At 37.4% G+C, this 72,089-nt stretch overlaps 4 protein-coding genes and 1 non-coding gene across 5 annotated transcripts; all 5 read left to right on the plus strand.

The window, feature by feature from the left end:
- Positions 1-1,097: 1,097 nt before the first annotated feature.
- On the plus strand, positions 1,098-2,051 carry LOC126075647 (olfactory receptor 2G3-like). The gene has a single exon (XM_049883572.1). The coding sequence runs from the start codon at positions 1,098-1,100 to the stop codon at positions 2,049-2,051; it is 954 nt and encodes a 317-aa protein (XP_049739529.1).
- A 12,227-nt stretch (positions 2,052-14,278) lies between these two features.
- LOC126058181 (U6 spliceosomal RNA) lies at positions 14,279-14,385 on the plus strand. Its single transcript, XR_007513126.1, has one exon. It is a non-coding gene; the product is annotated as a U6 spliceosomal RNA (small nuclear RNA).
- Positions 14,386-20,947: 6,562 nt separating this feature from the next.
- LOC126075809 (olfactory receptor 10A4-like) lies at positions 20,948-21,898 on the plus strand. The gene has a single exon (XM_049883952.1). The coding sequence runs from the start codon at positions 20,948-20,950 to the stop codon at positions 21,896-21,898; it is 951 nt and encodes a 316-aa protein (XP_049739909.1).
- Positions 21,899-34,035: 12,137 nt separating this feature from the next.
- On the plus strand, positions 34,036-34,998 carry LOC126064238 (olfactory receptor 10C1-like). Its single transcript, XM_049863109.1, has one exon. It carries the CDS (start codon positions 34,036-34,038, stop codon positions 34,996-34,998), a length of 963 nt encoding a protein of 320 aa, XP_049719066.1.
- Positions 34,999-66,193: 31,195 nt separating this feature from the next.
- LOC126064304 (olfactory receptor 10C1-like) lies at positions 66,194-67,153 on the plus strand. Its single transcript, XM_049863235.1, has one exon. The coding sequence runs from the start codon at positions 66,194-66,196 to the stop codon at positions 67,151-67,153; it is 960 nt and encodes a 319-aa protein (XP_049719192.1).
- The last annotated feature ends 4,936 nt before the right edge of the window (positions 67,154-72,089 follow it).

Consider the following 72,089-nt stretch of genomic DNA (forward strand, 5'->3'; position numbering starts at 1 on the left):
GGCTCCTTTTGACCACTGGTAGAATAGGTATAAAGCAAATGTTCATTGATTGGACAACACCTCTACTTTTTTTCTTTTGCTTCCAATTTTACAAGATGCTGTCGAGGAAGAAGGAGGTAGATTTGCAGAAAAATGAAACAATTTGGAATAATCAAGAAATCATTAATTATTAATTACCTCTTGTATTGTTTATCCCTTTCCTGCTCATGGGTACCCCTAGGGACCAAGTACATTTTCTGCCTCTGAACTTTTATTGGGAAGCTGCTACCCCACTGACAGTACATGCTGCCTCAAGGCAGGGACCTTTATGACTGAAACTGAAGAAATGGGTGTGTGGCACAAATTACTATTTTTATAGGGTATTGTATGGAAACGCCGGTGGCGTAATGGTTAAGTGCTACTGCTGCAAACCAAAGGGTCGGCAATTAGAATCCACCAGGCACTCCTTGGAAACTCGATGGGGCAGTTCTACTCTGTCCGTTAGGGACTCTATGAGTCGGAATCGACTCGACGGCACTGGGTGGTGGTGGTGGTGGTGACGAGGTATTTTAATTTTTGGTAGGAAAAATAGAAATTTTGAAAATTTTTATTTGTTTTCAGGTATGTACCAGTAGACCCCAGTGGGAACTCTGGGGCATAATTAGTGGTATGTCATGTGTTCCACTGAACACTAGGGTAAGTTTCTGGGAGGGGACAAGAAAAAAAATCCATACTGCCTTCCAAAAATTCAGACACACTTAATGTTTCAGCATGCTTCCATTAATGAAAATACATTGTAACAACAACAACAAAAAAATTTAAAGTAGAAAATAACAGACTCATGAAAGGGTTATTTAATGTCACCATATCTTTTAGTGTTTCTCTAAGAAAGTTCTTAATACTTTTTCCTCCTGGAGTTAGACAGGTTTGCCTCTTCACTCTTTCTTTCTCTCTCTACATACACACTCTCACTCCTCACCTTCAGGGTCTATTTCATTTGAGTGTATTTCTGATTTTATTTGCCTCCCACTGCCCAATATTGACTCAACTTGGCAGCGTGTTTGGTTTTGGGTTTTGGACTCAACACATGTATTTTTGTACTTCTCTCTCTCCTTTTCATGGGTAGGGTGATGAAGACAAATAATGAGAGTTTGGGAGGTGATTTCATTCTGGTGGGCTTCTCTGACCAGCCACAGCTTGAGAAGATCCTCTTTGTGGTTGTGCTGATCTCCTACCTTCTGACATTGATGGGCAACACAGCCATCATCCTGGTATCTAGTCTGGATCCCAAGCTCCATACGCCCATGTATTACTTTCTTACCAATCTCTCCTTTGTTGACCTCTGCCTTACCACCACCATTGTGCCCCAACTGCTGTGGAACCTCCATGGGCCCACCAAGACAATTACTCCCATAGGTTGTGCTATTCAACTCTACATGGCTCTGGCACTGGGATCTACTGAGTGTGTTCTCCTGGCTGTCATGGCATATGACCGTTACGCTGCTGTTTGCCGACCACTTCATTATGCTATTGTTATGCATCCACAACTTTGCCAGTCACTTGTGGGAGTGGCATGGTTGAGTGGAGTGGGCAATACCCTGATTCAGGGCACCATCACCCTTTGGCTGCCCCTTTGTGGGAACCGGAGGATTTACCACTTCATCTGTGAAGTGCCTGCCATGATCAAGTTGGCTTGTGTAGACATTCATGCCAACGAGGTCCAGCTCTTCATGGCTTCCTTGGTACTGCTCCTCCTCCCCCTGGCTCTCATTTTGGTCTCATATGGATACATTGCCCAAGCAGTAATGAGAATCAGGTCAGCCCAAGCCTGGGGTAAAGCCCTTGGAACATGTGGATCCCACCTGTCGGTAGTATCCCTCTTCTATGGGACCATCACAGCTGTCTATATCCAGCCCAACAGCTCCTATGCCCACAGACAGGGGAAGTTTATAACCCTTTTGTATACGGTAGTAACTCCCACCCTCAATCCCCTCATTTACACTCTGAGAAACAAAGATGTAAAGGGAGCTTTGAAGAGGCTGGTGAGAAAAGATCAGACTATAGGAGAATGAGAAAGTGATGAGGAAAATGTGCAGACATGGCCGAAAGACTGAAATGTATGCTGCAAAACTGAATTCTCAAGGTTATCTGAAGAATCCGTAAGCAACTGAAACCACGTTCTTTAACCCCCGTACTTAACATACGCAGGATATCCTGTCTAGACTGACATCTTGTTATCTGTCAGACAATTGGTTTACCCAATAAAGTACGAACAAGACTTAAGTCTTCCCAGAACCCCTGCTGTTAATTTTCTTCCCTCTCTGTTCTTTCTCTTACATAAATCCTGGCTTTGCCTTGTTAGATGAAATCAATATATTAATTTATCTCCCTTTCATAGAAATAAAAAACCTTTCCTGTCAAGTTAATTCTGACTCAGGGCGAACCCACGTGTAACAGATTAGACCAGCTCCATAGGGTCTTCTTGTCTGTTATCTTTATGGAAGCAGATTGCCAGAGCTTGCTTCTGTGTCACCACTGGGTGGGTTCCAACTGCCAACCTTTGGGTTAATAGTCAAGACAAACTGTGCTACCCAGGGACCTTCCTATAGAAGTATACAGTTAGTAAATAGTAAAATAATTATCTAGGTATCTTTGAGTTATTCTTTTTAAAGTTTATTCATGAAGACACTGAGATATTTCTCTTTTGGATTCAGTCCATGGACCAAGAGTTCACCTCAATCGAGTTGGACTCCTGGACTCCTGGATTCCCCTCCCCTGGACAGTCTGATAAGTTTTGTGGTTGAGCTTTTTGATTCTTCCATTCTATGTCTGATTCCTTGCCAAGTTAGCTTTTGATTTCGGTTTTGATTGTGCATAGGTGATTGTGTCCACACTGGTGGCAGCACTGGTAGGATTTGATTTTTGGTATGTTCCTTGTTCAGAATGCTCAGACTTGCCAATTATCTGGACTCTTGTTTTGAGAAAGAGAAAGTAACTTTATTACAATGCACAGAGCAAGGAGTCTGGAGCAAGTTTCTCAGATCCAACTCCCCAGGCTACTGGGAAAAAAAAAAAAAAAACTGGGAAGCAGGGCTTATATGAGATTTGGGCAGCAAGATGGTGGCCCCAGGTATACTGGGGAGGGAAAATTCTAGAAGGCAACCAGGAAACAGGAGGTGATGTGGTTCTTGTTGGACCTCTCGCTCCAGAGTAGTGTCCAGGTCATGTTTTTCCTTCTGATTTGTTCCTCCTGTTGCTGCGTCCTCTGTTGAGGTCAATTAGCTGTCACAGCTGGCCCTTCTGTGCATGCTGAGTGGGCCAAATCTGACTTGGGTTAGTTTAAGGACTAATAGAAATTTACTGGCATTCATAGGGTCAGGTTATATGTATTCTATCATTAAGTGATTCTGTTGGATAATGATCACAGGAATTCAAACCCTGCTAAGAGAAAATGACAGGGGATTTGAAACTAATTCTTTTGGGGTGTGTGCGTGTGTGTATTTGTACATGTTTGTTTGAGTATTCTAATATTTCTGACAATTACTTTTCTTGGTATATAAGATGCAGGGTGGAGAGGTTTTTAGTCTTTTGTCTTTCTGAATTTGAGGGCGTTCTCTCTGTGCATTTTGTGTTTGCTCCAAGATGATTTGTTCCCAAATCTAAAAGTCAAAGCTTTCTACCTCCTTCCAACACTCTGATTTTTGAAGTGTTATCCATTATGGGAGCCCTGGTGGTGCAGTGGTTAAGAGCTCAGTTGCTAACCAAAAGGTCAGCAGTTCAAATCCACCAGCCCCTCCTTGAAAACCCTATGGGGCAGTTCTACTCTGCCCTATAGGGTCGCTATGAGTCAGAACCAACTCGATGGCACACAACAACAACAACATCTGCTAGGAGATCAATAGGTATTAGTATCTGCACAAATGAAATTTATTTACCAAAGATGATCTTTGTATGCTATACTCCCCGAAAGTATTTTCGTTTTAATAAACTTGTATTCTTAAGAGGAGCCTTAAAACAAAAGGTATCCAAATCCCTAGATTTCCGTACTCAGCCTTCTTCTATCAGTTTGCTAAAACTTTTATATGATTAAATAATCTGATATTAATGTTCCTTCAGGATTATTTAAATAGGCTAAGTAGAGAAGAATGGAAAAACTAGCTTCATTGTAAACTGGACAGATTGAATCAGGAAAAGGAAAATTTTCTACATCGACATAAAACGAGGAAACCCTGGTGGCATAGTGGTTAAGCGCTATGGCTGCTAACCAAAGGGCTGGCAGTTCGAATCCACCAGGTGCTCCTTGGAAACTCTATGGGGCAGTTCTACTCTGTCCTATAGGGTTGCTATGAGTCAGAATTGACTTGATGGCACTTCATATGTAAATGATTTGCCGCTCTCCTCTCGAGGTTCACCCTTCAGCCAAATATTATTCAGGCCAATAAAACAAAACAAGACTAAAGGTGCACACCAGCCCAGGGGCAAGGACTAGAATGCAGAAGGGGACAAGAAAGCTGGTAATAGGGAATCCAAGGTCGAGAAGGGAGAGTGTTGACATGTTGTGGGGTTGTTAACCAATGTCATAAAACAATATGTGTACTATTTAATGAGAAACTAATTTGCTCTGTAAACCTTCATCTAAAGCAATCCTTTAAATAAAAACTGTTGAAAAATGTTATTATGTTAATGGATGTGAACACTGAAAAAGTGTGAAGAGTAGGTTTGCTGAAACCAAATGTAGAAGTAAACAACATATGGAAAAAGGAGATATAGAAGATGACACAACCTATAGGACATGAAGAAGTAAACAACATTTGAAAAAGGGAGATACAGAAGATGATGTAACTTAGAGGACAAAACAACCTTATCAACAGAAGACACCGGGACTAAGTCGTAAACAGGAACTTATCAAAACCAACCAAATGGGCTCAAAGAGCTCCAACGAGTATAAAAGAAGGGACACTAAGACTCAACTTTGCTTGGAGTCATAACCATAGCCAAATCAGTCATACGTTGCCGACTGGGAAGCAGTGGGCTTTGGCAGCTCCCCCAGGCTTCCTCCCAAGTCCTAGAGACATTGCCTATGTTGGTCATATATTGAGGACTAGGGTGCAGGAGGTCAGGAAGCAGTGGGGTGTGGCAGCTCACCCAGGCTTACTCTCAACCTTTCTCCTCGTCTAAAACACATTTCTTGCTGCTCTGCTCTCTTGGTCACATGTTGAGGATCGAGACTCAGTGAGCTAGGAAGCAGTGGGCTGCAGCAGCTCACCCAGGCTTACTCTTAGTTCACTTCCGATCCGATACACCTTGCTTCAGCCATATGTTGAGAGCTAAGGGATAATAAGCCCTTGTGCTCAGGAGACTTGATAGAGATCCATGAGAGATTCTTGGGGACTGAGGCTGATTAGACATCTGAGCCATCAACGATGGCGTGGTCAAGAGTTGGCCTGGACCAAAAACAACAGCGCTCAAACGCCACCCTCATTTAACATAAGCTTGCTGCTTTCCCCCTCCCTTCCCGTGGTGAATTGAGATCTCTGGCATCCGGGGTAGCCAAGAACCTGTGTGCCTATAATATTAATAACTAATAAAGACATTGTGGAGAGATACAAATCATTTGGAGCAGTCGTGGCGACCCCCTCCTCATGACAAAAAGAGAATGTTATACCAAATTCAAAAGGGAATAAAAAAATTCTCAAATTCTCATCAATGATGCCTATGGAGACATCTAACAATATTTTATTATATGTCTTTATTATTTTTAATTTATGCAAAAATCTTCTCTATCTTAAATCATGTTCTATTACATTTAGCTTATTTATTTTACTTAAGAGCTAATAATTTTTTTTCATTTTTACAAATCTAAAATTTTTAGTAAACCAGTATTCTTTGACTCTTTCAGAAGCAGATTTTTCATCCTTTCTTCTGATACACCTCTGGGTGGATTAAAACTGCTAACCTTTCAGTTAATAGCTGAGTACTTAACTGTTTGTACCACCCAGAAACTTCTGACTTCATGAAGAGGGCGATAATTGAAGTATAATTTCTCTTAAAAGGTAATGGAGTGCTGATTAGTTTATAAAGATAAAGTGCTTATATCAATTTAAAATAAAATAAACTTAGATTTCTAAGAACATGCATCCTTATGATACATTGGCTCTTCAAGAATCTTTTTTTGTTCAAACTCTACCTCAGGTTAAAAAAGATATATTTTCAGTTGAACTGGTGGTTTTTCTTATTTGGCTAGGTGATAAGAAACACAACCAAACTGCATTACTTTATTTTAATTTTTATTGTACTTTAGATGAAGGTTTACAGAACAAACTAGCTTCTCATTAAACATGTTGTTTTATGACATTGGTTAACAACCCCACGACATGTCAACACTCTCCCTTCTTGATTCTGGGTTCCTTATTACCAACTTTCCTGTCCCTTCCTGCCTCCTAGTCCTTGCCACTGGGCTGGTGTGCCCCTTTAGTCTCATTTTGTTTTATGAGCCTGTCTAATCTCTGTATGAAGAGTGAACCTCAGAAATGACTTCATTACTGAGCTAAAAGGGTGTCTGGGGCCATACTCTCAGGGTTTCTCCAGTCCCTGTCAGGTCAGTAAGCCTGGTCTTTTTTTTGTCAAGTTAGAATTTTGTTCTACATTTCCTCCAGCTCTGTCTGGGACACTCTATTGTGATCCATGTCAGAGCAGTCAGTGGTGGTAGCTGGCCACCATCTAGTTGTACTAGACTCAGTCTGGTGGAGGCCATGGTAGCTGTGGTCCATTATTCCCTTGGACTAATCTATCCCTTGTATCTTTAAAAACTGCATTATTTTTAAACAATTTAAACACCTTTATATGTGAGATATAATTATATAGAGAAAACATTCATGCATTATTCTTACTTAAGGTGATTCTCTTAAATATTAGACTGGTTAATAATTTTGATGTAAAACATCTCTATGTTTCCTTCCTTATAAAACTGTTACCACAATGTTCTGGTTTATATAACCTTGGGTTCATTTTTATTTAAAAAAAAAAAAAAGTCTAGATAATTTGAGTTTCCCAAATATCACCTACTGGTTTTACTGAATTTATTCTAACATCACTTTGGTTAACATTATAAAATTATGTGTTCAATTAATTTTGATTATCAAAAGTAATGTTTTTATTACAAACAAATTAATGCTTCAAATTGTATGGATTTAGAGTTTCAGCTTAACTGGTAATTTTAAGATCTTTAACTTTGAAAGTTTAAACTACTGTTGATTTAATTTTTGACTGCTCTTTCTTCGCATGCCTGGACAATCTCTCAAGTAGAGAAAACAAAACACTTGTAACCACATATCATTTTAAATCTACCTTTTTCTCTTATGTTTATACATTGTAGAATGTCCATTGAATAACAGACTGAACAAACATTTACAGGCATACCTTGTTTTCTTGTTGTTTCTCAGATACCACGTTTTTTACAAACTGAAGGTTTGTGGCAACCCTACATTGAACAAGCCTATTGGGGCCATTTTTGCAACAGCGTGTGCTCACTTCTTGTCTGTGTCACATTTTGATAATTCTTGCTGTATTTCAAACTTTTTCATTCTTACTTATATGCACTGGGAAACCAAAAAACTTGTGTGACTCACCTTATTACGATATTCGCTTGATTGTGGTGGTCTAGAACTGAAGCCGCAATATCTCTGAGGTACACCTATAGCTGCACTTGGATAATGTTAATGCATAAGTTCTTTTTTTTTTTTTTCCACTCTGAAAGAAATGTAGCATAGACTTTGGAATAGAAATAGCTAGTTTGTTTGTTTGTTTTTAAACTGTTACTTACCCCCTAATTTTCTTTACACCTGTGATGAAAAGAAAAGCGATTTTCTTTGGTTAAAGGTTTCCATGAATATAAATTGTTGAAACTATAGTTGGTTCAATACTTTCAGAGACTATGAATATGTTTACAAAATAATGAATATGATTCCTAGGTTTATTAAGTTCATTAAGAAGGAAAACAATTTAATATACAGTTTGTCTTATTTAATATTTTGATAAATTTTATTGCATTTTAAAGTTAATGTTGAAAGCTTTAAATTTGTCATCTGTTTGTATGTATTTAAACTCGTACCTGTAAAGATACATGAGGATTACTATTATTATTATTTTTTAACTTGCAATTGATAGTCCATTGCCACTGAGTCCATTCTGATTCATAGCAACCCTGTAGGAAAGAGTAGAACTGCTCCATAAGTTGTTGTTGTTAGGTACCTTCGAGTTGGTTCCAACTCATAACAACTCTATATACAACAGAACAAAACACTGCCTCATCCTGTACCATCGTTGTTATGCTTGAGCCCATTGTCGCAGCCACTGAGTTAATCCATCTTGTTGAGGGTCTTCCACTCTTTCGCTGACCTTCTACTTTACCAAACATGATTGTCCTTCTCTAGGGACTGGTCCCTCCTGATAACATGTCCAAAGTATGTGAAAAGAAGTTTCGCTATCATTGCGTGTAAGTTGCGTTCTGGCTGTACTTCTTCCAAGACAGATTAATTTGTTCTTCTGGCAGTCCATGGTATATTCAGTATTCTTCACCAACACCATAATTCTTCTTCAGTCTTCCTTATTCACTGTCTAGCTTTCACATGCATATGAGGCAACTGAAAACACTATGGCTTGGGTCACAATCATCTTAGTCCTTAAACTGACATCTTTGCTTTTTTAACACTTTAAAGAGATCTTTTGCAGCAGATTTGCCCAATGCAATGCATTGTCTTCATTTGATTTCTTGACTACTGCTTCCATGAGCTTTGATTGTGGATCCAAGTAAAACGAAATCTTTCACAACTTACAGGGCTATAAATCTTTACAGAACCAGACTGCCCATCTTTCTTCCCCTGAGTGGCTAGTGGGCTTGAACCACCAACCTTTCAGTTAGCAGCCTAATGCTTAACAACTAGGGCTTCTTTCTGCAAGTGATAAAACATCCAGAGTTTTAAAATGATGACTCTTCATATTTTATGCCTTTAAAATAAATCATTTAAACAAAATCAATTGTTACTGTATTCATTTAAAATCTTTTCACCTCATTTGTCACTGTTACTTGTTATTGTGTTTATGTCAAATATTTTCACTCCCAAATAAGATTGTAAGCATTTTCTTCTCTTTAGACACTTAGTCTCGTATCTTAATGTAATAACATGTTTTCTTTGTCAAAAATGGTAAATGTCTTTTATATCTGAATTATTTCTGAGGCTTCCTAGATGGCCATCAAGCAACCACAAAGATTATACCCCTCATGTTATAAAATAAAGAATGCTAAAATAATTCCATTTATTTGGTATTAGTATATTAGCACCTAAAATACCTATTTTTTTGTCTTACATAATAAAGACAAATCTCATAACTGTCTAAAAGCTCTAAACTTGACAACTGCTAATTTGACTGATGTCTAAACTTAATAACAATTCTGATCATTAAAGTATGTATTTCACAACTATGACCTAACTTCTAAATATTTTGTGTCACTAATAGCTCATTCTACACAAAAGCTCTGAGGTTACCTTGCTAGAGGCTTAAGAGCTAGTATTCATAGGATAGTACAAGTGCTTTAGAGTTTACTCATGATTTCTACATGCTGTGAATACTATGAATACAAGGGAGTTTTCTGTCTTCTTCAGAGGTCTTCATTAAAAATGTTAAAACAGTTTATTAGTGACAGTCCAACTTTAAAAGAAAAATCTGTTATTAATATTAAAAAAAAAAATTTTTTTTTTTTAAAGCCTGTACTAAATTGAGGTCTCCGGATGGTACAAATGGTTTGCGCTTGACTACTGTCTTAAAGGATGGCCGTTCAAACCCACTCAGCAGTGCAGTGGAAGAAAGGCCTGGCAATCTGCTTCCTTAAAGTTTACATGCAAGAAAATCCTATGGAGATGTTCTACTCTGTAATACATGGGGTCACCATGAGTTGGAATTAACTTGATGGCGATGGGTTTGGTTTTATAGTAAATTAAATATCCTGGCTGTTTTACAAACAGCAGTCTTAATACTCTTTCTTCCATTAATCCTATAATGACAGTGTTTAATCTGGTTTCAAACTAGAAATAATTTATTTAAATTCAACAAACTTTTCTCCCAAAAAGAAAAGTTTAATGCTATCTCAAACTGTCACATGCAGTTTGGAGCTGCTCAGAATCATCTCTAGACTTTTTCCTCACGAAGCCACCACCAAACAATACAAAAATATTGGTGGAATATTCTTACCCAGTTCAGTCAATGAGTTATTAACCTTATTTTATTTGCAATTAGCTTAAATTGAAAAAAAATGGTAAAGCTACAGCAAATATCAAATCCCCCTCTCTGGAGTGATTCAAACATTTAAAAATAAATTTTACTTGTTTAAAAGCTTATGGATTTTTCCTACCCAAAAAAAACTTCAATATTTTATAATAACAAAAACCTAGTTTCTAAGTAAAATACTTTAAAATACACTAAAGGATAGACTTTCGTTAAAAAGAAACATATCCTCAAAGCTCGAAAAAGATGATATTAACTAATGATGTCTTAAAATCAAAATTCTGTGACTTTCCAAGAGATCTTAGACTTCTCTGGTCTGCAGTTTTGTTCTAGGCCTAATGGTTATGATGATGTGATGTGTATATTTAAATCCTCATAAACTTTCAACCTATAAAAGTGTTACTGAAAGGTCCATGAGATTTGTCCTGACTTCTCCTCTCCCAGATTCCACCTTGGTACATTCTAATCTTGCCAGATATTCTCAGATAACTAAGATTATGTACGAGTTAATATTCATAACAGATGCAAACTACTGATTCAATAAGCACATCACCTGATATATCTCTACATGATATTGAACTGAGAGATTAAAAATCAACCTTGAAACCACACTGGAAAAGATAATTTCAGGTACTATTATTTATAAATACTTTTTTTTTTAATTCATTTTTCAATTTAAAAAATTATTGTGGTAAAATATATGTAACAGAATGTTTTCCACTGAAACCATTTTTAAGTGAACAATTCAGTGACACTCATCACATTCACCAAGTTGTACAAGAAAATCACTACCCATTTTCCAAAAGTTTTCCATCACACCAAACGGAAGTTCAGTGCCTCTGAATAACTCCCCACTTCCCCTCTGGCCCTTGGTAACTACTAGTACACTTTTGTCTCTACGCATACAAATATGGTTCTTAAGTTCCCAGACACATCAACACATGTTTCCAGTTATAAACACATTTAGAATCCTACCATCTGGATATCTAATCCCAGTGGAAATCTGACTTTGAGGCTCACTAAAAAGGCTTTCCCATACAGGTGACTTCTGAGAGAACACAGCTTCCTTTCAGACTCCAGGGATTAATAAAATGACATCTGACATTCGTGATATGTAGGTTTCTCCCAAAACCTTTGGTTCAGTGTCCTGGATCACGATGACGAATTTCTATTTGGATTTAGGTTTTATTTTTTTTTCTTTCTTCTTCTCTTATTTCTTTCCTCTTATGTTATACTTTTTTTTTCTACGCTGACAATCGGTTCAACAATTAAATTTGTTATTCAGCCTTTTCAAGTATTCAAAACAAAATTCTTGGTTAATAGTGCCTTATTAAAAGCGCAGCATAGAAACATAACGAGAGGGGTCCAAGACATTGAATTTCACTGATTTGTTTAAGGAGTTCTATCCAAACCATGATGTCACTTTGAAGTCTAAGGTGCACCTGACCAAGTCATGGTTTTTTCAATAGCCTCCTATGTGTGCAAAAGCTGGACAATGAATAGGGAAGACCGAAGAAGGATTGACACCTTTGAATAATTGTGTTACCAAAGAATATTGAATATACCATGGACTGCCAGATAAATTAACAAATCTGTTTTGAAAGAAGTAGAGCCAGAATATTCCTTAGAAGGAAGGATGGCAAAACTTCATTCCACATTCTTTGGACATGTTATTAGGAGAAACCAGTCTCTGGAGAAGGACATCATGCTTGATAAGGAGAAAGTCAGTGAAAAAGAGGAAGACCCTTGACAAGATGGACTGACACAGTAGCTACAAAAAAATGGGCTCAAACTAGCAATGATTGTGAGGATGATGCAGGACGGGGCAGTGTTTCATTCTGTTGTATACGGAATACAAAGAGTCACAATGAGTCGGGACCAACTCAATGGCACATAACAACGGCAACATCCAAAGTATAAGTTCCAATATAAAAATATTTGATCTTTAATTTATATCTGATTATGAGTCAGAATTGACTCGATGACACACAACAGCACCATGACCCAAATAACAGATGAAATAATCAATTAAGAATATAATATCCTACTTGGTTAACTGAAGTTGATCAAAACTTGCCTTTATTTTCCTCTCTTATCCAGAGACTTTCATTCCTCTGTCCTTTCAACAAAAATTTTCCTTCTTAATTCAGTTTGCTACTGACCATTTTCCTTAGCTTTCTCTTGGTTTTTAGGTTAATTATTTAATAGTGTACCAACTAATACTTGCGTTAACTTATATCCATACTTAGATGAATACCTCCTCATTAGTCTTTGAGCAAAGACGATATATTTTATGCACCTGTTGAAAGCCTAGAAAGCATGTTTGCTCCTTGGTGCTGATGGATGGGGAGAGGTAACTTCTGTGCACTGCAATCAAAGGTGTTTTCTGTCTGAATGATGCTTTTTTCTTCCTTACTTTTTCCTGCTTTGTCTTTGTATCATTTAAATAATAGATGTTCAGTGCCTTGCCACCTTTTCTTTATATCTTTTAAATAATAAGCATTCAGTACCTTGCTTTATTCTTTCACTACCCAAATATATACCTTGGCTTTCCATTTTCTCATGCTTACTTTTGATAGAAACAAGTAGGTACTTTGTGAAACTCATGTGTAACTAGGAGAGTATTAGGATTTAACAATTTTAATTGGTTATAATATTAGGAGAAATATTGACCTCATCAATGTAGTGTGACAAAATTTTTATAGGTATTTTTGATAACCATTCTGGTTGATTCAGGCAAAAATTAAAATTTGAATATTTTATATTAGCAATTTAGAGTGGTCAGAGAATTTGTTGTAATAATACATTTCAGTTGACTTCATCTGGTACTGTGTACATAGTCTGTGAAATACAGATCATTCATTATATTTAATTGTTGACTAATCTGCTATTTCACCTTTATTATTTTCCTTCCTAAAATGTTAGTATTTACCTACAAAGGCTTAGGGACAGACCTGTCCATGACAATTCCTGAGGGACAGAATCAAACTGCTTCCTGACATTCTCCAATGAGAAGAAAATATAAGTCTCCGGGAGCGGGGGTAGGAGGGGCATGATAAGGGTTCAGAACAAGAGGGATAATTAAAATATAACTTAGTCACATCCCATTGTTTTTCAGGAAGAAGGAAGGCTGAAATATATCATCACGTAATCAGCACAGGCTTGTATAATTCTTTTTTTGTGTGTGGAGCTGAGGGCATTCCAGGGAGGGATGAGATGCTCTCCCATGAGATACATACTCTACCTGTGGTCATCCATGGTCCCTGACTACAACAAAGGGTTTCAAGTGCACAGTCTTAGAGGTGAGGATGGGGCAGATTTGTACCTTCTGAATGTTCGGTAAAAGAGGAGGTTATAGAGAAAACCAGGGGGTGCCTCACCAGAAGCTATAACCATTCACTTTTTTCCCCTCAGATGTTATGGTTCAAGGTATATGACAAAGCTGATGTCTTAAGAAAAAAGCGGTTGTAGAAGATGGCAGATTAAAGTGTGACAAGGGACAGCAATATCCAAAACAGATTTCAGTTCTGATCATTATTTTAACCAGTTATTCTCTCCTTCTCCAGAGAGTATGGCAATTTACTCAACCTCCCTATATCTCTTTCATAACATTGCTGTAAGTTGTTCTAAATTAATTATTTCATAGGTAATTTATATACCTCTTATTTTGAAGGACTAGAAATACCTAGATTGCCCTGTACATGATGATCTAGGTGATAAGACAGTTTCTTCTGGGTTGTGTTAAGGTACCATTTAGCTGAATATTAGGTCCTATGGGGCGAAATTGTGGAAAGTTATACTAACCAAAAGTCTGGCAGTTCAAATCCACCAGCCGCTCCTTGCAAATCCTGTGGGTCAGTTCTTCTCAAAGAGAGTTGCTGTAGATGGGAATCTACCTGACGGCAAAGGGGTTGGTTTGGTTTTGGTATGGGAGAATTTGTGGAAAGTAATGGGTAATCATCTCTATACATTTTGATGACCAATTTACTTAAAGTATATCTACTATTAAAATATTTTAGTGCTTGGTTCGGCAGCACATATACTAAAATTGGAACGATACAGAGAAAATTAGCCTGGCCCCAGCACAAGGATGAGATGCAAATTCGTGAAGTGTTTCATATTTTTTTTAACTTTCACTTAAAGCACAATAAAATTAAAAAAAAAAATTAGAGAAAATGATTATGTAATACATATTAGCATTTATCTTGTTTCTTGTGTGTTAGGCATTGTACTACGTGTTTAATATTCAATGTCTAATAGCACATCGCATGTTATCTTTGGCTGACAGGAAATAAAGAAATGTCTCACTGTGAGTATACAGATAAATAAGGAAGTGAATCAGTCAAGGAACATGTCTAACGAGGAGCTCCCAAAATGAATCACTTGTGTTGGATTATTTCCAAAGCAGAACCATATAGCGTGTGCTGGTCTTAGATCTTGTGGTTGAGTAAGGTGGTGTGTGAAGTCAAGCCATCAAGCTATTAAATCTATTTTACTTCCCTTCTCTGTTTTTTTCTCACATCCACCTATGACTGAAAGTCCATCTCAATATTTAAACTTTCATAACTTTGCCAGTGTTAAGTGGCCACTTAATGTTTTATAACATTGAATAGGAATCTATAAGATATGATAATTAATCATGGGGCATGAAACTTCTGTCACTTCAGGTTATATCACAGTGCCTGTTAGAGTGGCTTGATTACTGGCTTTTAATATAGCTTATTATATAGATTGATAACAACAGGGAATATTCCACGCAGTGTTCTATGAGCTCATTCATGTGAAGGTTTAAAAGGGCAGGAGGTTTTGCCTCTCCTAAACTAAATATTAATAGCCATTCCTTACTTTTTATTCATGGTTTTCCTGTACAATGTTTGCATTTGTGATTCAAAAAAAAGGAAGATAAGAAAAGCTTCATTATTCTTTCTTTACAAGGAAATGATGGATCAGAAAGCCTAAGTCCAGAATATGTATCAGGTGAGAGACAGCAGCACTCTCCTTTCTGCAGACCCTTGAGAACTGCCTTGAGCATCTTACTGTCTTTCCATGGGCAGTGATGAAAATAAACACTCATAGTATGTACATAAAGCTGACTTTTACTACATGGATATCAAGCTCCCCAAACTAAGGCCCAACAGGTGAGAGAATACTAAAAACAATAGAAAACGTAATTAAACAACAACTACAACAAAAAGCTTTACATGGTTCAGTGATAGTCCAAGTGACAGAGAGGAAGAGAATTTCATTACATTTGTTTGTGTTTTCCTCTCTAGTGAGTCTTATAAATTTCTTTTTACAAGATTTAGTATTTCCAGACAGACTACCTTTCTTCGTCATTTTAAATATTTAGAAGCATTCACAGACCTTCACTATCCTATCTTTCACTTGTTGCTCCTGAGCTCTGTGAGGTTTTAAAATGTAATTATCATGAGATTAATGTTTTTCACTCCTATGGTTTTTGTGCAGCTAGCCATTCACCAGTAACTCCCTCCCATTCCCCAGTATCCCCTGACCCCTGACCTCAACATAGACATTTACCTTTTTCTTCTACAGTTTAAATGTGAGACAAGGGTATTCATGATGTCACTAGTTAGGAAAGGGACAGATATTCTCTTTTTCTGGGTTTGGTCTTCCATTACCCCATCCGTGTCTCTAAAGATATGGTAGTACCTCCCAAAGACAGGAAGATATAATAAGTAAAATGCATATTTGTAAATTTAACTGACAGATGGAATGACAGCCTCTCCACATCCAGAGCTTTCTATGCAACCGAGTAAACCGTTACTGAGTCAGGGTATTTAAAAACATCTTTTGGGTAATAAAAAAAGATAAGTAAGCCATTGTCTTTGGTTGCCTCAGCCTTAACTGAATAGTGTTGCTACATGGGAAATACAAATATAAAATGAATTACAATACCAGAAAAATTTGTTAAGTGCTTTAACATAAGTGTGAAAGCATTCTAATAGACTTCTCAATGTGTAAGAAATTTTTCTGATAGCCATATGTATTGAGGTTCATACAGAACTGCTATTTCATATCTAATCATGTCTTGAATCAGCCCACTATTCTCCATTCTTAACTTTTTGGGACTTTTGCATAGCTCAGTTAATTGTCAAATTAGTAGATTAAAATTATCTGTAACATGCAACTGTCTTTACCCGGGACAAAACATTCAGATAGCACTTTTATGAATGAATGTGTCTAAGTAATGTGTATATATGTCTGTTCTTTTGGCTTTTCCTCTCTCTATGTTAGCAGATGAATAGAAAAATATAAAATGAGATAAAGATGATGAATAAGAAGACTGATTGGGGATTATGATGTAAAATTCCTGAAGAGGTTATATATTTATGAGTATAAATTTATTGTGACAATACATGTACACGTATGTGTACACGTTTATAAAACCAAACTCATTCCCTTTAAATCAATTCCAACTCATAGCCACATTTTAGGACAGAGTATAACTGCCCCATAGGGTTTCCAAGGCTGTAATTTTTACTGGAACACACAGCCACCTGTTTCTTCCATAGAGCAACTGGTGAGGTCAAACTGCCAACCTTTTGGTTAGCAGTCAGCCACTCAACCACTGCGCCACCAGGGATCCTCACACACGTATAAGGGCACTGCCATATCTAACACTTGTTGAGTACTTAGTCACTTTCCAAGTGCTTGTGAGAATTGGCTCACATAATCCTCATAGAAACCACGAGAAGGTACTATTTTCACTTCTTTCATAAACAGACAAAGTGAAGAAAAGATTTAACAGATAAATAAATGTTAAATTTGATCCAGCAATTAGATGACTGTGCTTGAATTTGAACAAAGAAATCTCCAGAAATTCTTAACTACTATGTTATTTAGCCTGCGTACAATGGCCTGTGTCTGTCTTGGGTGTACAGGTGTGTGTGTGTGTGTGTATATAAAACATGTACATTCTGTACATATATTTTCATGAATGCACCTCGTGCTTTTGTTTACTCATAATAATTTGGATTCTCAAAAAGCATACTTTTGCTTTAGATATGCTCACTTCAAATGTATAGTTAATGTAATATAAACAATGAAAGTCAGAGAAGGAGTTATATATCCCATTTCTACCAGTTTCTCCTTCATCACTTCATCTATTCTGAGTCCCCTTTCTTATATATAACATAAATTGCCACTATGCCTTCTTTGCTGCTAGTTGTGGGATAATTTTTCAGTGAACTGTTTAATCGCACCAAAATGTATTGACTAAAGAATTATTATCTTGGAAGAAGTTATTTTTTTCAATTAAAATTTTTTTAAAGGTAGAAATTAGTTATTGTAGAAACATGGGTGCTGGTGGCAATGAAGATCAAATCTGTGAATTGCATGCCAATTTTTTGCTGCATGGTTAAATCAGAATCTTCTAAGTTTCCAAGGGATTACATGGTGGGCAGAGCCTAAAAACAGGTAATTTAACACTGCTAAATAAGTGGATGAGGACATGCAACATACTTTCTACAAGATGGATTAAAACCTTGTACAAATATAAAAGTTTAAGACCTGGATATAAATTTAAGGTAACATATATGAAAATGATAAAAGATTTTGATTGACAATTTGCCCAAGGAGGCAACAATGCTGGGTTTTGCCAGACACTACCTGGTAACATGGATCCCTAGTTGCACAGTGGTTAAGAGCTTGGCTGCCAGCAGTTTGAATCCACCAGCTGTTCCTTGGAAACCTTATGGGGCAGTTCTACTCCATCCTATAGGGTCCGAATTGACTTGATGGCAATGGTTTCTTTAACTGGTGTCTAATAACGTGACCTCAAGTTATCAGGTTATGCTAATGGACAGATAGAGTCCAGAATATAGGAAGTCAAACCTCCTCATTCCTGTGTTCTTTTCAGAGCAAACATAGTTTTAACTTCTGGCTGATGACATTTCAAACAGAACAATGCGAACTGCAGTACTCCCACAGAAAGTACAGGGAATCTTTTGTCAGGAATTGCCAATCATTGGATTGGAAGAAAAATAAATGTTACACATGAAACCTATGAGAGCCAGAACTTGACAGGGCCACCTCGTTTTTCCAGGGCTTGGAAGTTTTCTGCCTTTGACAGGCTGCAATCTTACCACTTTCTATCGCTATTAGTGGAAAATGTTTTAGTTTTCCTTTCTCTGAAAGCTTTCCACCTTATATAGTTTCAGATTTCATAGGTTTTACTGTATTTGTAATATTTGAGGGGGATTGGATTTAATTTAACTGACTTCAGAATATAGAATGTCACTAAAAGGAAAATATATAGGTAACACGAGTAAATCTTAACATTAGAACTTTTTTTTCTCATTACATAAGACCTTATGAACTGCTAAGGGTGGTGGATGTAATATTATTCCTGCATCCTGGGTCTGAGATACTCCCAGAAAGAAGTGAGAAAGTAATTGGTATCAGAATAGCATAAGTGGTATCTGGGCAGTGACCAAAAAAAAAAAAAAATTGCCATCATGCCATTTCAGACTCATGACCACTCCAAGTGTTGCAGAGTAGAGCTGCGCTCCATAGGTTTTCAAGGCTGTAATCTTTCATAAGCCAGTCACCAGGCCTTTCCTTCAAGGCACCTCTGAGTGAGTTTGAAACACCAAATTTTCAGTCGGTATCCAAGTACTTAACCGTTTACACCACTGAGGGACTCCCATAGCAATGACAAGAACACAGTGGACAGGGTATGTAACTGACTAGCACCAGGGCAGGAAGGGCCAGAATCAGGAAGGGTTTCCAAAGAGCAGACAAAACTATGCTTGAGCTTAAACACAGATATGCAGTTTACTAGGTGGACAATCAGGGGAGCAAATTTCAAGCCCCCGTGGGCAAATGACCACGAAGAAAAGGAAATATGTGTAAGCAAGGCATATACTAAAAGATATAATTTTTTTTTAACCGATTAAACTTTTTATTCATAGTGTGTAGTTTTTACCTAAAATAGCTCTAGTTAAGTTTAAATTTCTTTCAGGTGATTCAAGTCCCTCACCTCCTCCCTCTTTTTTTTTGTACATTTAGATCATTTTGGATGGATTTCCAAATCAGATAACTTTCCTCAGCTATCTGCTTCAAGCTGGCAAAGTACATAGATGCCCTAGTCTATGTTTTTTATTAAACATATTAATTCATTATATTAATTTAATATAATTGCCTATTATAATAGGCATATAATAGAGTCAACTAGAGAAGCACTTATTCTACAGAAGTGAAGTTTGAATTTTTTTTTACAAACTAGTTTCTCATTAAACAGTTTTTTTTTTTACACATATTGTTTTATGACATTGGTTAACAACCCCTCGACATGACAACGGTCTTCCTTCTCAACCTTGGGTTCCCTATCACCAGCTTTCCTGTCCCCGCCTGTCTTCTAGTCCTTTCCTATGGGTTGGTTTGACCCTTTAGTCTCATTTTGTTTTATGGGCCTCTCTAATCTTTCGCTGAAGGGTGAACCTTAGAAGTGACATTGTTACTGGGCTAAAAGGGTGTCTGGGGGCCGTACTCTTGGGTTTCCCTACTCTCTGTCAGGCCAGTAAGTCTGGCCTTTTTTTTGTGAATTAGAATTTTGTTCTACATTTTTCTCCGTCTCTGTTCAGGACCCTCTATTGTGATTCTTGTCAGAGCAGTAAGTAGTGGTAGCCGGGTACCATCTAGTTGTACCAGACTCAGTCTGGTGGAGGCCCTGGTAGTTTTGGTCCATTATTCCTTTGGATTAATCTTTCCCTTGTAAAAGATGCAAGTAATTTGATATGACTGTAATATGAGATCAGTTTGGGCAAGAGATGAGATAAAAGGTTCTATCCATAATTGGTGACCTCATTCAGAGATTTTTTTATGAATCACATTAAGAAATATGAACTTTACAATCATAATTTTCTTTCAATAAAGAATACTCTGATGGAGAAAGGAGGACAGATGAGAAATACTGAATGTAAAGAAATTAGTTACAGTGATGAAATTTTCTCAGTAGTTCACTATAGATATGGTATGAGTGGCTATAATGCAGACTTCACATGGCTGCCCCTCTTTTTCATTCACATCTCAGCTCATGGTTCTCACCGTTAAGAGCCCTCTTGGACCACTCAACCTAAACTGGTCAGTTTCCAGCACATGCCCCGGTTTTAATTCTGTGAATTGTGCCAATTATGTATTTATTAAATAATTATTTAATTTCTGCCTTCCTTCATTAAATATAAGCTCCACGTGGGAAGAGAAGTTGATTTTTTTCGTTGCTGAATTCCAGGACAGAAAGCAGTAACTGCCAAATAGCCTGTGCTCAATAAACACCTGTTGAATGAAGGAGTGAAGAAGAAAGTAAAGTCAGTGTCAACAGAAACGGGGAGACATGGATAGATATGAGAGATATCAGAAGACATTTATTTCATAGTATTTCAAGGTTGATTAGAGGAGGGGATGAAGAGAAAATTAGCCTGAAATCTTTTTTTGATTTTATGCTTGGGCAACTAAGTATATTTTGGACACATGTGCTGAGATATGGGGTTTGAAACTGTATGAGGGTGAGTATAATTTCAGAACTTTTGAATTTTACTTTTTTTTTTTTTAGGTAAGGACTTTATTGCCTTTCTGACTTACCAGAGCTCTTTAAAAATAATATAACAGTTTGCCACCTGATCTGAAGGTATTGTTCTAATGAATTTCCCTTTCTCTTTTCCAGGTCATGAACCTCAACTGCTCCTTGTGGCAGGGTAATGGCATATCTGTCAAATGCTTTGCATTTGCCAAATTCTCTGAGGTCACTGAAGAGTGTTTCCTCCTGTTTACCTTCATCTTACTCATGTTCTTAGCATCATTAACAGGAAATGCTCTCATAGCCCTTGCTATCTGGACCAGCCCAGTCCTCCACACTCCTATGTACTTTTTCCTGGCCAACTTGTCCCTCTTGGAGGTTGGCTACACCTGTTCTGTCATACCCAAGATGCTGCAGAGTCTTGTGAGTGAGGCTCGAGGGATCTCCTGGGAGGGTTGTGCCACACAGATGTTTTTCTTTACATTATTTGGTATCAGTGAATGCTGCCTTTTGGCAGCCATGGCTTTTGACCGCTATATGGCCATATGCTTCCCACTCCACTATCCAGTACGAATGAGTCGTGGGGTGTGTGCCCATTTGGCAATGGTTTCTTGGGGGGTGGGATGCATGGTCAGCCTGGGGCAGACCAACTATATTTTCTCCTTGGACTTCTGTGGTCCCTGTGAGATAGACCACTTCTTCTGTGATCTCCCTCCCATCCTGGCACTTGCTTGTGGGGATACATCCCATAATGAGGCTGCAGTTTTTGTTGTGGCCATCCTTTGCATTTCCAGCCCATTTTTACTGATCGTTGTTTCCTACGGCAGAATTTTAGGTGCTGTGCGGGTCATGTCATCACCTGAAGGCCGCCATAAAGCTCTTTCCACCTGTTCTTTCCACCTATTGGTAGTAACACTATTCTATGGCTCAGCCTCAATCACCTACCTTAGACCCAAAACTAGCCATTCACCAGGAATGGACAAAATCCTATCCCTTTTCTATACAGTGGTGACATCCACGCTCAACCCCATCATCTACAGTTTACGGAACAAGGAAGTCAAGGCAGCCCTCTGGAGAATTCTGGGAAGAAAAAAGTTTTGACTCATGGGTAGGTATGTGAGAACTGTGCAAATTTGCTCTTTGTAAAGTGTGCACACACAACCCAAGAGTAAACAAATTAACAAAATAATGTGCACTCTTCTACCTGCCTGGGAAGGAGCTTCTTTAATAACAGTAATTGTAATTTTGGAGACATCTCTGTACTCACAAGTAAAGTCCTGATCATTAAATTCTGAAAGGAAGTTGGAAACTGGAAAATTTTAAAAGATGAGTTCAACACTAGTCAGGTTTCCCAAAATATTTTTGTCTAGGCGCAGAGTATAAATTGCCAAGTTATATCTCAGAAGGCTGGCAAATTCTAACTCAACACTCAGGCATTTTCTCACCACTGAAGAGCCCACATGGCTTCTGCCTTAGCCACAAGAGGGCATGTTTTCACATATATCTTTCCCACATGACTTTTAATTCCCTAATAACTGCGTGAAGTGCATTATTATCTTTCAATAACAAAAGGCTTCAACGATTTGTTCAGCTTTTAGGTATTGGTGAAGACATGGTGGTGCAGTGGTTAAGCATTCAGCTGCTAAACAAAGGTGCAGCCACTCAAATCCTCCAGCTGCTGTTTGGAAACCCTGTGGAGCAATTCTACTCTGTGCTATAGGGAGGCTATGAGTCAGAATTGACTCGATGGCATTGGAATGGGTGTTATCGGTATATTAGTTGGAGGCAAAGATGCCTTTTTGTGAGTATGGTACCCATAAAAACAAACATGCCAAAAAAAAAAAAAAAGCAAACTCTTATGTTTCTGTTTCAGAAGTACTTGTTACAGAATATTAAAGGAAAAATAAAAATATGGGAAAATTTCATCAAGAGTTCCTATGGTGAAAGTGTATCTTAGTCATCTAGTGCTGCTATAACAGAAATACCACAAGTGGATGGCTTTAACAAATAGAAGTTTATTCTTGCATAGTCTAGGACTCTAGAAGTCCAAAGTCAGGGCTCCACATCCAGGCGAAGGCTTTCTCTCTCTGTCAGCTCTGGGAGAAGGTCCTTGTCATCAATCTTCCACTGTTAAGGAGTTTCTCAGCGCAGGGACCCCAGGTCCAAAGGGAACACTATTTTCCTGACTCTTGTTTCTTGATGGTATAAGGTCCCCATGTCTCTCTACTTGCTTCTGTCTTTTATATCTCAAAAGAGATTGACTCAAAATCCAACTTAATCTTGTAGAGTGAGTCCTGGCTCATTAACATAACAGCCGATAACCCCATCATTAGCATCATAGAAATAGGTTTATAACACATAGGAAAATAACATCAGATGACAAAATGGTGGACAAACACAATAGTGAGAATCATGGCCTAGCAAAGTTGACAGATATTTTGGAGAGGGACAAAATTCAATCCCTGACAAACTATTTTAAGAAGGAAGAGAAATAATATCAATATTCAAGGATGGAAGAAGAAAACTGAACTAAAATAATTACATAAACATTTTCAAGATTTTACATGATTAAAAAGTATTGTATATGGACAAAGGAATCCCAACTCAATATATCTGGAGATCATTCAAAGACTTGCTCTTAAAGAAATGAATATGATTGCTAGACAATTCAGTAACTCTAGGTACCTATAAGGAGTCCCTGGGTGGTAAAAATGGCTGACACATTCAGCTTCTAACTGAAAGGGTGGAGGTTCAAGTCCACCCAGAGGCACCGTGGAAGAAAGGCCTGGAGATCCACTTTGGAAAAATCAGCCATAGAAATCTCCTTGGAGCGTAGTTCTACTCTGACACACATGGGTTCAATCTGAGTTGGAATCAAGTTGATGGCAACTGGATAGGAACCTATAAAGGCATTGCCTTGGATTTGACCATCTGGTCCTCAGGGAGATACTATGTTAACTCTTGATCTGTGAGGCATTATTAACTATACATACAACAGTTATAATGTGACAAACAGTGGAGTACTGTGACTGCTACCACGATATAACTTAAGGTTATCCCAAAAGAAAGTGATTCAGTCTTTCAGCTTTCAGAGTATTTCTAGTTAGAATATTTCCATCAGGTAATAGTAGTGATACTCACTAATGACCAAGGCATGCGTTTTGCCTAATATCCCTACTTTACCACAAACTGTTCAATTCATTCATTTAAATATTGATACTTTTAGAATTCTATTTACATGCATGTATAATATTAACAATAGAAACAAACATTCAAAAGTAACTGACTGGTTAACAATTATGCTACAATAATAGACGAGAATTATATATAGGCATTAGAGATGATAATTTGTAAGTATTTTTTATTAACATAGAAAAGTATGAACAATTTATCATGTATCAAGGCAAGTTAAAAATGATTTGGAGAGTATGAACCATTTTTATTTTTATAAGAAGTTTATAAATAAGTTTGATAGGCTCAAAATGAAGTGTTAACAGTAGCTCCTCTAGGCAGTCATGTTATCATGATATCTCTGCTTCTAAAGTTTCTACAATAAACATGTAGTTTATGTGTGATACAAACAGCAAAAAATCCAATTGTGGACAATTTTTCCTTAAAACAAAAATAACACATATTTTCAGAGAAATTTATAAAATGCATAAATCATAATGATTAAATTTTTTTTTATATTTGTACAACCAAGGAACAGCCATTGCAAATATTTGATTTATTTTATTTTAGCCATTTTCTTTCCACTAATCACATTTAGAGTTATTTCTCATAATAGATTATACTACCAAAACATAGTGTTTTGAAAACAGTTGAACATAAAAACACCCAAAATGAACATTTCAGAACATTTTAATGTTTAATATTTTACTTGTCTATATTATCATTTATTAACTTACACTTATTTTCTGTATTAAATATTTCTGAATTATTGGTGATAGTTAAAAATTCTTTACTAACTTTGATCCTCATATTCTGTGTTATTTCATTTCAAAGAGTCTTTGGTTCACATTTTTCTCAGCGCCCACTATAACAACAAGGATGATGACTACCACTTATTTCATAGCCTGAAAGCACCTACCCTAAGTTATAAAGAAAAAAAATTAAATATTTGACACTCTAAAGATACCTTCTTAACAAAGTGATCACTGTTATATTGATGTCATATACCCTCTGCTATGATACACTGAGAAGACAGAACATCACTTCTCTGGTATTTTTGCCAAAAATGTATAACCTCAGTCTTAAACAATGGTTAGCTTATAAGGAAGCCTCAATAAATTCAAAGGGATTGAAATCAAACAAAATATTTTCTCTGACCACAATGGAGTGAAGCTAGAAATCAACAACAGGAAGGAAAAAAAAAAAAACCCGTAAAATACACAAACATATGGAAATTAAACAACATACTATTAACTACCAATGGGTCAAGAGAGAAATCATAAATTTCTTAGAGTCAAATGAAAATGAAAACACAACATACCAAAATTTATGGGATACAGAAAGGCTGTACTCAGAGGAAAACTTATTATGATAAATGCCTACATAAAAAAAGAAGGTCTGAAACAAACCGCCTAACTCTACAACTTGAGGAACTAGTAAGAGAAGAGCAACCTAAGCCTAAATCTACCAGAATAAAACTAATAACAAAAATCAGAGCTGAAATCAATGAAATCAAAACCAGAAAGACAATAGAGAATCAACAAAGCCAGAAGTTGGTTCTTTTAAAAGATCGATAAAATTGAAAAACATTAAGAAAGGCTGACAAAGACGAAAAGACAGAAAAGAAGCAAATAAACAAAATAGGAAATGAAAGAGGAGGAACTACAATTGACCCAATAGAAATAAAAAGAATTATGACAGAATATTATGAACTATGGTATGGCAACAAACTGGATGATCTAGATAAAATGGAAAATTTCTTAGAAGCACATAACCTACCCAAACTGACTCCAGAAGAAATAGAAAATCTTAAGAGACCCATAAAAAGTGAAGAGGTTGAATCAGTGGTCAAAAACCTCCCAACAAAAAAGTCCTAAACCATATTGCTTCACTGGGAAATTCTACCAAACATTTAGAGAAGAATTGATATTGATCTTGTTTAAACTTCTAAAAGAGAAGGAGAAATACTTCCTAATTTATTCTATGAAGCAAACCAAAGACACCCCAAGAAAAGAAAACAAAGGGCCAATATTACTTATGAATATAGATGCAAATATCCTCAACAAAATACTAGCGAACGGAATTCAACCTTGTACTTTGCTGAATTCCCCTGTTAGCCCTGGAAGATTTTTTCAGATTGAGGTTTTCTATACACAGGCTTATATCATCCACAAAGAGATATAATTTTACTGCTTTTCCAACCTGGATACCTTTTATTTCTTTTTCTTGTCTTATTGCTCTGGCTAGGACTTCAAATACAATATTGAATAGAAGTGATGGGGGCAGACACCCTTGTCTTATTCCCAATTTCAAGCTGAACAAACGAAAATCAGCTGGGATTCCATACACCAGCAATAAGAAATATGAAAGGGAAATTAGGGAAACAGGCCCATTTATGAAAGCATCTAAGAAAATAAAATACCTAGGAATGAATTCATTCAGGGATATGAAAGACATACAATGAAAATTATAAGACAAAACTGAAAGAAATTAAAGAAGAAATTAAAAAATGGAAAGATGTTTTGTGTTCATGGATTAGAAGACTTAGTATTGTTAAGATGCCAATAGTACCAAAATCTATAGATTCAATGCAATCCTCATCAAAATTCCAACAGCTTTCTTTAAAGAAATGGAAAAACCAATCCTCAATTTTATATGGACTAGCAAGAGGCCCTGGTAAGCTGAAGCAATGTTGAAAGAGAGGAACAAAGTAGGAGGACTCACACTTCCTGATTTTAAAACATATTAGACAGCTACAGCATTAATTAAAACAGGAGTATAGTGGTAAAACAATAGACAGATTGCATAGAATTGGGAGTCCAGAAATAAACCCACACATCTATGGTCAACTGAATTTTTAAACAAAATTCAGCTTCGAAATCACACTGGAAAAGACAATTTCAGGTACTATTATTTACAAATATGGTTCTTCTTTAATTAAAAAATTATTGTGGTAAAATATATATAGCAAAATGTTTGCCATTTTAACTATTTTTAAGTGATTGATTCAGTGACGTTCATCACATTCACTGTGTTGTGCAACCAAAATCACTATCCATTTTCCAAAAGTTTTTCATTACCCCAAACAAAAATCAGTGCTTCTTAACACTCCCCATTTTCCCCTCCCTCTGGCCCTTGGTAACTACTAATACATTTTAGTTTCTATGCATACAAATATGGTTCTTAAGTTCCGAGACACGTGGACAAAAACATCCAATTATAAACATATTTAAGATCCTACAATCTGGATACCTAAACCCAATGGAAATCTGACACTGAGGCTTACTAACAGGATTTCCCAAAACAGGTGACTTCTGAAAGAACACATCTTCCTTTCAAGACACCATGGATCAATAAAAAGACATTTGACACTGGAGATATGAAGGGTTCTTTCAAAACCTTTGGTTCAGTATCCTTGATCATGACAATGAAATTCCATTTGGATTTAGATTTTATTTTTTTCTCTTCTTTCCTTTTACATTAAACTTTTGTTTTTACTTTTTTCTCTACTGACAATCAGTCCAACAGTTAAATTTGCTATCCAGTCTTTTTGCGTATTCAAAACAAAATTCTTGGTTAACAATATCTTATTAAAAGCCTAGCACGGCAACATATCAAGAGGGGTCTAAGACCCTGAATTTAGCCTATTTGTATAAGGAATGCTATCCAAGCTGTGATGTTATTTTGAGGTCTACGGTGCATGTGACACAAGCCATGGTATTTTCAATCACCTCATATGCATGTGAAAGCAGGACAATGAATAAGGAAGATAAAAAAAAATGATGCTTTTGAATTATGATGTAGGCAAAGAATATTGAATATACCATGGACTGCCAGAAGAATGAACAAATCTGTCTTAGAAGAAGTACTGCCAGAATGCTCCTTAGAAGGGAGGATGGTGAGACTTCATCTGACATACTTTGAACATGTTATCAGGAGGGACCAGCCTCTGGAGAAGGACATTGTGCTTGGTAAAGATTATGTGGATGGTGCAGGACCAGACAGTATATCGTTCTGTTGTATATAGGGTCACTATGAGTCAGAACCAACTTGACAGCACCTAACAACAACAAAATCCAAACTATAAGTTCCAATATAAAAATGTTTGATCTTCAATTTTATATATGACTATGAGTCAGAATTGTCTCAATGGCACACAACAACAACATGACCAAAATTAACAGATGAAATAATCAATTAATAATATAAATATTCTCTTTGGTTAACTAAAATTGATCAAAACTTGCCTTTATTTTTCTCTCTTATCCTGGGACTTTCAGTTCTCTCTCCATTCAACAAAAAATTGCCTTAATAATTCAATTTGCTACTGACCCCTTTCCATGGCATTCTCTCAGTCCTTAGGTTAATTATTTAGTAGTATCAACTAATAGTTGCATTGACTTATACCTATACTTAAATAGATGAATGCCTCTGCATTAGCCCTTGAGCAAGGATGATATATTTTATGTACTTGTCATAGAAAACCTTAATAACATGTTTGCTCTTTGGTGCTGATGGATGAATAGAGGCAACTTCTGTGTCAAGGATAGAAAGTGTGCCTAATCCCAGCAGCTTTCTCAATGTAATTGAGCCACATGCTTGAGAGGTTACTCCTGATTCTGTAAAGATTAGGTTCTGGGGCATATAATGGAAATTTCCCAAATACCAATGCCTTTTTAAAATGGAAGTTTATATTTCTTATATATAGAATGCTAATATCTACAAATTTGTCAGGAATCTAGGCTGCTTCTGTCCTTCTGCTCCAATATCCCTTGGCTTTAACATTTGTCCTTTCTGTGAAAACCGTAAGCTAGATGTTCTATCATCATATTGAATTCCAGGGTAACTGGGTGGCTGGAGAAGGGTCCAAATAAGCTATTCCTCTTCACTTAAGGAGATCTTCTGGATATCCCATCCTACTTCAATCTACATCTCATTGGTTAGAATTGGTTTAGGATGCACCTAGCTGCAAGGGAAGCTGAGAAATATGTTATTTAGTTGAGTGCACTTGCCACACTAAATAAAATCAGTATTTTCTTACTAAGGAGGTAGAGAATGTTGAGGAAGATAACTAATTATCTGGTCCAATCCCCATAAATCTAATCAAAACAGTCCTGGCTCTATATCTAATTCAGAGAATTATAAATGTAAGAACTACATTTTAGTCATATCCAAATCATAAGGTTCTAATTCAGGAGCACTAAAACCAAAAAGTATAAACCAGAGTATATAAGGTAAGGATAATAATTTTTTTATGTGGAATTCCAAAAAGGACATTCATGTTTGTTTCATTTAAGAAGACTGGAATCAGAGGTATGTTCTGTCTGAACGATGCTTTTCTTTTCCTGCTGTGTCTTTATATCATTTAAATAATAGATGTTCAGTACCTTGCCCCCTTTTCTTATACCTTTTAAATAATAAGCATTCAGTACCTTGCTCTGTTGTTTTACTATCCTAATTTATGCCTTTGGTTTTATACTTTCTTATGTTTACTTTTAATAGAAATAAGTAGTTTCTTTGTGAAACTCGTGTAAATAGAGACTATTAAGATATGTAAATTTTAATTTGTTATAATATTAGTAGAAATAGTGACTGCATTAATATATGACATAAAATTTTTATACCTATTTTCGATAACTATTCTTGTTGATACAGACAAAAATTAAAATTTGAATATTTTGTATTAGCAGTTCACAGTAATCAAAGAATTGTTGCAATACTACATTTCACTTGAACTCATATTGTACTATGTACACATTATATAAAAACAGTTTCCAGAAATACAGATCATTCATTATATCTAACTGTTGATTTATCTGACATTTCACTTTTACTTCTTTTCCTTCCTAAATGTTAGCATTTACCAACGAATAGTTAGGGACAGACCTGTCCATGGCAATTCCTGAGAGGCAGAATCAAACTGCTTCCTTACATTTTCCAATGAGAAGAAGACAGATCTGTCTCCAGGGGGATAAGAGGAACAAGATAAGTGTTCAGAACAAGGAGGATAATTGAAATATAGTCACATTCCATTATTTTTCAGGAAGAAGGAAGCTTCAAATACATCATCATGTAATTAGCACTACCTTGTATACTTCTGTTTTTTTGTATGTGGAGCTGAGGGCATTGTAGGGGGGATGTGATGTTCTCTCATGAAACACACAATCTTCCTGTGATCAGCCATGGTCCCTGACTACAACAAAGGGTTTCAAGTGCACAGCCTTAGAGGTGAGGATGGGGCAGATTTGTATCTTCTGAAGGTTGGCTGTAAGGAGAGGATGCAGAGAAAATCAGGGAGTGCCTCACCAGAAGCTATAACCATCCACTTTTTTTTCCCTTCAAATATTATGATTCGAGGTATGTGACATAGCTGATGTCTTAAGAAAGAGTGGTTGTGGAAAATGGCAGATTAAAGTGTGACAATGTACAGAGACATCCAAAGCAGATTTCAGGTCTGAACATTATTGTAATCAGGAATTCTTTCCTTTTCTGAAAAAAAAAAAAGAGTAGAGCAATTCACTCAATCTCCCAGTATCTCTTTCATAAAATTGCTGTAAGTTGTTCTAAATTAATTATTTAATAGGAAATTGATATGCCCTTTATTTTGGAAGACTAGAAATACCTGGATTGCCCTGTTCCTGATGATCTAGGTAATAAGACAGTTTCTCCTCGGTTATATTTATATTTAGCTGAATATTAAGTCCTAAGGGGGAAACTGTAGAAAGTAACAAGTAATCATCTGTATAGTGTTTAATGACCACTTTATTTAAAATGTAACTACTGTTAAAAATTTTAGAAAAAGTGATTACATAATAACAAATATTAACATTTATTATGTTTCTCGTATGTTAGGCACTATACTAAGTGTATAATATTCAATGTGTAATAGTGTATCACATGAATCACTATGAAAATACCGGTGAATAAAGTGAACAAGTCAAGAAACATTTTTATTACATATAACGTAAATTACTGCTACACCTTCTTTGCTGGTTAGTTGGATAGTTGTTTAGTGAACTGTTTAATCACCACTAAAACATATTGATTGTAGAACAGTTATCTTGGAAAAAGCTATTTTTTTTTAATTAAAAAAATTTTAAAGGCAAAAATTAGTTATTTTAGAAACGCGGGTACTAATGGCAATGAAGATCAAATCTGTGAATTCAATGACAATTGCTGCATGCTTAAGTCAGAATCAACTAAATTTCAAAAGGATTAAATGTGAGGCAGGGCCTAAAACAGGCAGTTTAACACACACAGATGGGAGCCCCGGTGGCACAGTGGTTAAGTGTTTGGCTGCTAATCAAATGGATGGCTGTTCACATTCACCTGCCACTCTTTGAAAACCCCATGGGGCAGTTCTGCTCTGTCCTATAGGGTCACTATGACTCGAAATCGACTCCACAGCAAAAGTTTGGGTTTTGGTCTTTAAATACATAGTTGAGGATATTTGGTATGGTTTCTACAGGATGGACTAAAACCTTGTAGAAATATGAAAGTTCAAGGCCTGGATGTAGATTCAATATAATATATATGAAATCGATGAAATATTTTGATTTGCCCAAGGAGTCAACAATGTTGGGTTTTGCCAGACACTATGTGATCACGTGGAGCCCTGCTGGCACAGTGGTTAAAAGCTTGGCTGCCAGTCTAAAGGTCAGCACTTCAAATCCACCAGCTGCTCCTTGAATTCATAGCTCATAGCGACCCTATAGGACAGAGTAGAACTGCCCCATAAAGTTTCCAAGGAACACCTGGTTGATTTGAACTGCCGACCTCTTGGCTAGCAGCCGTAGCACTTAACCACTATGCCACCAGGGTCACTATGAGTCAGAATTGACGGGATGGCAGTGGGTTTGGGTTTTTTTGGTTTTGCTCCTTGAAAACCCTATGGGGCTGTTCCATTCTGTCCTATAGGGTTGCTATGAGTCAGAATTGACTTGAAGGCAAAAGTTTTTTTTTTTTTAAATCGGTATCCAATAACATGACCTCAGGTTATCAGGTTATGATAATGGTCAGATAGAGGCCAGAACATTACTAGTCAAATCCCTTCATTCATCTGCTCTTTTCAGAGCAAACATAGTTTTAATTTCTGGTTGATGACATTTCAAACAAAACAATGCAAGCTGCAGACCTCCCACAGAAAGAACAGAGAACGTTTTGTCAGGAACTGACAGTCATTGGATTCAGAGAGAAATAAATGTTATACAGTGAAACCTGTGAAAGCCGGAATTCGATAGGACTGCCTTGTTGTTCCAGGGCTCGTAAGCTTTCTGCCTTTGACAGGCTGCAGTCTTGCCACTTTCTGTTGCTCTCTGTTAGTGGAAAATATTTTAGTTTTCCTTCTCTGACAGGTTTCTACCTTACACAGGTTCCAGCTTTCACAGGTTTTACAGTATTTGTGATATTTGGATTTAACTTAATTGACTTCAGGGAACAGAATATCACCAAAAGGCAGAAGAATATACAGGTAGCCAGAGTAAAGCTTAGCATTGGAACTTTTTTTTTTTTTTCATTACATGAGGCCTTATTAATTGTTAAGGGTGGTAGATGTATGCTATTCCTGCATCCTGGTACTGATATACTTGCAGAATGATATGAGCAAGTAAATGGTATCATAGTAGTGTAAGTGGTATCCTGTCAGTGACGAAAAATAAAACAAACACAAATACAGCCATCAAGCTGATTCAGACTCATGACGACTCCATGTGTTGCAGAGTAGAACTACACTCCATAGGTTCACAAGGCTGTGACCTTTCTGAAGCAAATCACCAGATCTTTCTTTCCATGCACCTCTGAGTGAGTTTGAACCACCAATTCTTCAGTAAGTATCTAAGCGCTTAACCATTTGCACCACCCAAGGGCTCCCAGAGCAGTGATAAGAACACACTGAACAGTATGTGTAATTGACTAGCATGGGGGCAGGAAGGGCCAGAATCAGGAAGGGTTTCAAAAGAGCAGATGAAACCATGCTTGAACTTGAATGTAGATATGCAGCTCACTAGGTGGACAACCAGGGAAGGAAATTTCAAACCCCCATGGGCAAATGACCACAAAGAAAAGGAGATAAGTAAGAGCAAGATATGTAAGAAAAGATGCAAGTAGTTTGCTATGAGTGTAACATGGGATCCATTTGGGTGAGGGGTGAAATAAAACTTTCTAACCCTAATTAGTGACCCGATTCAGAGATTTTTTTATGAATCACATCAAGAAATTTGAACTTCGACTGCAGATAATCATAATTTTCATTTAGTAAAGAACACTCTCAGAGAAAGGATGGAAGATGAGAAATATTGAAGGTAAAGAAATCAGTTATAATGATGAAATTTTCTCAGAAGTTCAGCATAGACATATGAGTGTCTGTAACAGTCTTCACATGGCTGCCCCTTCTTGTCATTCACATTCAGCTCATGGGTCTTATCATTAAGATCCCTATTGGACCACTGAGTCTAAATTGGTCAGTCTCCAGCATATACCCTGCTTTAAATTCTATGCAGTGCACCAATTTTTTATTTACTAAATGATGATTTAATTCCTGGTTTCCTTCACTACTGTATAAGCTCTATGTGGGGAAAGATGTTGATTTTGGTTCCTTGCTGAATTCCAGGACAGAAAGCAGTAACTGCCAAATAGTCTGTGTCCAATAAACACCTCTTGAATGAATGAGTGAAGAAAGAAATAAAGTTAGTGTCAACACAGGGATAGATACGAGAGAGATTAGAAGACACTTACCTCATAGTATTTCATGATAGATTTAAGGAGGGGTTGAAGAGAGAATTGGCCTAGAATCTTTTCTCTCTCTCTTTTTTTTTTTTCATTTTATGCTTTTGTGGCTAAGTGTGTTTTGGACACATGTGGTGAGGTAGTGAGGACAGAAGAGGATTGGGTTTGAAACTGCATGAGGATGGGTACAATTTCAGAATCTTTGAATTTTAAAATTGCTGGTAAGGAATTGTGAATCTCTTTGACTCTCTGACTTACAAGAGCTCTTTAAAAGTAATATAACAATTTGCCTCCCTCATCTGAAGGTATCCTCTTGATGACTTTGCCTTTCTGTTTTCCAGGTCATGAACCTCAATTGCTCCTTGTGGCGGGACAACGTCATGACTGTCAAACGCTTTGCATTTGCTAAATTCTCTGGGGTCGCTGAACAATGTTTCCTCCTGTTTTCCCTCATCCTACTCATGTTCTTAGTATCACTGACAGGAAATGCCCTCATAGCCCTCACCATCTGGACCAGCCCAGTCCTCCACACGCCCATGTACTTCTTCCTGGCCAATTTGTCCCTCTTGGAGATTGGCTACACTTGCTCTGTCATACCCAAGATTCTACAGAGTCTTGTGAGTGAAGCTCGAGCGATCTCTCGGGAGGGTTGTGCCACACAGATGTTTTTCTTTACATTATTTGGTATCAGTGAATGCTGCCTTTTGGCAGCCATGGCTTTTGATCGCTATATGGCCATATGCTCCCCACTCCACTATCCAGTACGAATGAGTCGTGGGGTGTGTGCCCATTTGGCAGTGGTTTCTTGGGGGGTGGGATGCATGGTCAGCCTGGGCCAGACCAATTATATTTTCTCCTTGGACTTCTGTGGTCCCTGTGAGATAAACCACTTCTTCTGTGACCTCCCTCCCATCCTGGCACTTGCTTGTGGGGATACATCCCATAATGAGGCTGCAGTCTTTGTTGTGGCCACCCTTTGCATTTCCAGCCCATTTTTACTTATCATTGCTTCCTATGGCAGAATTCTTGCTGCCGTGCTGGTCATGCCTTCATCTGAAGGCCGCCGTAAAGCTCTTTCCACCTGTTCTTCCCACCTACTGGTAGTAACACTATTCTATGGCTCAGGGTCCGTTACCTACCTAAGACCTAAAGCTAGCCATTCACCAGGAGTGGACAAACTCCTAGCCCTTTTCTATACAGTGGTGACAGCTATGCTCAACCCCATCATCTATAGTTTACGGAACAAGGAAGTCAAGGCAGCCGTCAGAAGAATTCTGGGCAAGAAAAATGTTTTGACTCATGGATAGGTATGTGAGGACCATACAAATCTGCTCTTTGGAGAAAGCATGTGCACACAGCCCAAGAGTAAACAAATAAGGTAACAAAATACTGTGCACTCTTTCACCTGTCTTGTAAGGAACTTCTTTAATAACAGTAATTATAATTCTGGAAACATCCCTGTACTCATAACTAAAGTTCTGATTGTTGAATTCTGAAAGGAAGTTGGATATTGAAAAATTTTAAAGGTGAGTTCAACAGCAATGTAGTGGAATACTATGCATCGATAAAGAACAGTGATGAATCTGGCACAATGGATAACACGTCTGACTACGGATCAGAAGATTCTAGGTTCGACTCCTGGCTGGCTCATGTAGGCATTAGAGATGATAATTTATAAGTATCTGTATAAATCTATTAATACATGAACAATTTATTAAGTATTAAAGCAAGTTAAAAATAATTTGTAGAGTATGGACCATTTTTATCTTTAGAAAAATTTATAAATAACTTTGAAAGGATCTAAATGACATGTTAATAGTAATTTCTCTAGGCAGATATGTTATTAGTGAATTCTTATGTCTGTTTCTAAGGTATCTACAATAAGCTTGCAGTGGTTAAGCATTTGGCTGCTAACCAAAATGTCAGCAGTTCAAATCCACCAGCTGCTCTTTGGAAACCCTATGGAGCAGTTTTACTTTGTCTTATAGGGTTGCTATGAGTCAAAATTGACTCAATGGCAATGGGTTTTTTGGTTTATGTGTGATACAAATAGTAAAATATTTAATTGTGGACTTTTTTTCTTAAAACAAATATATATTTTTGGACACTGTTTGTAAAATACATAAAGAATAAAGATTAAAATGTAACTTATTTATATTTGTACAACCAATAACATCCATAAGAAATATTTCATTTATTTTATTTTACCATTTTGTTTCTGCTGACCACATTTACAGTTATTTCTCATTAGAGATTGTGTTACCAAAACATATTATTTTGAAAGTAGTTGAATGTAAAAACACCCAAAATGTATGTTTTAGAACATTTTAATATTTTACTTATCTATATTATCATTCATAGTCTCAAAGAATCAACCCTAAGTTATATACTAATTACTAAGGAAAAAAAAATAAATAATTTGACACCCTGAAGGAACCTTCTAAACAAAGTGATCACAGTTAATATATTGATGTCATATGCCCTCTGTTATGATAAACTGAGATGAACAGAACATCATTTCTGTTATATACTTTCCAAAAATGTATAACCTCAATCTTATAGTGAGAAAATATTAGACAAACTCAAATAGAGATATGTTCTAGAAAACAACTGACCAGCATTCTTCGAAAATGTTGACTCACAAAGACATGATGCACATGGATCTTTGCCAAGATAGACCATGTGTTAGGTCACAAAGGAAGTCTCAATAAATTTAAGAAGATTGAAATCATGCAAAGTATTTTCTTCAACTACAATGCAATGAGGATAGAATCCAATGACAGAAAAAAAAAACTCTAAAATATGCAAGCCTATGGGAATTGAACAACACATTATTAAACCACCAGTGGTTCAAGGAATAAATCAAAAGAGGAAACACAAATTTCTTAGAGTCAAAAGAAAATGAAAGCACAATACACCAAAATTTATGGTATGCAATGAAGGCAGTACTCACAGGGAAACGTATAGCAATAAATGCCTACCTAAAAAAAGAAGATCTCAAATAAACAGCCTAAATCTACAACTTGAGGAACTAAAAAGAGAAGAGCAAATTAAGTCTAAGCCTACCAGGAGAAAAGAGATAGCAAAGATCAGGGCAAAAATGAATGAAATCGAAAACAGAAAAATAGGATCAACAAAACTGGAAGTTGGTTCTTTGAAAAGATCAATACAACTGAAAAACATATAGAAATTCTGATAAAGGAAAAAAAAGAGAGAGAGAGAGAAGATGCAAATTACCAAAATAAGAAATGCCAGGAGGAGACGCTACAATTGACCCAATAGAAATAAAGAGAATTATGACAGAATAGTATGAACAACTACATGGCAAAAAATGAGATAACCCATATAAAATGGACAAATCCTTGGAAGCAAACAACCTACTCAAACTGACTCAAGAGGAAATAAAAAATCTCAACAGACTTGTAACAAGAGATTGAATCAGTCATCAAAAACCTCCCAACAACAACAACTAAAAGTCCTGGGCCATGTGGATTCACTGGGGAATTCTACCAAATATTTACAGACTTGACACCAATCCTGTTCAAATTCTTCTAAAAGATGGAGAAGGGGAGAATACTTCCTAATTCATTCTATGAAGCAAATATAACCCTGATAACAAAACCAGAAAAAGACACTCCAAGAAAAGAAAACTAAGGGTCAGTATCACTTATGAATATAGATGCAAACATCCTCAACCAAATACTAGTGAACAGAATCCATCCTTGTGCCCTGAAACTTTGTTAAATTCCTCTATTAGCCACGGAAATTTTTTGCAGATTCTTTGGGATTTTCTATGTATAGGATAATATGATCCATGAACAGAGATAATTTTGCTGCTTTTCCAAACTTGATAGCTTTTATTTTTTTTTCTTGTCTTATTGCTCTGACTAGGACTTCAAATACTATATTGAATAGAAGTGGTGAGAGCAGACACCCTTGTCTTATTCCTAATTTCAAGGTCAACAAACAAAAATCAGTTGGGTTTCTCTACAGCAACAATGATAAATCTGAAAGGGAAATTAGGGAAATGAATCCATTTATAAAAGCATCTAAGAAAATAAAATAGCTAGGAATAATTTTATTCAGGAATGTGAAAGACTTATACAATGAAAATCATAAGACTCAGCTATAAGAGATTAAAGAGAAATAAATGGAAAGATATTTTGTGTCTGTGGATTGGCAGACTTAATGATGTTAAGATGCCAGTACTTCCCAAAACAATCTATAAATTCAATACAATCCTGATCAAAATTCCAACAGCTTTCTTTAAAGAAATGGAAAAACCAGTCCTTAATTTTACATGGACTAGCACGAGGCCCAAGTAAGCCAAAGCGATGTTGAAAGAGAGAAACAAAGTAGGGCTTAAAAAATATTAGACAGCTACATATTAAAGAGCTACAGTACATATTACATAGCTACAGTAGTAATTAAAGCAGTGATGTAGTGGTAGAACAATAGACACATAGATGACATATAATCAAGAGTCCAGAAATAAACCCACACATCTTTGGTCAACTGATTTTTGACAGGGGCACTACATACATTTGATGGGGAAAGAAGATCTCTTCAATCAATGGTGTTGGGAAAACTGGATTTCCACATGCAGAAAAATGAAACAGGATACATACCACATACAATATACAAAAAAAAAATTCATAGTGGATTGAATATTACACAATGATAAAGAACAATCATGAATCTGCGAAGGATCTCACACATGGATGAATGTGGAAGGCATTATGCTGAGTGAAATAAGTCAATCACTAAAGGACAAAGATTGTATAAGACTACTACAATATAAATCATGAAAAGATTTAAATGCAAAAACAAAAAAAGCTTGATGGTTACCAGGGAGGGGATGGTAGGGAGAGAAAAACAGACAAAAGATAGTGGTATTTTCGGTGAAGGGTAAAACAGTACACACTACTGTGGAAACAAGCACAGCTTGTTCAAGGCAAGGTCACAGAAGCCCCACGTTGTTGTTGGGTGTCCTCAAGTCTGTTCTGTCTCATAGCAACCATATGTACAACAGAACCAAACAATCCCAGTCCTGCATCTTCCTCACAATTATTGTTTCACTTGATCTACTATACGAGTTATCAATTCCATTCCTAGGTGTATACACAAAAGATTGAAGGAAGAAACTCAAACACATACTTGTACGCCCGTGTTCATTGCCACACTATTCACAATTGTGAGAAAGTAGAAACAACCTAATGAGCATCAGTGGATGAGTGAATAAGCAAAATGTGTTGTATACATACAAAGGCAGTTAACAGTTGCAGGAGGAAGGGGAAAAGGGGATAGTTATTGCTTATGGAGCCCTGATGCACATTTTTCCCAACTGTAAACCACGCAGTGTGCCCTTGTTCTGTTTCAACAACTGCCTCTTGTGCTATGTACAGGATCCTTATGAGCACAAATAAGTGTCCTGGTATTCCCATCTTTCACAAAGTTATCCATAACTTGTTATAATCCACACAGTCGAAGGCCTTTGCAGAGTCAAAAAAAAAAGAAAAGGTAAACATCTTTCTAATATTCTCTGCTTTCAGCCAGGATCCATCTGACCTCAGCAATGATATCCCTATTCCCACACCCTCTTTTGAATCCAGCTTGAATTTCTGGCAACAACCTGTTGATGGACTGCTGCAGCCGCTTTTGAACAATCTTAAGCAAAATTTTACTTGCATGTGATGTTAATGATGTTGTTCAATAATCTCTGTATTTGGTTGGATCACCTTTCTTTGGAATAGGCATGAATATAGATATCTTCCAGTTAGTCGGCCAGGTAGATATTCTTGGACACTTGTTTTTATCCAGTGCCTTGAGGGCAGTTTGGACTTCTTCCTTCAGTACCACTGGTTCCTGAGCATATGCTGCCTCCTGAAGTGGTTGTAAGTCAACCAACTCTTTTTAGTACAGTGACTCTGTGTATTCCTTCCATCTTCTTTTTTTTATTAACTTTTATTGAGCTTCAAGTGAACGTTTACAAATCAAGTCAGACTGTCACATGTAAGTTTATATACATCTTACTCTGTACTCCCACTTGCTCTTCCCCTAATGAGTCAGCCCTTCCAGTCTCTCCTTTCATGACGATTTTGCCAGCTTCCAACTCTCTCTATCCTCCCATCCCCCCTCCAGACAGGAGAGGTCAACACAGTCTCAAGTGTCCACCTGATATAATTAGCTCACTCTTCATCAGCATCTCTCTCCTACCCACTGTCCAGTCCCTTTCATGTCTGATGACTTGTCTTCGGGGATGGTTCCTGTCCTGTGCCAACAGAAGGTTTGGGGACCATGACCTCTGGGATTCCTCTAGTCTCAGTCAGACCATTAAGTATGGTCTTTTTATGCGAATTTGGGGTCTGCATCCCACTGATCTCCTGCTCCCTCAGGGGTTCTCTGTTGTGCTCCCTGTCAGGGCAGTCATCTATTGTGGCCGGGCACCAACTAGTTCTTCTGGTCTCAGGATGATGTCGGTCTGTGGTTCATGTGGCCCTCTCTGTCTCTTGGGCTCTTAGTTGTCGTGTGTCCTTGGTGTTCTTCATTCTCCTTTGCTCCAGGTGAGTTGAGACCAATTGATGCATCTTAAATGGCCGCTTGTGAGCATTTAAGACCCCAGATGCCACATTTCAAAGTGGGATGCAGAATGTTTTCATAATAGAATTATTTTGCCAATTGACTTAGAAGTCCCCTTAAACCATGGTCCCCAAACCCCCGCCCTTGCTCCGCTGACCTTTGAAGCATTCATTATATCCCGGAAACTTCTTTGCTTTTGGTCCAGTCCAATTGAGCTGACCTTCCATGTATTGAGTGTTGTCCTTCCCTTCACCTAAAACAGTTCTTATCTACTAGTTAATCAGTAAAAAACCCTCTCCCTCCCTCCCCCCCTCGTAACCACAAAAGTATGTGTTCTTCTCAGATACTATTTCTCAAGATCTTATAATAGTGGTCTTATACAAAATTTGTCCTTTTGCCTCTGACTAATTTCGCTCAGCATAATGCCTTCCAGGTTCCTCCATGTTATGAAATGTTTCACAGATTCGTCACTGTTCTTTACCGATGCATAGTATTCCATTGTGTGAATCTACCACAATTTATTTACCCATTCATCCGTTGATGGACACCTCGGTTGCTTCCAACTTTTTGCTATTGTAAACAGAGCTGCAATAAACATGGGTGCGCATATATCTGTTTCTGTGAAGGCTCTTGTTTCTCTAGGGTATATTCTGAGGAGTGGGATTTCTGGGTTGTATGGTAGTTCTATTTCTAACAGTTTAAGATAATGCCAGATAGATTTCCAAAGTGATTGTACCATTTTACATTCCCACCAGCAGTGTATAAGAGTTCCAATCTCTCCCCAGCCTCTCCAACATTTATTCTTTTGTGTTTTTGGGATTAATGCCAGCCTTGTTGGAGTGAGATGGAATCTCATCGTGGTTTTAATTTGCATTTCTCTAATGGCTAATGATCGAGAGCATTTTCTCATGTATCTGTTAGCTGCCTGAATATCTTCTTTAGTGAAGTGTGTGTTCATATCCTTTGCCCACTTCTTGATTGGGTTGTTTGTCTTTTTGTGGTTGAGTTTTGACAGAATCATATAGATTTTAGAGATCAGGTGCTGGTCGGAGATGTCACAGCTGCAAATTTTTTCCCAACCTGTAGGTGGTCTTTTTACTCTTTTGGTGAAGTCTTTAGATGAGCATAGGTGTTTGATTTTTAGGAGCTTCCAGGTATCCGGTTTCTCTTCGTCATTTTTGGTAATGTTTTGTATTCTGCTTATGGCTTGTATTAGGGCTCCTAAGGTTGTCCTTATTTTTTCTTCCATGATCTTTATCGTTTTAGTCTTTATGTTTAGGTCTTTGATCCACTTGGAGTTAATTTTTGTGCATGATGTGAGGTATGGGTCCTGTTTCATTCTTTTGCAAATGGATATCCAGTTATGCCAGCACCATTTGTTCAAAAGACTATCTTTTCCCCAATTAACTGACACTGGTCCTTTGTCAAATATCAGCTGCTCATATGTGGATGGATTTATATCTGGATTCTCAATTCTGTTCCACTGGTCTATGTGCCTGTTGTTGTACCAATACCAGGCTGTTTTGACTACTGTGGCTGTATAATAGCTTCTGAAATCAGATAGAGTGAGGCCTCCCATTTTCTTCTTCTGTTTCAGTAATGCTTTGCTTATCCGAGGCTTCTTTCCCTTCCATATGAAGTTGGTGATTTGTTTCTCTATCACCTTAAAGTTTCGTAGAACTCTGCAGTGAAGCCGTCCGGGCCAGGGCTTTTTCTTTGTTGGGAGTTTTTTGATTACTATTTCAATCTCTTTTTTTGTTATGGGTCTATTTAGTTGTTCTACTTCTAAATGTGTTAGTTTAGGTAGGTAGTGTTTTTCCAGGAATTCATCCATTTCTTCTACGTTTGCAAATTTGTTAGAGTACAATTTTTCATAATAATCTGATATGATTCTTTTATTTCAGTTGGGTCTGTTGTGATGTGGTCCTTCTCGTTTCTTATTCGGGTTATTTGTTTCCTTTCCTGTATTTCTTTAGTCAGTCTAGCCAATGGTTTATCAATTTTGTTAATTTTTTCAGAGAACCAGCTTTTGGCTTTGTTAATTCTTTCAATTGTTTTTCTGTTCTCTAATTCATTTAGTTCAGCTCTAATTTTTATTATTTGTTTTCTTCTGGTGACTGATGGATTCTTTTGTTGCTCACTTTCTATTTGTTCAAGTTGTACGGACAGTTCTCTGATTTGGGCTCTTTCTTCCTTTTGTATGTGTGCATTTATCGATATAAATTGGCCTCTGAGCACTGCTTTTGCTGTGTCCCAAAGGTTTTGATAGGAAGTATTTTCATTCTCGTTGCATTCTATGAATTTCCTTATTCCCTCCTTGATGTCTTCTATAACCCAGTCTTTTTTCAGGAGGGTATTGTTCAGTTTCCAAGTATTTGATTTCTTTTCCCTAGTTTTTCTGTTATTTATTTCTAGTTTCATTGCCTTGTGGTCTGAGAAGATGCTTTGTAATACTTCGATGTTTTGGATTCTGCAAAGGTTTGTTTTATGACCTAATATGTGGTCTATTCTAGAGAATGTTCCATGTGCACTAGAAAAAAAAGTATACTTTGCAGGAGTTGGGTGGAGAGTTCTGTATAAGTCAATGAGGTCAAGTTTGTTGATTGTTGTAAGTAGGTCTTCCGTGTCTCTATTGAGTTTCTTACTGGATATTCTGTCCTTCTCCGAAAGTGGTGTGTTGAAGTCTCCTACTATAATTGTGGAGGTGTTTATCTCACTTTTCAGTTCTGTTAAAATTTGATTTATGTATCTTGCAGCCCTGTCATTGCATGCATAAATATTTAATATGGTTATGTCTTCCTGATCAATTGTCCCTTTTATCATTATGTAGTGTCTTTCTTTATCCTTTGTGGTGGATTTAAGTCTAAAGTCTATTTTGTCAGAAATTAATATTGCTACTCCTCTTCTTTTTTGCTTATTGTTTGCTTGATATATTTTTTTCCATCCTTTGAGTTTTAGTTTGTTTGTGTTTCTAAGTCTAAGGTGTGTCTCTTGTAGGCAGCATATAGATGGATCGTGTTTCTTTATCCAGTCCGAGACTCTCTGTCTCTTTATTGGTGCATTTAGTCCATTTACATACAGCGTAATTATAGATAAATAAGTGTCTAGTGTTGTCATTTTGATGCCTTTTTATGTGTGTTGTTGACAGTTTCATTTTTCCACTTATTTTTTTGTGCTGAGACTTTTTTCTTAGTAAATTGTGAGATGCTCATTTTCGTAGTATTTGACTTTATGTTTGTTGAGTTGTTACATTTTTCTTGGCTTTTATCTTGAGTTATGGAGTTGTTATACCTCTTTGTGGTTACCTTAATATTTACCCCTATTTTTCTAAGTAAAAACCTAACTTGTATTGTCCTATATTGCCTTGTATCACTCTCCATATGGAAGTTCTATGCCTCCTGTATTTAGCCCCTCTTTTTGATTATTGTAATCTTTTACATATTGACTTCAATGATTCCCTGTTATGAGCTTTTTTTTTTAATTAATCTTAATTTGTTTTGGTGATTTCCCTATTTGAGTTGATATCAGGATGTTCTGTTTTGTGACCTTGTGTTGTGCTGGTATCTGATATTATTGGTTTTCTGCCCAAACAATATCCTTTAGTATTTCTTGTAGCTTTGGTTTGGTTTTTGCAAATTCTCTAAGCTTGTGTTTATCTGTAAATTAATTTCACCTTCATATTTCAGAGAGAGTTTTGCTGGATATATGATCCTTGGCTGGCAGTTTTTCTCCTTCAGTGTTCTGTATATGTCATCCCATTGCCTTCTTGCCTCCATGGTTTCTGCTGAGTAGTCTGGACTTATTGATTTTCCCTTGAAGGAGACCTTTCTTTTCTCCCTGCCTGCTTTTAAAATGTTCTCTTTATCTTTGGTTTTGGCAAGTTTGATGATAATATGTCTTGGTGTTTTTCTTTTTGGATCAATCTTTAATGGGGTTCGATGAGCATCTTGGATAGATATCCTTTCGTCTTTCATGATGTCAGGGAAGTTTTCTGTCAGCAGATCTTCAACTATTTTCTCTGTGTTTTCTGTCCTCCCTCCCCGTTCTGGGACTCCAATCACCTGCAAGTTATCCTTCTTGATAGAGTCCCACATGATTCTTAGGGTTTCTTCATTTTTTTTAATTCTTTTATCTGATTTTTTTTCAGCTATGTTGGTGTTAATTCCCTGGTCCTCCAGATTTCCCAGTCTGCATTCTAATTGCTCGAGTCTGCTCCTCTGACTTCCTATTGTGTTGTCTAATTCTGTAATTTTATTATTAATCTTTTGGATTTCTGCATGCTGTCTCTCTATGGATTCTTGCAACTTATTAATTTTTCCACTATGTTCTTGAATAATCTTTTTGAGTTCTTCAACTGTTTTATCAGTGTGTTCCTTGGCTTTTTCTGCAGTTTGCCTTATTTCATTTCTGATGTCTTGAAGCATTCTGTAAATTAGTTTTTTATATTCTGTATCTGATAATTCCAGGATTGTATCTTCATTTGGGAAAGATTTTGATTCTTTTGTTTGGGGGGTTGTAGAAGCTGTCATGGTCTGCTTCTTTATGTGGTTTGATATTGACTGCTGTCTCTGAGCCATCACTAAGATATAGCAGTGGTTTCTTCTGTAATTGCTCACTGAGTCTTTTTTTGTTTTCTTTCAATATACGTGGATGGGCTACTAGATTGTGCTGTCTTGTTTGTTGTAGCCCTTGACTTACTTATGACCTATTACCAGCTGGTTTGGGCTGTTGCCAGAGATATATGCCTGAGTCCATTCACTATTCTTGAGTAGAATCTGATTTTGGGTCAAGTGTGTGCTGCACCCTAACACCTATCCACCTTGAGAAGTAGTGGTGATAGTTGTGTGCACCAGATTCTATTAACAGCTGGGGTTCACACTCCAGGGGGGCAGGGTGCTGACAGGCTTCCCCCAAGTGTCAGTGAGGTAGGTGTGTCTCTATTCCTATAGCACCTTGGTGGGAGGGCACTGCAGCTGTACCTTGGGCCCCAATGCAAGTACCTCTACTGATTGGTAGATGTCACCCTCCTTAGACCCCTAAGGCAAGAGGCTAGGTGGTCTGGGGGGAGCTTCAGCCCTCAGTTCCCTGTTGTGGGTCAATGAGCACTCTGTTGAATACGCAGAGATATCAGACCTGGGAAACTTGTTTTTCCAGAAAATCCGCTAAAAAAAAAAATGCAGTCAGATCTGTATCAGAACTGCCTTTGGATTATAACTGCCACCTTGTTCCCTGTAAGGATGAAAGTCCGAGATTTGGCTCATATATGCTTGGCTGTAGCTGGTTCTGTGTTTTTAGTCCAATTAGGGATGGATTTTTGGTTCCTGGGTTTTTTGTGGTTCCTTCTCTCAGGCTGGAAGAATAGGTTAGGAAAGACCAAAAAAAAAAAAGTTGGGGGTAGCAAAGCCAGCACGGAGCTGGAGCCGTTCTACCTCTGGCTCAGGAAATTCCAATGTTAATGAAGCCGCCTGGGAAGGGTGGGGGAGGGTTCAGAGAAATAGGAGAGTAGCACCTCGGAATATAGCGAAAGTTGCTTATCTTGCTTGGAATGATTATTTTATCTGAGATTCCCGAGGGGCGTGTCGCCTATGTGTGCTGGCTGTGTGGAGATTGGCCCAGAGGGTCTGGCCCGCTGAAGCCGCAGTCAGATGCTCAGCTGCCAGTCCAAAGCCCAGCATCAAGGTTCCCCTGCTGGGACGCTGCACTCCCGGCTCCAAAATCAGTCGCTGCCTCCCGGGGACCTCTCATCCTGCCAGCCGCGTCGCCACGCCGTCCTCGCGGACCGGCTGGGCCCCCTCCCGGGGTTAGTTCAGGCGAGTAGGGCTGCACCCCATGCTTGTGCCTTGACACCGCCCAGTCAAAAGCCCGGCGCCAAAGTTCCCCGGCTGGGACGCTGCACTCCCGGCTCCAAAACCAATCACTGCCTCCCGGGGACTTCTCCCACTAGCTGCGTCGCCACGCCGCCCGCACGGACTGGCTGGGCCCCCTCCCGGGGTGAGTTCAGGGGGGTAGGGCTGCGCCCCTTGTTTGCGCCCTCACAAGAATTTGAGTTCAGCTCCCCTGGGCCCAGACCTAAGCCCGGCGCCAAGGTTACCTGACTGAGATGCTGGCTCCAGGCTCCGAAAACAGTCGCTGCTTCCCCGTATTTGTTCGCTCTCTGTCTCTAAATCTGTGTTTGTTGTTCAGCGTTCGTAGATTGTTATGTATGTGATCGATTCACTTGTTTTTCTGAGTCTTTGTTGCAAGAGGGATCCGAGGTAGCGTCTACCTAGTCTGCCATCTTGGCCCCACCCAATTCCATCTTCTTTTGATGCTGCCTGCATCTTTTAATATTTTCCTCATAGAATTCTTCAAAATGGCAACTAGAGGCTTGAACTTTTTTGGCTTGAAAAATGCCAAGTATATTCTTCCCTTTTGGTTTTCTAACTCCAGGTCATTGCACCATTTGGGTCTTTTCTTTCTTTCATGTCTTTTTAATGACCTTTTGTTTCTTCACATGCTGTCTTTGATGTCATTCCACAACTCATCTGGTCTTTGGTCGTTAGTGTTCAACACGTCAAATCTATTTTTGAGATGGTCATTAAATTCAGGTGGGATATACTCAAGTTTGTACTTTGGCTCTCATAGGCTCATTCTAATTTTCTTCCGCTTAACTTGAACTTGCATATGAACATTTGATGGTCTGTTCTGCAGTAGGTCCTGGCCTTATTCTGACTGATGACATTGAGGTTTACATCATCTCTTTCCAGAGATGTATTTCATCTGGTGAGGTCCATGTGTATGGTTACCATTTATGTTGTCGAAAAATACTATTTGCAAAATTCTACCATGCAATCTCTGACACCATTTCTATTACCAAGGCCATGATTTCCAACTACCAATCCTTCTTCTTTGTTTCCAATTTTTGCATTCCAATCACCAGTAATTATCAATGCACCCTGACAGCATAGTGGATGAATTTCAGACTGTGGAAGTTGGCAAAAATCTTCAATTTCTTCATCTTCGGACTTAGTAGTTGGTGCATAAATTTGAATAATAGTTGTATTAACTAGTCTTCCTTGTAAGTGTATAGATATTATCTCATCACTGACAATGTTATACTTCAGGATAGATCTTGAAATGTTCTTTTGGTGATGAATGCAACACCGTTTCTCTTCAAGTTGTCATTCCTGACAGAGTAGACCATGTAGTTGTCTAATTCGAAATGGTCAATATCAGTCCTCACTAATACCTAGGATATCTATGTTTGTGAGTTCCATTTCATTTTTGATGATTTCCAAATTTCCAGATTCATACTTTGTACATTCTACTTTCCCTTTATTAATGGATGTTTGTAGCTGTTTCTTCTCATTTTGAGTCATGCCACATCAGCAAATGTGTTTTGGTTTACAGTGATGGAAAAATCACACTGATTAAGAACAGAGTTGCACAACTGACTAATGTAATTGCTTTCAATAAAGTTGAATTGGCAAAAGTTGTATGACATATATACTAACAACATTAACAAAAAGACAAAACAAAGAGTAACTGTCGAGGCTGCATATGTACAACCAAACACCTCGTGGGATTTGGTTCCCTGGTTTGGAGGTTTAGGGTCATGTTTTCATAGGATATCCTAGTTAATTGGCCTGATAGCGTGTTTAGGCTTAATACCTCCTAATTTGTTGTGTAGTGCCTGGGGGTCTTAATGGCAAGCAGTTATCCAAGTTACAGAAGTTGGTGTCTATTTGTCTGGAGCAAAAGAAGAAGGAAAGTCAGGAATAAGAGTAGGAAATGGAATGTGTAGCTAATTGCCTCCATGAACAACTGCCTCCATTGCCCTAAGACCAGAAGAAATGGATGGTGCCTGGCTACCACTACTGAACATTTTGATTACAGCTTCCACAGAAGAATCCTGATCAAAACAGGGAAAATGCAGAACAGAATTTCAATTCTTGCAGAATCCAGGGTTTCTGGAGCCAAGGAGGCTGAATGAACTGCTGAAGCTATTGCCATGAGATATTCTTTAAAATGCTGAACTTTAAACCCAAAATATTCCCTGAAGTCTTCTTAAAACTAAACAATAGTTACCTTAACTAGTAAAGAACGTCTGCCTTCAGCATTGTGCTCTTTAAGATCTATCTATACGGGATCAAATTGACAAGAACAATTCAAAAGATTAGATAGCAAGTAATAGTGAGTTTATGTTATTGCGGGAAGGACAACTCAGAAAAGGAGGGTCAGAGCGGTTGCCCAATTCACAGATGTAATCAGTGTCACTGAATTGTGCATGTAGGAATTGTTGAATTTGTGTATGTTCCCATGTGTATATTTTCAACAATAACAAAAATAAAATAAATTATCTTAAAAATGTAAAGCATATATGGAAAACATTAAAAATTGATACTTAGTTTTTTTTGGGGGGGGTAGGTATAAAGTTATCATTATTATTGTTATTTTTGGTCTGTTTTAAATTATAAGATTTTAAATGACTCAGATAACTACATTGCTTATTAGGCATTAAAAACCAAAAACCAGTTGCCATCGAGTCGATTCCAACTCATAGTGACCCTAAAGGCCAGAGTAGAACTGCCCCATACAGTTTTCAAGGAGCCCCTGGTGGATTCGAATTGCTGATCTTTTGGTTAGCAGTCATAGGTCTTAACTACTATGTCACCAGGGTTTGCTACTAGACATTTGGCTTCCCTAATCCACCAATAAAAATTTAACTTAAGTGTGATCATATTTATTAATCTACTAACAACACATTTATTAACACCAAATGGATTATATTTTGTGAGTGGAGAAGCACAAGGTCTAGATAGACAAGTTACCTTTTTTATGGCTTTCTGACTAGATCATGTTTTTCTTCTGCAATGCGTATCTATATATTTTTTTAGACTACTCCACTAAATTTCATGCTATATTTGACTACATTTATTTATTTGTATTAAAATGATTCTCTAGTGGCTGTCTGTTAAAGTGTTATTTTTTTGCCAAAAAAAATATAAAGAGCAGTGTGCAAAAGTATGCCTAAGCAACATCCAGTAACCAAGCCAATAGAAATCTTGCTAATATTCTGTAAACAAATATTTTGAACATATAGAAAAAAAGACTAATAGCTTTAAATTTAAAACATTACCAAAATTGTTAAGAATATTACTAAAACAGATAGCAATTTGTATTCAATATGAAAAAATTTGTATATATTATCAAATTATAATATCAATAAAAATACTATACAATGACAAAGTTTTTTTTTTATTATTTGTACATCAATTTACTTTGGTCATATTTAAATATCCAGGATTAATGATGAGACTTAAACTTATGTTTGCAGATTTATCTCAGAATTCAGCTCTGGAGCTAAAGTGTCAATCAAAAGAGATTGATAGCTATTCTATTCTATTCTGATGAGGAATCCATAAAAGAGAAACATTTAGCCTCATGGCACATCTTTCTATGGGTCTTCTTCTGTGGGTGGGAGAGATGAGAAAAATCCTTGGATGTACTTAGTCCCAGGGGCTGCTATTGACTGAACAAGAAGCAGCAACCCTCCAAGTAAGGCAAACAGTTAGACATTTGTGCCTTTTCCAATGGACCTTTACAAGTTCATTTAAACTACCAACAGAACACCCACTGCCTGTAATACTATTGGATGTGAGACCTGGTAAGCAATAGGGAGCATCCCTATATAAACTCAAATTTCTGCAACTATCATCTGAGCTCTACCTCCATGGAGCAGAAGATTTAGTGTCATGATATGCATTTGTGTTTGTCATAACTATGTCAGTCATGTCATTAGTCAGTCACTAGAGACATCCCTGGGTGGCACAAATGCTTTGAGCTCGACTACTAACCTAAAGCTTGGCAGTTCAAACCCACACAGCAGCAGCATGAAGAAAAGCTCAACAATAAAGATTACAGGCAAGAAAATCCCATGCTCTGTAACACATAGGGTTGCCACATATCAGAATCTACTCAACAGCAGTGGATTTAGAACCATAACTCTAAAAAAACGCCAAACCAAACCTATGCTGTCAATTCAGATTCACAGAAACCCTATAGTACAAAGTAGAACTGCCCCACTGGGTTTCCAAGGAGTGGCTGGTGGATTTGAACTGCCAATCTTTTGGTTAGCACCCGATCTCTTAACCACCGCACCATCAGGGCTCTAATAACTCTAGGATTTATGAAAGTATACAAATACGTATGCATATACCTATATTGATTTTTTCAGAGTATTTATAATGCAGACAAAAAAGGAGACACATGACTTTTCCAGAAAGGAGCGTAAGAAGGATTTAGAGTAAGTGACTTCAGGATGTCATTAAAAGGGCATTACACACCTACTTTTATTTTGGTGATTTAGCTGCACTTCAACTAAATGAAAGGAGAAACTATAATGAGAGGTACCTAAAAGTTCCCAGCATCTGAGGAATTTCATGAGTATATCGTACATTTCTCCCTAAGTTGGGTCTCTTGCCAACAGGCTTTCTACAGCTCGCTTAACTTCTTTGTTTCTCAAGGTGTAGATCAAAGAATTAAGTGAGGGAGTGGCTATAGTATGGAAAAGGGTGGAGAATTTACTGCACTTCTGAGTATACTTGCTCTTGGGTTGTAAGTAGACAGAAATTATAGTCCCAAAGAACAAAACCACAACAATCATGTGAGACCCACAAGTCCCAAATGCTTTCTTTCTGCCTTCAGCTGATTTTATTGTCAGCACACTTCTCACAATGCAGCCATAGGAGACCCAAATAAGTCGCAGACGTATAACCACATAGAGGACACTATTTACAGAGAGATCATTTTCCAGGAAGATTGTGTCCACACAGGCAATTTTAATGAAGGCCTACTCCTCTCACATAAAATCATTCCCTGTGTGAATAATTATTATTTAATGCTTCAGATTATGTGGATTTAGTGTTTCAGCTTAACTGTTAATTTTAAGATATTTATTTAACTTTGAAAGTCTAAATTACTGTTGATTTAATTTATGAATAATCTTTACAAACGTGTAATCTCTACCATAAGTACAGAAGACAAAACGTTTGAAACCAAATATTTTAAATCTACCCTTTTCTCTTACATTTCTACCTTGTAGAATACCCATTGAATAACAGACTGAACAAATATTTCACTCCTTTTGGATAATATTAATGCATAAATTTTTGGGTTTTTTGGCCACTAAGGTAGGTAATGTATACGTTGGGACAGAAATAGATATATACATATATTTTTTAACAGTTACCTGCTTTCTAGTTTTCTTCATACCTGTAATGAGAAGAAAGTAGATTTCTTGGATTAAGGGTTTTCATGAACATAAATTGTTGAGACTGTAGTTGGTTCAATACTTTCAAAGGCTATGAACATGCTTATGAAATTATGTATAAGATTTCTATGTTTACCAAGTATTAAGTTCATTAAGATGGAAAATTCAATTTAATATATATTTTGTTTTATTCAGTATTCTGATAAAATTTATTGTATTTTAAAGCTAACATTACAAGCTTTAATGTTACATCTATTTGTATGAACTTAAATATACTTATAAAGATACACCTCCACGTGTCTGTCAGTTTGTTATACTGTGGGGACTTGCGTGTTGCTGTGATGCTGGAAGCTATGCCACCAGTATTCAGATACCAGCAGGATCACCCATGGAGGACAGGTTTCAGGTGAGCTTCCAGACTAAGACAGACTAGGAAGAAGGATCCGGCAGTCTACTTCTGAAAAGTATTAGCCAGTGAAAACCTTAGCAGCAGAACATTGTCTGATATAATGCTGAAAGATGAGTCCCCCAGGTTGTAAGGCACTCAAAAGATGACTGGGGAAGAGCTGCCTCCTCAAAGTAGAGTTGACCTTAATGACTTGGATGGAGTAAGCTTTCGGGACCTTCATTTGCTGATGTGGCACAATTCAAAATGAGAAGAAAGAGCTGCAAACATCCGTTAATAATCAGAACCTGGCATGTACGAAGTATGAATCTAGGAAAATTAGAAATTGTCAAAAATGAAATGGAAAGCATAAACATCAATATCCTAGGCATTAGTGAACCGAAATGGATGGGTATTGGCCATTCTGAATTGGACAATCATATAGTCTACTATGCTGGGAATGACAACTTGAAGAAGAACAGTGTTGCATTCACCGTCAAAAAGAAAATTTCAAGATCTATCCTGAAGTACAATGCTGTCAGTGATAGGATAATATCCATACGCCTACAAGGAAGACCAGTTAATACGACTATTATTCAAATATATGCACCAACCACTAGGGCCAAAGATGAAGAAATAGAAGATTTTTATCAGCTGCTGCAGTCTGAAATTGATTGAACATGCAATCAAAATGCATTGATAATTACTGGTGATTGGAATGTGAAAGTTGGAAACAAAGAAGAAGGATCAGTAGTTGAAAAATATGGCCTTGGTTATAGAAACAATCCCGGATATCAAATGATAGAATTTTGCAAGACCAACGACTTCTTCATTGCAAATACCTTCTTTCACCAACATAAATGGTGACTATACACATGGATTTCGTCAGATGGAACACACAGAAATCAAATTGACTACGTCTGTGGAAAGAGACAACGGAAAAGCTCAATATCATCATTCAGAACAAGGCCGAGGCCGACTGCAGAACAGATCATCAATTACTCATATGCAAGTTCAAGCTGAAACTGAAGAAAATCAGAGAACGTCCACGAGAGCCAAAATATGACCTTGGGTATATCCCACCTGAATTTAGAGACCATCTCAAGAATAGATTTGATGCACTGAACACTAATGAAGATTGGATGAGTTGTGGAATGACATCAAGGACATCATACATGAAGAAAGCAAGAGGTCATTGAAAAGACAGGAAAGAAAGAAAAGACCAAGATGGATGTCAGAGGAGACTCTGAAACTTGCTCTCAAACATCAAGCGGCTAAAGCAAAAGGAAGAATTGATGAAGTAAAAGAACTGAACAGAAAATTTCAAAGGGTGGCTTGAGAAGACAAAGTATTATAATGACATGTGCAAAGAGCTGGAAATGGAAAACCAGAAGGGAAGAACATGATTGGTGTTTCTCAAACTGAAAGAACTGAAGAAAAAATTCAAACCTTGAGTTGCACTAGTGAAGGATTCTACACAGGGAAAATATTAAATGATGCAGGAAGCATCAAAAGAAGATGGAAGGAACGCACAGAGTCATTATACCAAAAAAATTAGTCGATGTTCAACCATTTCAAGAGGTAGCATATGATTAGGAACCGATGGTACTGAAGGAGGAAGTCCAAGCTGCTCTTAAGGCACTGGTGAAAAACAAGGCTCCAGGAATTGATGGACTATCAATTGAGATGTTTCAACAAACAGTTGTAGCACTGGAGATGCTCACTCGTCTATGCCAAGAAATATGGAAGACAACTTCCTGGCCAACTGACTGGAAGAGATCCATATTTATGCCTATTTCCAGGAAAGGTGATCCAATCGAATGTGGAAATTATAGAACAATATCATTAATATCGCACACAAGCAAAATTTTGCTGAAGATCATTCAAAAATAGCTGCAGCAGTATATTGACAGGGAACTGCCAGAAATTCAGGCTGGTTTCAGAAGAGGATGTGGAACCAGGGATGTCATTGCTGATGTCAGATGGATCCTGGCTGAAAACAGAGAATACCAGAAGGATGTTTACCTGTGTTTTATTGACTATGCAAAGGCGTTCGACTGTGTGGATCATAACAAATTATGGATAACATTGAGAAGAATGGGAATTCCAGAACACTTAATCGTGCTCATGAGGAACCTTTACATAGATCAAGAGGCAGTTGTTCGGACAGAACAAGGGGATTCTGATTGGTTTAAAGTCAGGAAAGGTGTGCACCAGGGTTGTATCCTTTCACTATACCTATTCAATCTGTATGTTGAGCAAATAATCCGAGAAGCTGGACTATATGAAGAATGGGTCATCAGGATTGGAGGCAGACTCATTAATAACCTGCGTTATGCAGATGACACAACCTTGCTTTCTGAAAGTGAAGAGGACTTGGAGCACTTACTAATGAAGATCAAAGACCACAGCCTTCAGTATGGATTGCACCTCAACATGAAGAAAACAAAAATCCTCACAACTGAACCAATGAGCAGCATCATGATACACGGAGAAAAGATTGAAATTGTCAAGGATTTCATTTTACTTGGATCCACAATCAACAGCCATGGAAGCAGCAGTCAAGAAATCAAAAGAGGCATTGCTTTGGGTAAATCTGCTGCAAAGGACCTCTTCAAAGTGTTGAAGAGCAAAGATGTCACCCTGAAGACTAAGCTGCGCCTGGCCCAAGTCGTGGTATTTTAATCACATCTTATGCATGTGAAAGCTGGACAATGAATAAAGAAGACCAAAGAAGAATTGATGCCTTTGAATTGTGGTGTTGGCGAAGAATACTGAATATACCATGGACTGCCAGAAGAATGAATATATCTGTCTTGAAAGAAGCACAACCAGAATGCTCCTTTGAAGCAAGGATGATGAGACTGGGCCTTACATAGTTTGGACACGTTGTCAGGAGTGATCAGTCTCTGGAGAAGGACATCATACTTGGCAAAGTACAGGGGTTCAGCAGAAAAGAGGAAGACCCTCAACGAGGTGGATTGACACAGTGGCTGCAACAATGGGATCCAGCATAACAACGATTGTAAGGATGGTGCAGGACTGGGCAGTATTTTGTTCTGTTGTGCATAGGGTCACTATGAGTTGGAACCAACTCGATAGCACCTAACAACAACAACAACATAAAGCTACCTGAGGATTACTTTAAAAAAAAAAATTCTTAAGTAATAATCCATTGCCATTGAGTTGATTCCAACTCTTATCAACCCTATAGGACAGAGAACTGTCCCATACAGTTAACGAGGCTGTAAATCTTTACAGAAACCCAGAAACTGTTCCATACAGTTTACAAGGCTGTAAATCTTTACAGAAACAGACCTCCCATATTCTTCCCCGGCCGCCCAGTGGCTAGTGTGTTTGTATTGCCAACCATCCGGTTACCAAACAAGCCCTAAACCCCAGGCCACCAGGGCTCTTTTCTGCAAGTGATAAAACATCTAGAATTTCAAATGATAGCTCTTTATGTTTTGCACCTTTAAAACAATTTAAACCATTTGAACACAATCAGTTGTTACTAGGTTCATTTAAAATCTTTTCACCTAGTTTGTCACATTTACTTGCTGTTGTGTTTGTTAAACATTTTCACTCCCAAATAAGGCTATAAAATTTTTCTTCTCTTTTGACACTTGGTCTCATATTTTAATGTAATAACAGATTTTCTCTATCAAAAATGGTAAGATGTCTTTTACATCTAAACTATCTCTGAGGTTTCCTGGGTGGTCATCAAGTAACCACAAAGATTATCCCCCTTAGGTTATAAAATAAAGAATGTTAAAATAATTACATTTGTTTGTTGTCATTTTTAGGTGTCATTGAGTATATTCCTACTTGTAGTGACCCAATGCACAACAGAATGAAACACTGCCCAGTCCTGCACCATCCTCACAATCGTTGCCATGCTTGAGCACATTGTTACAGCCACTGCGTCAATTCATCTATCAAGGGCCTTCTTCTTTTTCGATGATCCTCTATTTTACCAAACATGATGTCCTTCTCCACAGACTGATCCCTCCTTATAACATCTCTAAAGTATGTGAAACATAGCCTCCTCATCCTTACTTCCAAGACAGATTAGTTCATTTTGTTGGCAGTTCATGGTATACTCAGTAATCTTCACCAACATCATAATTCAAAAGGCTCAGTTCTGTCTTCCTTATTCATTGTCCAGCTTTCAAGTGCATGTGAGGCGATTGAAAACACCATGGCTTGGGTCAGGTCCACTTTAGTCTTCAAAGTGACATCTTTGTTTCTTGACACTTTAAAGAGGTCTTTTGCAGCTGTTTTCCCCAACACAATGCATTGTTTGATTTCTTGACTGTTGTTTCCATGGGAGTTAATTGTGAAACCAAGTAAAATGAAATTTTTGACAACTTCAATCTTTTCTGTTTATCATGATGTTGCTTATTGGTCCAGTTGTGAGATTTTTTCTTTATTTGTGTTGAGTTGTATGTAATCCATACTGAAGGCTGTGTTCTTTGATCTTCATCAGTAAGTGCTTCAAGTCCTCCTCACTTTCAGCAAGCAAGGTTGTGCTGTCTGCATTTTGCAGGTTGTTAATGAGTCTTTCTCCAATCCAGATGCCCTGTTCTTCTTCATATAGGCCAGTTTCTTGGATTATTTGCTCAGCATACAGATTGAATAAATATGGTGAAAGGATACAAACCTGACACACCCCTTTCCTGACTTCACACCATGCAGTATTCCCTTGTTCTGCTTGAAGGCCTGCCTCTTTATCTATGTACATGTCCTCACGAACACAATTAAGTGTTCTGGGATTCCCATTCTTCAAAATGTGATCCATAATTTATTATGATGCACGCAGTCGAATGCATTTGCATAGTCAATAAAACTGGTAAACATCTTTCTGGTAGTCTCTGCTTTCAGCCAGGATCTATATGACATCAGCAATGATATCCCTGGTTCCACGTCCTCTTCCGAATCCTTTTTGCATTTCTGGCAGTTCCCGATTGATGTATCACTGCAGCCATTTTTGAATGATCTTCAACAAAATTTTACTTCCCTGCATGGTTTAAAGTAGGAAAGGTGTGGGTCAGGATTGTGTCCTTTAAACAGATTAACAGAGAAAAGACTGAAGTTGTCAAGGATTTCATTTTACTTGGATGCACAATCAATACCCATGGAAGGAGCAGTCAAGAAATCAAACAGCCCATTGCACTTGGCAAATCTGTTGCAAAAGACCTCTTTCAAGTGTTAAAAAGCAAAGATATCACCTTGAAGTCTAAGGTGAACCTGACCTAAGCCATGATGTTTGCAGTCACTTCATAGGCATGTAAAGGCTGAAAAATAAATAAGGAAGACTGAAAAATAATTGATGCCTTTGAATTATAGTGTTGGCATAGAATATTGAATATACCATGTACTGACAGAAGAATGAACAAATCTATCTTGGAAAAAGTACAGCCAGAATGCTCCTTAGAGGCAAAGATGAAGAGACTTTGTCTCACATACTTTGAACATGTTATCAGGAGGGATCAGTCCCAGGAGAAGGACATCCTGCTTGATGAAGTAGAAGGCCTCCAAAAAAGAAGACCCTCAAAGAGATGCATCAACATAGTGACTGCAACACTGGGATCAAGTGAAACAATAATTTTGAGGAAGATGCAGGACTGGGATTGTTTGCTTCTGTTGTACATGTGGTTGCTATGAGACAGAACTGACTTGAGGACACCTAACAACAACGTGGAGCTTCTATGACCTTACCTTGGACAAGTTGTGCTAGTTTCCACAGTAGTGTGTACTGTTTTACCCTTCACCAAAAATACCACTATCTTTTGTCTATTTGTTTTTCTTTCCCTACCATCCCCTCCCTGGTAACCATCAAGCTTTTTTTGTTTTTGCATTTAAATCTTTTCATGATTTTGTATTGTAGTAGTCTTATACAATCTTTGTCCTTTAGTGATTGACTTATTTCACTCAGCATAATGCCCTCCACATTCATCCATGTATGAGATCCTTCACAGATTCATGATTGTTCTTTATCGTCGGGTAATATTCCATTGTGTGCATATACGATAGTTTGTTTATCCATTCATCTAATAACGGACACCTGGGCTGTTTCCATCTTTTTGCTATTGTGAACAATGCTGCAATGAATTGGGCGTGCAGATGTCTATTCATGTGAGAACTTGTATTGCTCTAGGATATATTCCTAGGAGTGGGATTTCTATTTCTAGCTTTTTGAGGAAGTACCAAATTGTTTTCCAGAATGGTTCTACCATTTTACTTTCCCATCAGCAGTGCTTAAAAGTTCCAATCTCCTTGTAGCCTCCCTAACATTTGTTATTTTCTGTTTTTTGATTCATGTGAGTAATGTCGAGGTGAGATGGTATCTCATTGTTGTTTTGATTTACATTTCTCTGATGTCTAGTAATCATGAGCATTTCCTCATGTACCTGTTAGCCACTTGAATGTCTTCTTTGGTGAAGTGCCTGTTCATATACTTTTCCCATTTTTATTTTGGATTATTTGTCTTTTGGATTTTCCTGTAGATTTCAGAGATTAGAACTTTGTCATAACCAAAAATTTTTCCCAGTCTGTAGGTTCTCTTTTTACTCTTTACGTAAAGTCTTTTGATGAGTATAAATGATTAATTTTTAGAAGATTCCAGTTACTTTGCTTATCTGCTGGTGTTTGGGTACTGTTGGTTATGGATTTGTCCTGTTTATGCCATGTATTAGGGCCTCTAGCACTGACCCTATTTTTTCTTCTACAAAATTTATAGTCTTTGGTTTTATATTTAGGTTTTTGATCCATTTTGAATTAGTTTTTGTGTATGGTGTGAGGTGTGGGTCCTGTTTCATTTTTTTTTTTGCAGGTGGACATCCAGTTTTGCCAGCACCATTTGTTAAAAAGATTCTCTTTTCCACATTTGATGGACTTCAGACCTTTGTTGAAGATCAGGTGACTGTAGGTGGATGGATTTACATCTGGAATCTCAATTCTGTTCTTCTGGTCAATATGTCTGTCATTGTACCAGTACCAGGCTGTTTTGACTACCTTATCTGTGTAGTAGGTTCTGAGGTCATACACCGGGAGTCCTTTGACTTTATTCTTCTTCTTCAATACTGCTTTACTTATCCAGGGCCTCTTCCCTTTTCATATAAAGTTATTGATTAGCTTTTCCATCTCTTTACAGTATGCTGTTGGTTTTGGATCCAGATTGCATTGTATTTGTAGATTGCTTTGGGTAGAATTGACATTTTCACAATATTAAGTCTACTTATCTATGAGCATGGTATACATTTCAGTTTATGTAGGTCTCTTGTTTTCTTGCAGTAGTGTTTTGTAGTTTTCTTTGTGGAGGTCTTTTGCATCCCTGGTTAGATTTATTCCTAAGTATTTTATTTTTTTTAGGGGTTATTATAACAGATGTTGTTTTCCTGATTTCTTTTTCATAGTTGTCTTTATTGGTGTATAGGATTCCAAATGACTTTTGTATATTTATTTTGTATCCTGCTAATCTGCTGAATCTTTCTATTAGTTCCAGTAGTTTTCTTGTGGAATCTTTCAGGTTTTCTGTGTATACTGTCATAGTACCTGCAGATGGGGATAGTTTTTACTTCTTCCTTACCAGTTTGGATGCCCTTTATTTCTTTTTCTTGCCTTATTGTTGTAGGGAGGATTTCAAGCACAATGTTAAATAGGATTGGCGATAAAGGGCATCATTGTCTTGTTCCTCTTCTCAAGGGGAATGTTTTGAACCTCTCTCTATGATTTTGGATGTTGGTTTTGTAAAGGTGTTATTTATTATGTTCAGGAATTTCCCTACGATACCTGTTTTGAGAGTTTTTATCAGAAATAGGTGTTGGGCTTTGTTGAATGCCTTTCCTGTGTCAACTGAGATGATCATGTGATTTTTTTTTAATGTGGTAAATTATGTTGATTGATTTATCTAAAGTTCAATCATTCTTGCATACTTGATATGAATCCCACTTGGTCATGGTGTTTTTTTTTTTTTTTTTAATGATGCTGAATTCTATTGACTAGAATTTTGTTGAGAATTTTTGTATCATATTCATGAGAAATATTGGTCTGTAATTTTCTTTTTTTGTGGTGTCTTTACCTGGTTTTGGTACCAGGGTTTTGCTGGCTTCATAGAATGAATTTGGAACTATCCCTTCCTTTTCTATGTTCTGAAATACTTTGTACTGATGTAAGCTCTTCTCTGGACAATTAATAAGGAAAGACAAAGAAGAAACATCCCATCTGAATTATGGTGTTGGCAAAAAATATTGAATATACTGTGAACTTCCAGAAGAATGAACAAATCTCTCTTGGAAGACGTATAGCCAGAATACTCCTTAGGAAGGAGGGTGCTGAGACTTAGCATCATGTACTTTGGACATATTATCAGGAGTGGCCATTTCATGAAGAAGGACATCATGCTTGGTAAGGTAGATGGTCAGTGAAAAAGAGGAAGACCCTTGATGAGATAGATTGATGCAGTGCCTGCAATAATGGGCTCAAACTTAGCAACTATTGTGAGGATGGTGCAGGACCAGGTACTTTTTGTTCTGCTATACATACAGTCACTATGAGTCAGAACCAACTCAACGGCACCTAACAACAGCAACAACATCCAAACTGCAAATTCCAATATAAAAATGTTTGATCTTGACTGATTCAGAATTGACTCAACAGCACACAACAACAGCATGGCCCAAATAACAGATTAAATCATCAATAATGTAAATACCATACTTGGTTAACTAAAGTTGATCAAAACTTACCTTTATATTCTTCTCTTATCCTGGGACTTTCAAGCCTTTCTCCATTCAAAGAAAATTTCCCTTATTAATTCAATTTGCTGCTGACCCTTTCCTTAGCATTCTCTCGGTGCTTAGATTAATTTTGTAATAGTATATCAACTAACAGTTGCATTAACTTATACCTCTACTTAGATAGATGAATGCCTCTTCATTAGCCCATGAGCAAGTTGGATATAATTTACGTATTTGTCTTGGCTCTAACAAGCTCCTTGGTGCTGAAGGGTGGGGAGAGGTAACTTTTGTGTCAAGGATAGAAAGTATGCATAATCCCAGCAGTTTTCTCAATATAACTGAGTCACAGACTTGAGAGGTTACTACTGCTTCTGTAAGGGATAAGTTCTGGTGCATATAACAAAAACGTCCCAGATGCCAACACCTTTTTAAAAGGGAAGTTTATTGCTCTTATATAAAGAAAGGTAGTGTCCACAAATTTGTCCAGGATCTAGGCTGCTTCTATCCGTCTGCTCCAACATCCCTTGGCTTTGGATTTTGTCCTTATTGTGAAATCTGTAAACTAGAGCTTCTATCACCACACTGAATTCCAGAACATCAGGGTGGATGGAGGAGGATCCAAATAAAGTATTCCTCTTCACTTAAGGAGACCTCCTGAGTATTTCAACCTACTTTAATCTACATCTCATTGGCAAGAATTAGTTGTAGGGTGCACCTGGCTCCAAAAAAAAGGGAGATAGAAATATGTTCTTTAACTGAGTGCATTTGCCACACTAAGTAAATTCAGTATTTTATTACTAATGAGGTGGACAATGTTAACCAATTGTCTGGTCCAATTCCCACAAATCTAATCAAAATCTCCCTTGCTGTATACCTAATTGAGAAAATGACAAATGCAAGAATTACATTTTAGTCACATCCAAGCAACTAGGTTCTAATTTAGGAGCACTAAAAAAAAAAAAGTATAAACCAGAACATATAAGGTTGGGGTAATAAACTCTTTATGTGGAACTTCAAAGAGGACACCCATGTCTATCTCCTTTAAGAAGACTGCAATCAGAGGTATTTTCTACCTGAATGATGCTTTTCTCTTTTCTAATTTTCCTGCCTTGCCCCCTTTGTTTACATTTATTAAATAATAAACATTCAATACCAAGCTCTGTTCTTTCACTACCCTAATATATGTCTTTGACTTTATATTTTCTTCTGTTTACCTTTGACTGAAACGAGTAGGTTCTTTGTGAAACTCATGTGTAAAGAGAGACTATTAGGATTTATTAATTTTAATTTGTTGTAATATTAGGGGAAATATTGACTGCATACATATTATATGACATAAATTTTCATAGCTATTTTTGATAACTATTCTGATTGATTCTGACAAAAGTCAAAATTTGAATATTTTATATTAATAGTTTAGAGCAGTCAAAAAATTGTTGGAATAATACATTTCACTCAAACTCTACTGTATTATGCACACAATCTATGAAAGCAGTTTCCAGAAATACAGATCATTCATTATATTTAACTATTGATTAATCTGCTGTTTCACCTTTATTATTTTCCTTCCTAAAAATGTACCTACAAATTGTTAGGGACAGACATGTCCATGACAATTCCTGAGAGACAAAATCAAACTGCTTCCTAACATTTTCCAGTGAGAAGATAGAAGTCTCCAGAGGGGTAGGAGGAGCAAGATAAGGGTTCAGAACAAGGAGAATAATTGAAATATAACATAGTCACATCCCATTATTTTTCAGGAAGAAAGAAGGTTCAAATATAGCCTTATGTAATCAGCACAGCCGTGTATACTTTTGTTTGTTTGTGTGGAGCTGAGGGCATTGCAGGGACACGATGTTCTCTCATGAGATACACAATCTTCCAGTAATCAGCCATAGTCCCTGGCTACAACAAAGGGTTTCAAGTGCACAGTCTTAGAAATGAGGATGGAGCAGGTTGGTATCTTCTGAACATTGGCTATAAGGAGAGGATGCAGAGAAAATCAGGGAGTGTCTCGCCAGAAGCTATAATCATCCACTTTTTTTCCCCTCAAATATTATGATTCAAGGTAGGCGACATAGCTGATGTCTTAGGAAAGAGTGGTTGTGGAAGATGGCAGAGTAAAGTGTCACAATGGGCAGCAATACCCAAAGCAGATTTCAGATCTAAGCATTATTGTAATCATTAACTCTCTCCTTCTCCGAAGAATAAATTCACACTACCTCCTAGTATCTTGTTCATAAAATTGCTGTAAGTTGTTCTAAATTAATTATTTCTTAGGGAATTGCTATGCCTCTTATTTTCGAGGACTAGAAATACCTAGATTGCCCTGTACCTGATGATCTAGGTGATAAGACAGTTTCTTCTGGGTTTTATTAAGGCATCATTTAGCTGAATATTAAGTCTTAAGGGGGAAAGTGCGGAAAGTAATGAGAATCATCTCTGTAGCATTTAGTGACCACTTTACTTAAGTTGTTGTATCTACTATTAAAACATTTTAGAAAAAAAGATTATATAATAACAAATATTAAAATTTATCATGTTTCTTGTATGTTAGACACTGTATTAAGAGTGTATCACATGTTTTCTTTGGGTGACAGGAAACAAAGAAATGTCTCACTATGAAAATACAGGTGAATAAGGAACTGAACAAGTCAAGGAACATGTTTATTATATATAACATAAATTTCCACGATGTCTTCTTTGCTGCTGAGTGGGATAATTGTTTAGGAAACTGTTTAATCACCACTAAAACATATTGACTGAAGAGCTGATCTCTTGGAAAAAGATTTTAAAGGTAAAAGTTATTGTAGAAATATGGTGCTGATGGCAATGAAGATCAAATCTGTAAATTATATGACAATTGTTGCATGATTAAATGAGAATCAACTAAATTTCAAAAGGATTAAATGCTAGTCAGAGCCTAAAACAGGCAATTTAACACTGCTAAATACATTGATGGGAGCCCTGGTGGCACAGTGGTTAAGTGTTCGGCTGCTAATCAAATGGTTGGTGGATCACATTCACTAGCCACTCCTTGAAAACCCTATGGGGCAGTTCTACTCTGTCCTATAGGGTCACTGTGGTCAAAATTGACTGGACAGCAATGGGTTTGGTTTTGGTTTTTAAATACATAGTTGAGGATATTTGATATGGTTTCTACAGGATGGACTTTGCACGAATATCAAAGTTCAAGGCCTGGATGTAGATTCAAGGTAATATGTATGAAATTGGTGAAATATTTTGACTGATGATTTGCTCAAACCCAGATTTGCTCAAGGAGTCAACAATGTTGGGTTTTGCCAGACAATATGTGATAACATGGAGCCCTGGTGGCACAGTGGTTAAGAGCTTTGCTGCCAGTCTAAACGTTGGCACTTGGAACCACCATGCTGCTCCTTAAAAACCCTATGGGGCTGTTTCACTCTGTCCTATAGGGTTGCTATGAGTCAGAATTGACTTGAAGGCAAAAGTTTTTTTAATTGGTATTTAATAACAGGACCTCATGTTATCAGGTTATGTTAATGAACAGGTAGAGGACAGAAGATTGCTAGTCATTGCTTTTCAGAACAAACATTGTTTCAATTTCTGGTTGATGACATTTCAAAAATAGCAATGCAAGCTGCAGTTCTCCCACAGAAAAACCGGGAACATTTTGTTGGGAATTGACAATCAATGGATTCAGAAAAAAATAAATGTTATACAGTGAAACCTGTGAAAGCCGGAATTCGATGGAACTGCCTTATTGTTCCAAGGCTCACAAGTTTTCTGCCTTTGACAGGCTGCAGTCTTACCACTTTCTATCACTCTCTATTAGTGGAAGATATTTTAGTTTTCCATCTCTGAGAGGTTTCCACCTTATACAGGTTCCAACTTTCACAGGTTTTACAGTATTTGTAATATTTGGATTTAACTTAATTGGCTTCAGAGAACAGAATATCACCAAAAGGCAGAGGACATACAGGTAGCCAGAGTAAAGCTTAGCATTGGAATTTTTTTTTTCATTACATGAGACCTTATTAATTGTTAAGAGTGGTAGATGTATGCTATTCCTGCATCCTGGTACTGAGATACTTGCAGAATGATATGAGTAAGTAAATGGTATCAGAGTAGTGTAAGTGGTATCCTGTCAGTGATGAAAAATAAAACAAACAAAAAAACATGATCATCAAGCTGATTCAGACTCATGATGACTCCATGTGTTGCAGAGTAGAACCACACTCCACAGGTTCACAAGGCTGTGACCTTTCTGAAGCAAATCACCAGATCTTTCTTTCCATGCACCTCTGAGTGAGTTTGAACCACCAATTCTTCAGTAAGTATCCAAGTGCTTAACCATTTGCACCACCCAGGGACACCCACATCCATGATAAAAACACACTGAACAGTATGTGTAATTGACTAGCATGGGGGCAGGAAGGGCCAGAATCAGGAAGGGTTTCAAAAAAGCAGATGAAACTATGCTTGAACTTGAATGTAGATATGCAGTTCACTAGGTGGACAATCAGGGAAGGAAATTTCAAGCCCCCATGGGCAAATGACCACAAAGAAAAGGAATAAGTATGAGCAAGACATGTAAGAAAAGATGCAAGTAGTTTGCTATGAGTGTAACATGGGATCCATTTGGGTAAGGGGTGAAATAAAAATTTCTATCCCTAATTAGTGACCTGATTCAGAGATTTTTTTATAATCACATCAAGAAATTTGAACTTCAACTGCAGATAATCATAATTTTCAATTAGTAAAGAACACTCTCAGAGAAAGGATGGAGGACGAGAAATATTGAAGGTAAAGAAATTAGTTATAGTGATGAAATTTTCTCAGTAGTTCCGTACAAACATGATATGAGTGTCTGTAACACAGTCTTCACATGGGTGCCCCTCCTTGTCGTTCATTTTTCAGCTCATGGGTCTCATCATTAAGAGCCCTATTGGACCACTCAGTCATTTAGCACGTACCCTACTTTAAATTCTATGCATTGCAACACTTTTTTATTTATTAAATGATGATTTAATTTCTGTTTTCCTTCACTAAAATATAAGCTCCATGTCAGGAGAGATGTTGATTTTGGCTCATTGCTGAATTCCAGGATGGAAAGCAGTAACTGCCAAACAGCCTGTGTCCAATAAATACCTGTTGAATGAATGAGTGAAGAAAGAAATAAAATCAGTGTCAAAACAGGGATAGATATGAGAGATATCAGAAGACACTTATTTTGTAGTATTTCATGATTGATTTAAGGAGGGGATGAAGTGAGAATTGGCCTAGAATCATTTCTTTCTTTTTTTTTTTTTCATTTTATGCTTTTGTGACTAAGTATGTTTTGGACATATGTACTGAGATAGTGAGGACAGAAGAGGATTGGGTTTGAAACTGCATGAGGATGGGTGCAATTTCAGAACTTCTGAATTTTAAAATTGCTGGTAAGGAATTGTGAATCTTATTGACTCTCTGACTGATCAGAGCTCTTTAAAAGTAATATAACAATTTGCCTCCCTCATCTGAAGGTATCCTCCTGATGACTTTGTCTTTCTCTTTTCCAGGTCATGAACCTCAATTGCTCCTTGTGGCAGGACAAAGTCATGACTGTCAAATGCTTTGCATTTACTAAATTCTCTGGGGTCACTGAACAATGTTTCCTCCTGTTTTCCCTTATCCTACTCATGTTCTTAGTATCACTGACAGGAAATGCCCTCATAGCCCTCGCCATCTGGACCAACCCAGTCCTCCACACGCCTATGTACTTCTTTCTGGCCAATTTGTCCCTCTTGGAGATTGGCTACACTTGCTCTGTCATACCCAAGATGCTGCAAAATCTGATAAGTGATGCTCGAGGGATCTCTCGGGAGGGTTGTGCCACACAGATGTTTTACTTTTCGTTATTTGGTATCAGCGAATGCTGGCTTTTGGCAGCCATGGCCTTCGATCGCTATATGGCCATATGTTCCCCACTCCACTATGCAACACGAATGAGCCGTGGGGTGTGTGCCCATTTGGCAGTGGTTTCTTGGGGGGTGGGATGCATGGTCAGCCTGGGCCAGACCTACTATATTTTCTCCTTGGACTTCTGTGGTCCCTGTGAGATAGACCACTTCTTCTGTGACCTCCCACCTATCCTGGCACTTGCTTGTGGGGATACATCCCATAATGAGGCTGCAGTCTTTGTTGTGGCCACCCTTTGCATTTCCAGCCCATTTTTACTGATCATTGCTTCCTACGGCAGAATTCTTGCTGCCGTGCTGGTCATGCCTTCATCTGAAGGCCGCCGTAAAGCCCTTTCCACCTGTTCTTCCCACCTACTGGTAGTAACACTATTCTATGGCTCAGGGTCCGTTACCTACCTAAGACCTAAAGCTAGCCATTCACCAGGAGTGGACAAACTCCTAGCCCTTTTCTATACAGTGGTGACATCTATGCTTAACCCCATCATCTATAGTTTACGGAACAAGGAAGTCAAGGCCGCTCTCCAGAGAACTCTGGGCAAGAAAAAGGTTTTGACTCGTTGATAGGTATGTGAGGATCATGCAAATCTGCTCTTCGGAAAGGATGCACACACAACCCAAGAGTAAATAAATAAGGTAACAAAATACTGTGCACTCTTTTACCTGTCTTGTAAGGAACTTCTTTAATAACAGTAATTGTAATTTTGGAGACATCTCTGTACTCATAACTAAAGTTCTGATTGTTTAATTCTGAAAGGAAGTTCAATACTGGAAAATTTTAAACATGAGTTTAACACTAGTCAGGCTTCCCAAAATATTTTATTCTAGGTGCAGAGCATAAATTACCAAGTTATATCTCAGAAGGTTGGAAGATTATCACTGGACACTATAGGCATTGTCTTACCCCTGAGGGACCCTTCTGACTTTGACCTGGTGACAAGAGGACATGTTTACCCCTTTATCTATCCCACATTACTTTCAGTTTCCTAATAACTGCATTAAGTGCACTATATCTTTCAATAAAAAATGGTTCTAGTTGTTTCCTCATCTTTAGTTATTGGTTTTGTCCTGATGGCACAGTGTTTAAGCATTCAGTTGCTAACCAAAAAGTCAGTGGTTTGAGTTTACCAGCCACTCCTTGGAAGCTGTATGGGGCAGTTGTAATGTCTTCTTTAGGTTTGCTGTGAATCAGAATTGACTTGACAGTAGTAGAATGGGTTAGGTATTAGTACATCATATAGAGTCAAAAATGTCTTTTTGTGAGTATGGAAACCACAAAAGCATGCAAAAAAAAGCAAACTTATGTTTTAGAAGTATTTGTTACAGAATATTAAAGGAAAAATGTAGGGAATTTTAATCAAGAGTTACTATGGTGAAAGTGTTTTAAGAAAGATAAATAATATTAATATTCAAGGATGGAAGAAGAAAACTGGACTAAAATACATAAATAATTTTCAAAATTTTATGTAATTAAAAAATATTATATATGTACAAATGAATCCCAAATGAATATATTTGGAGATCATCCAAAGACTTGTTCCTAAGAGAAATGAACATGGTTACAAGGCAGTTCAGTAAGTATAAGTACCTATAAGGAGTGTCTGGGTAGTACAAATAGCTAACACATTCAGTTTGGACCTTAACGGGTGGAGGTTTGGGTACAACCAGAGGCACCCTGGAAGAAACACCTGGTGATCTACATTGGAAACATCAGGCATAAAAAACTTCTCAGAGCATAGTTCTACTCTGGCACACATGGGTTCAAAATGAGTTGGCATCAACTTGATGGCAACTGCTTAAAAAAAGAACCCACTGCCGTTGAGTTAATTCCACCTCATAGCAACCCTATAGGACAGAGTAGAACTGCCCTGCAGAGTTTCCAAGAAGTGCCTGGCAGATTCAAACTACCGACCTTTTGGTTAGCAGCTGTAGCACTTAACCACTATGCCACCAGGGTTTCCAACTGCTTAGGGACCTATAAAGGCATTGCCTTGGATTTGAACATCCGGTTCTCAGAGAGATACTGTGTTAACACGTGGTCTGTGGAAGATTATTAACTACACATACAATAGATCTAAAATATGACAGAGTAGAGTACTGTGACTACTGCCATGATTTAACTTAAGGCTATCCCCAAAGAAAGCAATTCAATCTTCGCTTAGAGTGTGATATTTCTAGTTAGGATATTTCTAACAGGTGACAGTAGTGATGCTCACTAATGACCAAGGCATGTGTTTTGCCTAATATCACTACCTTGCTACAAACAGTCCAATTTATTCATTTGAAAGTAATACTTTTAGAGTTCTATTTACAGGCATATAGAATATTAACAATGGAAACAACTTAAACATACAAAAATATCTGACTGGTTAACAATTATGTTACAGTTATAAGCAAGAATTATTGTAGGCATTAGAGATGATAATTTATAAGTATCTGTATAAATCTATTAATACATGAACTATTTATTAAGTATTAAATTAAGTTAAAAATTTGTAGAGTATGAACCATTTTTATTTTTTAAGAAGTTTATAAATAACTTTGAAAGGATCTAAATGAAATATTAGCAGTAATTTCTCCAGGCAGATATGTTGTCAGTGAATTCTTATCTCTGCTTCTAAGGTATCGACAATAAATATGCAGTGGTTAAGCATTTGGCTGTTAACCAAAATGTCAGCAGTTCAAATCTACCAGCTGCTCCTTGGAAACTCTATGGAGCAGTTCTATTCTGCCCTATAGGGTCACTATGTGTCAAAATTGACTCAGAGGCAATGGATTTTTTGGTTTATGTGTGATAAAAAAAAAAAAATTACAAATGGTAAAATACCTAATTGTGGACATTTTTTCCTTAAAATGAATATAATGCATATTTTGGAGATTACTTGTAAAATACATAAAGAATAAATAAATTTGTATAACCAACTGACATCCATTGGAAATAATCGATTTATTTTACTTTACCATTTTCTTTCTGCTCACCACATTTATAGTTATTTCTCACTACAGATAGTGTTACCAAAAAAGATATTATTTTGAAAATAGTTGAATGTAAAAACACCCAAAATGTACATTTTAGAACATTTTAAGGTTTTATGTATCTATATTATCATTCATAGTCTCAAAGAACCAACCCTAAATTATTTACTAATTACTAAGGAAAAAAATTAAATAACTTGACACCCTGAAGACACTTCTTAACCAAGTGATCACAGTTGACACATTGATGTCATATACCCTCTGTTATGACAAACTGAGAAGGACAGAACATCACTTCTGTGATATTCTTGCCAAAAATGTATAACCTCAAACTTACAATGAGAAAACATTAGACAAACTCAGATAAAGAGGTGTTCTACAAAAAGACTGAACAGTATTCTTCAAAAATGTTGACACAGGGAAACGATGCACATGGATCTTGCCTAGATAGACCACATATTAGGTCACAAAGGAAGTCTCGATAATTTAAGAAGATTGAAATCATGCAAAGTATTTTCTTTGACCACAATGAAGTGAAGCCAGAAATCAATAACAGAAAAAAAACTCTAAAATATGCAAACCTATGGAAATTAAACAACACATTATTAAACTACCAGTGGGCCAAGGAGGAAAGGAAAAGAGAAATCACAAATTTCTTAGAGTGAAATGAAAATGAAAGCACAACATACCAAACCTTATGAGATACAACAAAGGCAGTACTCAAATGGAAAATTATAGCAATAAATGCTTACATTAAAAAAGAAGACCTCAAATAAACAGCTTAACTGTACAACTTGAGGAACTAAAAAGAGAAGAGCAAATTAAGCCTAAACCTACCAGAAGAAAAGAAATAGCAAAGATTAGGGCAGAAATAAATGAAATCAGAAACAGAAAAATAGAGAGAATCAACAAAACCAGGAATAGATTCTTTGAAAAGATCAATACAATTGAAAAACCTATAGAAATTCCAATAAAAAAAGAGAAGATGCAAATAAACAAAATTAGAAATGAAAGAGGAGACACTACAATTGACCCAATAGAAATAAAGAGAATTATGACTTAATAGTATGAACAACTGCGTGACAAAAAAATGAGATAATCTGGATGCAGGGCCAAGATGGCAGAATAACCAGATGCTTCTGGAGATCCCTCTTACAATAAAGACCTGAAAAATCAAGTGAAACATTCATATTTATGACAAGTTAGGAGCCCGGAACATCAAAGGCAAAGTTAGGAAATGGACTGAGTGGCAGGGGGAGAAAGAGGTTATTCAGAAGCAGAGAGGAGTTGCTGGAGTTGAATCACTGGGTTCCCTCAGGCACCACTCCCTGGAGCTGCTGCAGCGGGCTGGTGGTAGCATTTGGCCGCAGTTTTCTCAGAGAGATGCAGTTAGCCGCACAGCCTACTCACACCTCCGGAACCAGAGAAGAACAGCACTCTCAGCAAAAACTGAATACGTGCATATATTTTATTGCTTCACCAGCTCCAAGCTGCCTTCAGTGGCTGTTGATTTCCCCGGGCCTGAGATAGGCCAATTTGAGTGCCCTGAGCCATGCTCCCTGCCTTGGAGAAGGAATAAATTCACCTCAGAAATAAAAGATAATTTGCAAACTCCACTAACAGGAAGAGCTCAGGACAGAAGCAGCTCCTGTTCAGGTGTAAGTGGTCTGTGGACTTTGAATACCTTCCCCCTCTGCGTGGACCTGTCTGAGCTTATTTCAGAATAGGCCCTTGCTGGCAGACTGCAACAGTTTAAGCTGTATGGTAGAGAGGTGGCTGTTTGAAGTTTGACACCATTTTACCTATTAAACAGGGTCCTCACCTTTTTTCACCTACCCACATCAGGGGACTAAGGACTGGTGGCTCTATTCAGGTCACCCAGCCACCCATGACAGGGGTCCAAGGATAACTGGTAGCTCCCAGCCCTTACAACCAAAAGCATTGAGTGTGCATGGTCTGTCTGCAGAATTCACCCACCTGTAAGCTCTAGGGAACAAGCAGGTGCTTTCCTCACAGACACTCAGTTCTCAGCTCCCTGCCTTGTTCAGAGCATGATCCCCTACTACAACCAGATACTGATGCCTACACCAAACAGCTCTACCCCTCTAAGAATGTGAGACACAGACTGCACCACACATTTGATGACCGGTTACCTGGACACATGAGCTAAATCTACACAAGAAAAGTGAATGGATTCATAAGCTCGTATAGCTGATAACAGCTTTAGCCATCTAGTGACAGGATGTCAGAGCTCCAAAGGTGAAAATAATCAAACTAGCTCACTCAAGCAACCCATTTGGGCAAATCAAAACAAAACAAAGCAAGAAGCTAGGATACAGTAAGCGAACATTAAAAAAAAAAAAAAATTATACAATATCTTATAGATGGCTTGGAGACAACAGTCAATACCAAACCACATAAAGAAACAGACCATGATCACTTCAACAGCTCTTAAAACAGAGAACCAAAGGATCTTCTGGATGAAGGTGCCTTCCTGGAATTACCTGATGCAGATTACAAAAGA

The sequence above is a fragment of the Elephas maximus genome, chromosome 1 (genome assembly GCF_024166365.1).
Source record: "Elephas maximus indicus isolate mEleMax1 chromosome 1, mEleMax1 primary haplotype, whole genome shotgun sequence".
Classification (NCBI taxonomy): domain Eukaryota; kingdom Metazoa; phylum Chordata; class Mammalia; order Proboscidea; family Elephantidae; genus Elephas; species Elephas maximus.

Coding starts and splice junctions, on each gene's coding strand:
- LOC126064304 (XM_049863235.1), top strand. CDS start 66,194: ATGAACCTCAATTGCTCCTTGTGGCAGGACAAAGTCATGACTGTCAAA.
- LOC126075809 (XM_049883952.1), top strand. CDS start 20,948: ATGAACCTCAACTGCTCCTTGTGGCAGGGTAATGGCATATCTGTCAAA.
- LOC126075647 (XM_049883572.1), top strand. CDS start 1,098: ATGGGTAGGGTGATGAAGACAAATAATGAGAGTTTGGGAGGTGATTTC.
- LOC126064238 (XM_049863109.1), top strand. CDS start 34,036: ATGAACCTCAATTGCTCCTTGTGGCGGGACAACGTCATGACTGTCAAA.